Source organism: Carassius auratus, chromosome 9, assembly GCF_003368295.1.
Source record: "Carassius auratus strain Wakin chromosome 9, ASM336829v1, whole genome shotgun sequence".
Lineage (NCBI taxonomy): Eukaryota > Metazoa > Chordata > Actinopteri > Cypriniformes > Cyprinidae > Carassius > Carassius auratus.
The window spans coordinates 35,184,695-35,256,783 of record NC_039251.1 but is presented as its reverse complement, the minus strand read 5'-3'; the positions used below and the strand labels follow the sequence as shown (position 1 = coordinate 35,256,783).

General features: G+C 39.5%; 2 protein-coding genes across 8 annotated transcripts in view; one reads left to right on the top strand and one right to left on the bottom strand.

Annotated features, from left to right (window-relative positions):
• The window catches only part of LOC113109149 (poly(rC)-binding protein 2), a 7,190-nt gene extending 436 nt beyond the window's left edge, over positions 1 to 6,754 (top strand). Inside the window, exons 2-12 of one of the 4 annotated variants that reach the window (XM_026272733.1) lie at positions 344 to 482; positions 1,308 to 1,340; positions 1,425 to 1,541; positions 1,920 to 2,051; positions 2,120 to 2,248; positions 2,805 to 2,879; positions 2,970 to 3,011; positions 3,095 to 3,167; positions 3,243 to 3,298; positions 5,203 to 5,372; positions 5,704 to 6,754. In XM_026272733.1, the coding sequence (XP_026128518.1) occupies positions 390 to 482; positions 1,308 to 1,340; positions 1,425 to 1,541; positions 1,920 to 2,051; positions 2,120 to 2,248; positions 2,805 to 2,879; positions 2,970 to 3,011; positions 3,095 to 3,167; positions 3,243 to 3,298; positions 5,203 to 5,372; positions 5,704 to 5,740 (957 nt within the window). In that variant the 5' untranslated portion in view covers positions 344 to 389 and the 3' untranslated portion in view covers positions 5,741 to 6,754. Of the gene's footprint in view, positions 1 to 343; positions 483 to 1,307; positions 1,341 to 1,424; positions 1,542 to 1,919; positions 2,052 to 2,119; positions 2,249 to 2,804; positions 3,012 to 3,094; positions 3,299 to 5,202; positions 5,373 to 5,703 lie in introns of all 4 variants that reach the window. The other 3 variants (XM_026272732.1, XM_026272731.1, XM_026272730.1) reach the window with 3 other exon arrangements.
• Positions 6,755 to 15,317: 8,563 nt separating this feature from the next.
• On the bottom strand, positions 15,318 to 70,331 carry map3k12 (mitogen-activated protein kinase kinase kinase 12). 4 transcript variants are annotated; one of them, XM_026272728.1, is made up of 14 exons: positions 70,104 to 70,331; positions 64,906 to 65,420; positions 59,127 to 59,331; positions 50,877 to 51,068; positions 50,602 to 50,760; positions 48,448 to 48,606; positions 47,690 to 47,798; positions 42,817 to 42,926; positions 42,394 to 42,510; positions 36,397 to 36,516; positions 23,830 to 24,490; positions 21,625 to 21,692; positions 20,801 to 21,041; positions 15,318 to 20,532 (listed from the first exon to the last, which is right to left on the bottom strand). In XM_026272728.1, the coding sequence occupies exons 2-14, from the start codon at positions 65,321 to 65,323 to the stop codon at positions 20,416 to 20,418; spliced, it is 2,676 nt and encodes an 891-aa protein (XP_026128513.1). In that variant the 5' UTR covers positions 65,324 to 65,420; positions 70,104 to 70,331; the 3' UTR covers positions 15,318 to 20,415. The 4 variants fall into 4 exon arrangements, with proteins under 4 accessions (XP_026128513.1, XP_026128511.1, XP_026128512.1 ...); XM_026272726.1 differs by having other exon boundaries at positions 15,320 to 20,532; positions 20,801 to 21,086; XM_026272727.1 differs by having other exon boundaries at positions 15,321 to 20,532; positions 20,801 to 21,086; positions 59,127 to 59,310.
• Between the last annotated feature and the right edge of the window lie 1,758 nt (positions 70,332 to 72,089).

Here is a 72,089-nt window from a genome sequence, read left to right as displayed (position 1 = left end):
CACGAGCCAAAGCAGCTTTACCAGCGATGCACGAGCCGATGTGTAACATGTCATATTTACATCAATAATGCGCTGATTTAAAACAACATTCATTAAAGTTGCAGGAATTAGCTTCTTATTTATACGAGTGGCCTGCTGGGTAAAATGAATATTTATAGTAAGTATGAATACTGCTGATGAAAGAGTGAGCAGCACCAATGAATGGCATGTTTACCCTCAGTCAGCGAGTTTTTATTCAGATTCACTCAAGTGTTCTCTGAGGGACAGTGTGGATCTGCTGCATGCAGGTGACTGCTGTTGTGCTGTTCAGTGACCGTGTGTGTGTATGTGTGTGTGTTGACAGTTGATCATCCGTGACCAAAGATCCAGAGCTCGTCTCATTGATCATCATGGACTCTGGTGTGATTGAAGGAGGACTCAATGTCACGCTCACCATCAGACTGCTCATGCATGGCAAAGAAGTGGGCAGCATCATCGGAAAGGTGGGTTTGAAACAGTGCTGCACACTTACACTTAACATTACTTTGTTTCTGTCCTTAAGTACTTGAAGGATAATCGACCCCCAAAATGAAATGTTAAATTACTCCCCTTCAAGTAGTTCCAAAGTTCTCCACACCCTCTGAGACGCAAGAACAGTTTTAGCTTTCCAACAATACTGTTGGATTATTTTACCATTTGATATTGATTACTGTAAATGAAAATGTGACCTTGGAGCACAAAACCAGTCATAAGTGTCAGTTTTTTGGATTGAGATCTTCTTTAGGAATAATCTTTCCATTGATGTATGGTTGGTTTTAAGGGAAGATAACTCAACTGTATTATTCTGTATTTGTATCCATGTAATTAGCTAAACGCGTTTAGATTTTCTCCATGTATTCATGTGAAACGTCTGCAGTATTCATTTGTATTAGTGCGGAGTATTGAGTAGTGTGATTAGTGCTGGCTAGAATAAATGAACATGGTTCATCCATCGGGGCTTTAATTATTAAGTACATCAAAATTAAATATTTTATGCTTTTGTTAAAGTAAAAAAGGAAATGAGAACGAATATATTTATTTTCTGGGTACCTGATTATTGTAGTTCATTCATTACTGAAAACAAAGCTAGTATGTATGGATCTTGAGATGTCCGGGATGTACACATGCTCTTCACATTTAGTTGAATTCATCTTTTGTGTAAATGCATCATTTTACACCTTTATTTTTCAGGTTTTTCCGTTCCCCATAGCACCACCTATTTGTTCTAATACTGGTATAACTGATGTTCTATATGAATGTGTAATATTGCGTTGTTTTTGTGTCTGCAGAAAGGTGAATCGGTGAAGAAGATGCGAGAGGAGGTGAGCTCCGAGGCCTGTCTGTAGCTGTGCTTGTGATGACCGTTTTCTTCCTGCCTCTCTAAAGCAGCCTGTTGTTCTCTGCAGAGCGGCGCTCGGATCAACATCTCTGAGGGGAACTGCCCCGAGCGCATCATCACCCTCGCAGGCCCCACCACTGCCATCTTCAAAGCCTTCTCCATGATCATCGAGAAGCTGGAGGAGGTACACACCACTCTCACTCCTCTGTAAGATCAGGAACATAAAGAAATCTCAACCGCAGAAGCACTTGAGATGCAGAGCAGTGTTCCTGCAGGACTGAAGAAGTCTTACTGGAAATACGGTTTACTTCTCATCTGTGTTAGAAGAACTGAGTACAGCATAATATATTCAGACAATCCGAAAAGTATTCAGACACCTTCAACATTTCTCACACTATCACAGTTTATTTGCTGTATTTTAGAAAATGGTACTAATACACCATTAAAGAACTGTTCAACAAATTCAACTAATGTCATAACTTCAGTAGAAAGGGATGTAAAGAGCTGACAGCTGTTAAATTTAAGAACACAGTCTGAAAGTGTGAATGTGTGTGTGCTCCAGGACATCAGCAGCTCCATGTCCAACAGCACGGCCACCTCCAAGCCCCCGGTCACGCTGAGGATCGTGGTGCCGGCCAGCCAGTGCGGGTCGCTCATCGGCAAGGGCGGCTGCAAGATCAAGGAGATCAGGGAGGTGAGCGCGCAGGAAGTGAAGCGCTGGACTGTCTGTGGAGGAGACCGCTCATGTGTTTGTGTGTGTAGTCCACAGGAGCTCAGGTACAGGTGGCTGGAGACATGCTGCCCAACTCTACTGAGAGAGCCATCACCATCGCCGGGACCCCGCTGTCCATCATCGAGTGTGTCAAACAGATCTGTGTGGTCATGCTGGAGGTGATTAGTGGTCCATCCAAAACAGACTTCCTAGAAGTCCTTAAAAACTGCAAGTTCATGCCACATCTCAACATCCAATCATGAACGATACATAGAACCTAGACCTGCCCCCTCTTTTGCTATTTTGTGACATTATTTGCAAAAATGTGTTATTTGATCAATGTTGCCAAATCTATGGTTTTCACCTTGGACTTGGGCTAATTTCATACTGCTGCCACAAGCAGACGGTGCTTTAAAGAGAAATCCCCTGCCAGCTTTCAACCCTGGAGCATAGTGTTGGAGGAATTGTTTTTATTTATGTTTTTCATATTTCCCTGAAAAGCAATAGTTCTGGCTGTGATTAGGGTAGTTTTGATTACCAGTTGGGATGGTTTTGTTCCACAAACCTGGCAACCCTGCATTTGCTAAACCATTCCTCTGGTGCTGAGAAGCTGCACTCACATCCTTGTGACGCTTGAGCATGAGGAGCTGGAGTGGTTCACAGAGCTAAAACAGTGTTGCTTATTAAAGCTCAATCTGATTAGATTGTTAGAATTATGATCTGTTCTGGTTTCAGTCGCCTCCCAAAGGTGTGACCATCCCGTACCGACCCAAACCCTCAGGATCGCCTGTCATTTTTGCAGGAGGACAGGTGAGTGTTTCAGTGCCGCCTGCAGCTGTAGTGTGTGTTTGTGTGTGTGAGAGAAAGATCTGTGTTTCATCTCAGACGTGTGTTTTGCAGGCATACGCGGTGCAGGGACAACATGCCATTCCTCAGCCTGATGTAAGAGACGGTTCTGTGTTTCCTCTGAACACATTAGAGCACTTGTGTGGCCTCTCTGCTCATGCTGTGTTCTGTCTCCACAGCTCACTAAACTCCATCAGCTGGCGATGCAGCAGAGTCCGTTTCCTCTGGCCCCCAGCAGCCAAGGCTTCACTGGTAGATCCCTCTCTCAGACACTCTTGCTCTGCGTCTGCTCCTGTCATTGGCTGATTGTGTTTCTCTGTTCTGCAGCTGGGATGGACGCTACTGCACAGACAGGCTCTCATGAACTGACCATTCCTAATGATGTGAGTTTGCTGACCTTTCATTTTCGACACCAGCGGTACTCGTTGCGTGGCTTGCCAAGCTTTCATTTGTGGCTCCCGTGACCGTTAATATAATGATATGATCAGAGGTGTAAAGTACTTGAGTAAATGTACTATAGGATCTTTTCGGGTACTTTGTAGTTGTACAGAGTACCAAAGATTTTAGCAACTTTTACTCTCTACTTCAGTACACTATTGAGTGAGTATCTGTACTCTTTACTCCACTACACATGAAATGAGTGTCTGCATTTACGTGGACACTACTAATCCGATCGTTATAGGACTAGAAGCACAATCAGAATAAAGAAGTCACATGTAAACACGTCAATCAGATTGAATTGGCCAGATCCGACTAAAATTTAGATTGGATTGTAAGGGGTGGTTTATCCCTTTTGTAATCCGAGTGAGAGGACATGTAAACACTTGATCGGACTGAAAACTGAAACTAGAAAGTACTGCCCATGCGCAGTGACGTAGAAATGTGACGAGCAGAACAAGCTGTTCTTCCTGGTGAATAAAGTGTCATAGATAAGTGTCCTGTCATTGTAAATCTCCCTTTCACTCAGCGTCTGTGAAGTGGAACACGACCATGTCCCAGCAGTCCTTGTTCAAGACTCTCATCAACAGACGACAAGGTTTGAGTGCGGGAAGAGGCACTTGCACTACTTTTTTTTTTTTTTGCTAAAGTAACGTTAAGCAGCACAACAGTTCATGTGCTGGCCGTCGCCTAATTAGGACCTGAAGTAGATCAATATAGCGTGGGCTTTTTAAAACGGCAGCGGGAAACTGAATGTTCATGCAGTGTGCGCATGTTAGAAGAGTGAATGCGATCAGAAGCTTGTGTCGTGTAAACGCACAGATCAACCCCATCACTTTATTCAGCGTTCATGTAAACACAACGTTCGGATTCGTCGATCAGAATGAACTGATTCTGATGGAAGCTTAACGTGTCCATGTAAACGCACCTAGCTTTTCTGCAGCGGTTTATTAATGCTACAAAAGATGTGATGTTGCCAACGAGGCACTGAAAGTACTATATCTTGTGCATTCCCCTCACCCAAACTTGTCAACAAGGCTACTTTACGTCTTAATCACAGGTGTTTTATAAATGTGATGAGAACATGACTGCAGCTGCCAACGAGGCCGAAACCAGCTCCAGCTATTTCTGTTTACTTGTGTTTACTGTGCCTTTTCTTCTACTTTTATATCACTTCCTTTCTCCCGTGGAGCTTCTAGTCAGTTTGTATCTGATCTCAGGTTGTTATCCTCCTGTATACACAGCCCTAGTGTTTCTTCACTTCTTTGTGGGTTGTTGAATGTAATGGTTGTCTGTTTGCCCGTCGTTCTGTTTTCAGCTCACTGTTCGTTCTAGCTTTGCCATGAAATGTCTGCACACTGATCCTTGCCTCTCCACAACGTTTCAGTTTTTGACTGGCATGTCTCTTTCACTTGTGCATCTTTGAGCCAATAAAATACTTAAGTACTGTTAAAATAAGACACTCTAATACTTTAACTCAAGTTGTTTTGGAATTGGTGACTTGTAACGTGTAGTGGAGTAATTTTCACTGTGAACTATGTGTGGTTTTCAGGTACTCTTTCCACCTATGGATATGATGTGATTATGCAGTCAATACAGATGTTTCATAAAAACACTAAACCTAGCAGGGCTGTAACATAGCTCACTAAAGAGACGAAACCCATTAGAATCAGTGATGTCTGCACTGGATGCGGTGTGGCACGCTCCCATCAGTAAACGGATGCCTCGTTCTGTTTTTGATTCAAATGATTTTTTTCATCGATCGATCGTCATTCATAATCGATGAATCGATTAATCGTTAACTTTAATGCTGCTAAACACAATGTTACTGTTGTTTGTTTCCTGACAGTTGATTGGCTGCATCATTGGTCGCCAAGGTGCCAAGATCAATGAGATTCGTCAGATGTCAGGGGCACAGATCAAGATCGCCAATCCAGTGGAGGGCTCGACCGACCGACAGGTCACCATCACCGGCTCACCGGCCAGCATCAGTCTGGCCGAGTACCTGATCAACGCACGGTAACCAACTGGCTCCTTCTGCTCACAAGTTAAAAACTGCACTTCAGTCATGTACCTACAGTATTACTTTAGTTTATTCCTCTCGCTTCATGCTACAGACCACATAAATACACACATTTAACATACTACCTCTGTATTTAAAAAATGCATTTAGTCACCACTTGTAGAAATAGAGCACTTTAATAAGTGCATCTTGGAAGTGCACTTTTTTTATGTATCTATATTATTTAACTTGGGCTGTATTGTAGGCTTCTAGTCCACATGTCCGTTTCCTAGTTTTTGTCTCCATCAGCGCACACGTGTAAAGACACGCATGTTCTTGTGATTTCAGACTCTCATCCGAGGCGACAGGAATGGCCGCTAACTGATGCTCTCCACCCCCCACCAGCCCTTTCTCCTCCTCCATCACATTACGCTCTCTAAGTGCAAAAGAAAACCAAGTATTTTCAACCTCTCTTTTCCTTTCACCCACCCCAAGCTATGCTTCATGGATATACACAAGTATTTTATTTATTTATTTCATGAAAATGTTTTTAAAATCCCTTTGCGTACAGTTTTTAATGTCTATTTTTCTTTGCATATTTTGTCAGTTAACATAACCGTATGGAAGTGACAGTGGAGAAAGTGGAAAAATCTGAAAACGCATAAATGTTTTTGTTATCTCAGATTTTTCTTATAAAAACAGAAAAAAATAAAAAAGAGAGCAACTACAAATAATAGATTGACCGCTTTCCCTGTATCAAACATTTATTTATTTTAATTTAACTCTAGGAATTTACCGATTTTAAAATCCTAGAAATGAGCTTTAGAGAAGAAGCTCTGTTTTCTGCATCAGATCGATGCGAGTCTGAGCTGTTTCAGGTGACACCTTTTTTCTTTTCTTTTTTTTTTTTGATTTGTCATTCCTCAATATTTGTCTTTTTTTTTTTTTATCCTGAAGTTGGAGATTTTGTTAGAGGGAGGTATGGGAGATGCTGCAGTTTCTGCATAAATGACATTACTGCTATAATAATGAGTTGGAAATTTTTTTAGAGAGAATTTTTTTTTTTTTTTTTTCACCCTGTGGTGTAGAGCCCAGACTGGAGGATTCCCAATCGACATTTATATGATGATGCGACTGAGTTACTGATCAATTACATGACTAGAAGGAACTTTCTAGAATTAACACTAGTTTCCTCTCTGCTCTGCTTGAGTAATAGTTATGTTTTCTATTTTATTATTATATTTTTTTTGTTTTCTTTTTTTTTGTTGTTTTTTTTTTCTTGCAGGAGGAAGGAAAACCTAAAACCTTTTTGTGCACGTTTTCAAAATATTGTAGATTTGGAGTGCAGCTGGAATGAAGAATTAAACATGCAAAATTAAAACATGAGATGCTGAAACTATGGCATGGTTTTGTGTGAATTTATTTATTTTTTCAATGTATACCCTCGTATACTAATGTGATTTTTATATATAAAATAGAAAATGCATTCACTGTCTTGAGGAGCATAGCGAAGTCAAAGATTTTGAGTTAATGAAATGGAATTTGTGACCATAATGTAACCAGTCATAATGGTCAAGTTTTTTTAATTACACATTCTGAAAGTTAAATAAGCTTTGCGTTTGATGTGTGGTTTGTTAGGAGGACGATATTTAGCTGAGATACAACTATTTAAAAATCTGAGGGAGCAAAAAAAAAAAAAAAACATCTGAATATTAAGTAATCTTTAAAGTTGTCCAAAATTAAGTCCTTCACAATGCATATTACTAATCAAAATTGTTTTGATATATTTACATTAAGAAATTTACAAACTATCTTCACCTGGAGATATGGTTTGATCCTAACACTGCCCGAGTATTTATGTATATAATATAAATATAACTATTATATTGACCATTTTACAGAATTCGTTCAAAGAGTTGGAAACATCTTGGAGAAAAAATGTCTTGTATGCAAATTGTTTAATATCCAAGGTAAGCATTTCTAGTAATTGTGCGGTTAATTCTCATACTGTATTTTCTGAAAATGTTGAAATGGGTGTCCTTTCTCCAAATATGTCACTACCGAACACTGTAATCATTTTTATTAGAATGATTACATATTGACCTATTAAGATTTTGCTTACATCTACATTGTTAATATTTGTTGACGTTTAATTTTTTAAATAACAATAACATTTTTAACATTCAAGGGTTTTATATATATATATATATATATATATATATATATATATATATATATTTATTTATTTTAATCAAATTTTTCTGTGTAAAATGCAAAAAGTTGATCAAGTTAAGAATTCATTAGTTTGAATATATATATTGAACCAAAAACTATCAGAAGATTAATAAATCAATATACATTATTTTTGACAAAACAGCCCATGTTTTGGTACTGACTGCACATGGTTGGACAAAATCATTCACAGATGTTTTGGTAGTGACAAATTTTAGAACCTTTTAAACCTGGCTCAAAGATGCTAATCAGCACATGGTTAGCTAGCAGAGTTCTGAACAGTGGTACACGTATAAAAATGAAATATTATGGAATAACTCCAAAAACTGCTTAATTGCAGGAAAAAAGGTGTTGGTAGTGACATTCCTTAAAGTTGGACAAATTTTTCAGACTTTTGAACACATTCATTAAAAACACATTCATGTTGACATTGTGACATTTATGTATGTTTTGTTAAAGTTGTAAGCTGGTCTGTTAAAAAGCTAAAACAATATTTTTTAAGACTAATAAATGATTTGCTGTTCAGTGAATAAACATGTAAATGACTTCCAGTCAGGGATTCCAGTGGGCCGTGTTAAACCATTTCTCTCATTAATACAGATTTGTGTTCTGTGTGGAGTGGAATGTAGTGATTATTTGGGAATCACCCTAGTTATAATGTCCATCTCTCATGCCGGGCCCTAGGAATTGTCCTATATAAATATTACTCTCAATTATCTCCAGTCATTACCAACAACACACCAGACAGAAAGTGCACAAGGAGCATGGCACTGCCAGCCATAGTGATTCTACTGAATGGATCTCAGTAGCACATTTTTTGCTAAGAAATCTGCTTTTGCTGGTTTTTTAGGATGAGCGAATGCAATCGCTATATTGCCTCTGGTTCTGAACAGGCTCTCTGAGGGGACACTTGTTGCTGGCACACAAAGGGCCTGTTTACACCTGGTCACTTCATGCATTTCTCTGATAGGATAGCTATCTGCTTGTGAAAAGAGCAGGTGCAGGTGCAAATGCCCTCTGAAATGCTTTTTGTGATTGATTTAAATTCGATCGCTTAAACCACTTAAGGAAGGGGTCTGGGACACATTCAAACTGGACAAGTGTAAATGTATCTGATTGTTTAAACCGTATATACAAGTTAGTTTTATTACTCCCAAAATGTTAAAATAAAACTAAAGTATCTTTTTGAAGGTGGGATTTATAGACATTTTGTGGAGACATTTATGTGGCCAAGCATAAAAGGAACCATTTTAACAAATTACATAGCTATCCAATCAGATATGCATGAGGTGACCAGGGGCCTCATTTATAAACTGCAAACGAAAATATTTGATCTCAGAGTGTGCGTACACTAAAATCCATGGCACTGTTCATATTTATAAACCGTCTTTGACATGGAAGAGTACTTACCACCATGTCAGGGTCTGAGCAGGTGTACACACTTTTTTCTTGTGGCAAAGCCAGAGTACTACAGCTATTTGAACATCTAAGATGCAATAACAATAAAAACGATATGTCTACTTAATATCCTGACAGCCAGCTAAACTTTTTCTCCACACCAAAACTCTGAAGATTAATTCTTAGTTCCACAGGTTTATTGGAGATACAGAGAAAAGTGAAACTGCAAGAACAATGACAGATCAAAGTAAAGCCAACTAAACCTCAACTCAACATGAATAAAGGCTAATTTGCACTATTACTGCTGCCGAACACGTCAAGACCCACACTAGAGAATGGAGGATCGCTTGAAAGACGATAGGATAGAAGGTCAGCCATTTTCCGGAGACTGAGTGGAGCTCTGAGCCTTCTGCATGTTATGCATTGGTAAATGATGCTGCTTACTCTTTTCTTCTCTCCTACTTTCCAAAGGCCGGCTGAACGCCCACTCTGTAACGTGACGGCCTTGATGATGAATTTGCTCGTGGTGGTGTCTGATAAGCAAAGTGGCGATGTGATGCTGGCCAGGAATAATCAGGGGAGTCTTTTCACTCTGATCGACACTTGAATGATGAAGACCGCCTCCAACTCTGAGACAGCCGTGTGTGTCGATGAATGGGTCCAGATTTCTCAGAGGGCTTGTTTTTGGCATCCTTTCATGTTTTTGAATGCACTTTATTTGTTGGCTGTAGACTTTCTGTTGAACTGCTTGGATGATCACAGCTGCCTCTTTCTCAACTGTGAATTCAGCTTTGCAGTAATGCCAGCCCTTGCATGCTTGGTTCTCTCTGTGAACTGTCTTGAAACGACAGGCTATGTGAACGAGGTGTGTGACTGCACGAGTTAATGACCTCCAAGTAGAGAGCTTTGCAAAGCGTTGTGAATCCAGTTGCTGGTTTGAGGCTGTAGTGCTTAAGGCAGACACCAGAGGGCGAATGTCTGGATCTGAGCTCGGGTCAACAAGGTCATAAGTGTTCTCAGAAATGCTAGGCTCTGGCTTGGAGAGACATCTGGGGCCACTCAACCAGTTGGTGTGCTTCAGTTGGCCAGCAGGGACAGAACGCGTTGCGTGATCTGCAGGTTTCAGGTCTGTTGGCACGTAACGCCACTGGTCTGGTCGGCAGGATCTTCGGATGCGTAGCACTCGGTTGCTGAAATAGACATAAAAGCACCTGGTCTCATTGCAAATATAGCCCAGGACTACTTTACTGTCTGAGTAGTAGGTTACGTCATCAATCTGTAGGTCTAATTCTGCCAAGACCAGGTGTGCTAACTTGACAGCAAGCACTGCTGCACAGAGTTCAAGTCTCGGCACTGTGTGTTCAGCGCAGGGGGCCAGCTTTGCTTTGCTCATTACAAATCGATCTGGTTGTTGCCATTACGGTCTGCCACTTTCAGGTAGCACACAGCACCGATAGCTTTGACTGACGCATCACAGAACACACACAGTTCTCTTCTCACTGCTGCTGATGGTGAGGCTTCTGTGTAGCGTCTAGGGATGGAAAGCTCAGCAAGCTCCGACAGAGAGGCTCTCCATGATGTCCAGGCATCTTCCATGGCAGGAGGTAAGGGTGCATCCCAGTCACCTTTCTCTTCTGTGAGCTCTCGCAGGATAGCCTTGCCTTAGACTATGATGGTGCAACAAATCCAAGTGGGTTGTAGAGGCTATTAATTGATTACTCCCCGACTATGGATAGCGTAATAGGACAATAAGAACAGCGCGATCTTAAAGTGGCCATGACCTAAATAGGAACGCATAGGAATCTGACTAAACGTAAAGCATGTTATCTTCTGAAAACACTAAACTCAATGTTTATTTAAATGTTATTATTAAGAAAAGAACATACAAGCCCCAAATTCATCATAAACAACAAAGATTTAGAGTTCTTTACACACTTTCTGTACACAGTTTATTCCATGTTGTTGTTTTTATTATTTTATTATACAAGGGAACTTGCAAAGTCTTGATTTACAACTTATGTGTAAAATAGAAAAATAAAATAAAATAAAAATAACACATCTCCGACTGTTTTGTCTTTGTATCCTATAAGAATAGGCTTATGTCATGCAATAACGATTTTAATAGCCTACAGGTGCTGGTCATATAATTAGAATATCATCATAAAGATTTATTTCACTAATTCCATTCAAAAAGTAAAACTTGTATATTATATTCATTCATTACACACAGACTGATATATTTATTTATATTTATTTATTTTAATTTTTATGATTATAACTGACAACTAAGGAAAATCCCAAATTCAGTATCTCAGAAAATTTGAATATAACTTAAAACCAATACAAAGACAGGATTTTTTAGAAATCTTGGCCAACTGAAAAGTATGAAAATGAAAAGTAAGAGCATGTACATCACTCAGTGCTTAGCTGTGGCTCCACCTGTGGCACACCTGTCTGTCCCTCATTATACTGTCTTTATAAGCCCCAGTCTGTTCGGTTTGTTTTTGTCAGGTCTACTTGTGTACTATGTGTGTTGCTCAATCTCCTGTTGTGATGGTTCCCAGTGTTTCCTGATTAAACAATGCTAAACTTTCCTTCGTGCCTCCTATGTTCTTCCTGAACAGTGTAACATTAAATTTAAATTAAATATTTATGCATTTAGCAGACGCTTTTATCCAAAGCAACTTACAGTGCATTCAGGCTATCAGTTTTTACCTATCATGATGCAATGCTCTACTAATTGAGCTACAGGAACACTGTAACATAACAGAAGACTCAACTAAAGGCTGTAACCTCTGTGTTTTCCCTCGATTTTTGTACAGTGTTTTTTGTTTCCGTTGTTCCCCATATTCCCCATGCTGGAGTAGGGAGATAGGTCTCTCGAGGGGCCTTACAAGACTGTTCTGGCTGTTAGCTAGCTTCACCAGCTACACGGACCATCATCCGAAGATGGTCCTCTGCCACCTTCATGTAATGGACTCTGGCAAGAAACGGATCACCATCCACCACCTGCACCATTGAGGATCTCACCAGTTCTGCTTCTGACCCAGAGCCCGTACCACCATCTCCCCATGATGCAGAGCATCAGCCTGAGCCTATTTCACCGTGATCGACGATCCAGCACCAAGCCGAGCGACTGAGCGGAGGATCGCCTCGAATGTGGAGCCCAACCCATCAGACCAGGCATGAAAGCTGGTGACAGTACCTGCCACGAGGGAGCAAGCCATGGATGTTGAGTGCTATACACTTTGAGGCTTCTGAATAGTTGTAAATACTCATTTATCTTTTGTTAATAACATTTATTTTATTAAACTTGTCTTCCTTTTGTAGATAAAACAGTAAAAGGCTTAACAACTTAACGTTATCTCACCATCTTTCAGATTAATCTGTTGACCAACTCAGTTTACATACATTTTAAACTGTCAAACGATTCCCTTTTAGGTGTGTTCTCATACTGCCAAGGTAAAAGTCCTTGACTAGTGCCCCAAACTAAAGAAGTGGAGAAGTGGTCTTCTGATGTTCTCATAACTGCACCTTAAGTGACAGGTGTTCCAAAAAATTATTGGTGAAGTGAGTACCAATTACTAAATAAGGTATGGCTGCCAACTGTTTTTTTTTTTTCACTGGACCTTCTTCACAAGAAACTGTTTCAGTGGTGTGTCAGCAATCATGGAGTTCCTTGCCAGTGTCCTCACCATACACTAAAAAGGAATATGGAGAGATACTGTCAGACTCGTTTTCCTTAAAGGGGGGGTGAAATGCTCGTTTTCACTCAATCTCCTGTTAATCTTGAGTACCTATAGAGTAGTACTGCATCCTTCATAACTCCAAAAAGTCTTTAGTTTTATTATATTCATAAGAGAAAGATAGTCTGTACCGATTTTTCCCGGAAAAACATGAGCGACTGGAGGCGTGACGTGTGGGCGGAGCTAAAGAATCACGAGCACGAGTAGGCTTTTGCGTTGAGAGCGTTTGGAAGCTGTGTCTCATTATCGTGAGGACAAAACCAACCAAAACAAACCATGGCTAACAGTCAGATTCAGCGTATATTTATGATCCAGAATCAGATCCAGAGGCTGAAATTTAACAAGAGCAGCATCAGCAACAACGTCTCTATGTGGTATGTACTGAAACTGTATATATTTGCTTAGCGGTTTTGGAAAATGACTAAGTTCCACTTTATGTCGTCTTTTTTTTTTTTTTTTTTTTTAAGCTGTACATGTGGAAAGTGCCTGTACCTGGTTTGGACACCCTTTTGCCTTCAGAACTGCCTTAATTTTTTGTGACATACACAGAAACAATAAGGTGTTGGAAACATTCCTCAGAGATTTTGTTCTATATTGACATGATAGCATCACGCAGTTGCAGTGGATTTGTCGGCTGCACATCCAGGGCACGAAGCTCCTGTTTCACCACATCCCAAAGCTGCTCTATTGGATTGAGATCTGGTGACTGTATATCTGAGTAAAGTGAACTCCTTGTCATGTTCAAGAAACCAGTCTGAGATGATCTGAGCTTTGTGACATGGTGCATTATCCTGCTGGAAGTAGCCATCAGAAGATGGGTACACTGTAGTCATAAAGGGATGGACATGGTCAGCAACAATGCTAAGGTAGGCTGTTGTGTTCAAACAATGCTCAATTGGTACTAAGGGACCCAAAGTGTGCCAAGAAAATATCCCTCACACCAATACACCACCAGCCTGAACCGTTGAAAGAAAGCAGGATGTATCCATGCTTTCATGTTCATGTTCATGTTCAATACTCATTTGCTTTAGGGTTCAACATGTTGTGCATTCAGAGATGGTATTCTGCATACCTTGGTTGTAACAAGTGGTTATTTGAGTTACAGTTGCCTTTCTATAATCTCTAACTAGTCTGCAAATTTTATTCTGATTTCTGACACCAACAAGGCATTTTTATCCACACAACTACTCACTGGATATTTTTGGGATAATTCTCTGTAAATCCTAGAGACGGTTGTGTGTGAATATCCCAGTAGATCAGCAGTTTTTGAAATACTCAGACCAGCCCTACTGACACCAACAACTAGTCCATGTTCAAAGTCACTTAAATCCCCTTTGCTCCCCATTCTGATGCAAAGTTTGAACTTCAGCGAATCATCTTCAGCAGATCTAGATGCCTAAATGCATTGAGTTGCTGCCATGTGATTGGCTGGTTAGCTATTTGTTTTACCAAGCAATTGAACAGGTGTACTTAATAAATTACCATTGAGTATACAGGTGCTGGTCATATGATTAGAATATCATCAAAAAGTTGATTTATTTCATTAATTTCATTCAAAAAGTGAAACTTGTATATTATATTTATTCATTACACAGAATGATATATTTCAAATGTTTATTTCTTTTAATTTTGATGATTATAACTGATAACTAAGGAAAATCCCAAATTCAGTATCCCTGTAAATTAGAATATTACTTAAATCTTAATCTCCATACGTCTGCATCTATATAAAGTTGGTCGGCAGCAGGAACCATGAAGTGCTCTAAAACTTCCTGGTATACAGCTGCAGTGACCTTGGACCAACACCAGCAGATGACATGGCATCCCAAACCATACGTCTGTGTGTAGTGGTTTTTGAAGCACTGACTCCAGCTGCAGCCCACTTTTTGAATGGGTTTTATTTCACAATTTTCTCCAGGGTGCAGTTATCCCTATTGCTTGTACACTTTTTTCTTAATTCGCTGATTAGAGTGTGGCACCAGGTGTCTTCAATATTGAACCTTTTCACAATATTCAAATTTTCCGAGATACTGAATTTGGGATTTTCCTTCGTTGTCAGTTATAAACATCAAAATTAAAAGAAATTAACATTTGAAATATATCATTCTGTGTGTAATAAATTAAGATGAAATATAAGTTTAACTTTTTGAATGGGATTAGTGAAATTAATCAACCTTTTGATCATATTCTAATTATATGACCAGCATCTGTATATACCATGTTTGAGGGTGCACCTTTCTTTTTTCTTTTTTTTTGTCCTGGGAGGTTGTTAAGGATTTCTGTCAACTAAATGAGGTTTTTGTTTAAATTGGATCAAATGTTTGTTTGTTTTGAGGGTTGAAATAAAAGTGTTGTGGCTACAAATCAAAGATTTTAATCAGCCAACAAATGTTTCTAGAAAAAAAAAAAAAACACACCTGGAAGTTGTTCCCACAACATCAGTTATTCACAAAGCCAGTGTCTTTATCTACATGGACATCCTCTTTTAAACACATACTTTCATTTTTCCTCCTTCTTAATGTAATACACCCCTCTGTTTTGATGACATTATATTAAAAATGCATGCATTAACCATTTAGAAGCAATTTAAATATATATATATATATATATATATATATATATATTGCAAGCTGCATCTTTAAAAATTATTTTATTATTTTGTGTTGCATGGCCCCTTTCTACACCCCTGACTACAGTGCAATAATTGTTCTTCTGCCTTCCATGCTTCTTTCACATAATTCACATATTATATAAATTAATCCAGTAGCTAGGGAGAAAAAATCCAGGCCAATGTCTGAGGCAGTCAGTTCTTTTAAATGCAACCTGAAAATTATTTTCCAAACTTGTGAAGGTAGGAGCTTTATTTATTTTACTAGTCATGAATGGCAGGTTTTACATGCTAAGCTGTCTTATAACTGTCATATTGCAAAATCAATCAATAGCTACTAATCTGAGAAGATTTTCGTCATTAAAGGCATTCAGAGTTTAAATGTGCACTTCTGTGTTAAAGCAACTCTTGTAGTTGTTTATACTAGGGGGCTTCATGTCTGGCATTACCTAAATTTATATGGAGGGCAACAGTTTGTTTTTTTCTCCTCACAAGACAATACAAACAACTGTTTGATTCTTATTCTTGTTCATAGAACCAGATTAGCACTAAATTCCACATAATACTGAAAAGCAATATATTCACATCTCTTTTTATAGTTTAGCTATATTTTAATAATTATTTTTGTTTTTATTTTTACAAGTTCACAAACATAAAATATTTAATCAATTAGTTTGCTGTAGGATGATGGATTACGGTGTTTACACAACTTAATAATGTGACTAAAATACATCTCGATTACTTCATGCCTGTTTTTTCCAAATGTACCATGAATGTATTTTTTAAATAGCAATTTCTTATTCATTGTTCAATTACTGTTGTCTATGTAAATGTAACCCGTCGGTTACGTATTGTAACCCTTGATCCCAGAAGGGAATAACGGATATGTCACATCGGAGGACCGACGAATTGGAATCTCGCTTAGAGAGACGAATCTACTTTGAGTGTAAATTAAATGAGCCAATGCACATTGGTGTGCGATTATTGCATCCAGCTCACAGTGGCATTATAAGTAAGAAGCTGGTGCAGCACATATTAAGGTTTTCACTAATGAGCCAAGCTGATGAACCTCTCTCTTCACTAAGGATCTCTCCTGGACCGACAACACTGCAGGACTGGCCAAGAAATCACTACAGCGTCTCAACTTAATCCACAATCTGAGACGAGCCAGAGCCCAGCCCCCCATCATGTACACCTTTTAAAGAGGCACCATCGAGAGCATTCTGACGAGCTGCATCACTGTGTGACCAGCAGACTGAAGGACAGCTTCATCCAGCTTCACCCCCCCCCCCACTTCCGTCTTATGCCCCAGGCACCACAGAGCTATGGTCCCTCCCAACCCTCAGATGCTTCTGACTCCAGAGGAGGAGGTGGCGGGTGCGTTGCGACATGCTATGCTACAGCAGCATAGACCACCTTGTTGGTTGATTTATGCAATGGTCGCAGTGCTGTCCGTGCAAACTAGTACATGCCTGCCTCATAAGTGCCCTTTGAGATGGATCAAGGCAAGGCGCACTCCCAGCAACTTGAGGCAATTGATGTGCCAGTGCAGTTGGGGGCCCATCCAAACCCCTGACACTGCAAGCCCATCGAACCTTGCCTCCTAGCTGGTGATAGAGGCATCCGTGTGTACCACAGCATGCCTGGAGACCTGTTCCAGGGGCACTCCTGCCCAGAGAAATGCAGGGTCTGACCACAGGGTAAAGGTTTGGCGGCTGGCCAGTGTGACTTGGACCTGGTAAGTGCTACGTAGCCACGCCTACCTGCAGCTGCCATATGCCCCAGGAGACTCTGAAACTGTTTCAGTTGGACCACCATCCTGCTCTTGAACCTATTCAAGCAGTTCAACAGCGAACTGAGGAAGTTCCTGTGTAAGGCATTCTGTCTGTTTGACCAAGTCCAACTACATATTGAGAAAAGAGATCCTCTGCATCGGGGAGAGTTTGCTCTTTTCCCAGTTTACCCAAAGGTCCAACTGGCAGAGGTGTGAAAAGACAAGTCCCTGTGTTCTCAAAACTGATCCTGAGACTGAGCTCGAATGAGCCAGTTGAGCTAGAATGAGCCTAGTTGAGAATGGGAATGCCCTGTTCTCACAAGGGCTGCCTCAACAACTTTTTACTGAAGACACGGGGTGACAGGGACAGCCCAAAGGGCAGGAACTTGTACTGATATACCTGTCCTTCGAATGCAAAACAAAGGAATGGCCTGTGGAGCAGAAGATTCAATGCATGGAAGTACGTGTCATTCAGGTCAATTGCTACAAACCAATCATGGGGACAGATGCACCTGAAGATGCGCTTCTGCCTGAGCATCTATGATGTTAGCTTGTGTAGGACCCAGTTCAACACGTGCTGATCCAAGATTGGTCTCAACCCACCACCTTTCTTGGGCACAATAAAGTAAGGCCTGTAAATCCCCATCGGATGAATGGACCGGCTCTATCACATCCTTTGCTAGTAGGACTGCGATCTCTGCACACAAGACAGAGGCTTCTGCTGCCTTCACTGAAGTGAAGTGGATGCCCCTGAACTTGGGAGGGCGCCGGGCAAACTGAATTGCATAACTTAGTCTGATGGTCTGATGGAGCCAACGAGATGGACTGGGAAGCCTCTCCTCGGAGGTTGGTTCCTGGGAGGGGAATTACTCACTGCCACCATAAGACCAGTCCAGCCAGTGCCAAGTACTGCCTAGATTTAGGCAGGGTCATGGGTACCCCACCCCTTTGCAGGAAACAGAACCTGGTCCACAACTCCGAGACAGTCATTTAAACGCAATGGGAGCTGACTCATCCACCAACGCTACTTCAGCATGCTTAATGACCAAACAAGAGAAGCAGCGATCATGACCACCCCCTGGCACCAGGTAAATGACCGAGTCCAGAAATGCACAAATGGAAGAGCCTCTTTGAAAAGACCCATCTTTAAAAACACGTTCCACCAGTGAATGCTCTTTCTAGAACTCTTCTTTTACTGTGCTGAAGCGCACAGGGAAAATGGCAGTCTGTAACACAAACGGGGGGTAGTGCAGCCTGATTTGTGCAACCCACTCAACACAAAAAGAATCAATGTCGCTGAAGTGCTGTACCTCCAGGACGAGAGCTTCGTTAGAGTGTGCTGTACTCATCTGTAGTATCACCAACGAAGCAGGAAGTCCACTTGGCTCCGAAGCAAAAAGCTGAATATGCGCTGCACCGGCTGCCTACTTATACTCACGCTGTGATCAATGGCAGCTGGATGCAATAATCCAATGCCAATGTGCATTGGCTCATTTAGTTTACACTCAAAGTCTCAACGTGATGTTGAGAGTGACAGACTGAAAGGGAAACAATTTTAAGACCTTTGATTTTGTTTTCGTCAGAATAAAGCTGCCAGTATTTCTGCATTTTGACCAAGTTCAGTTGTCCAAGAAAAACATGACTTTTATGGTCCAGAGCTGCGTTTCCCAAAACCATTATAAGCTAAGTTCATCATAGAGACCATTGGTGGCAATGGTTCTACGACCTACTTAAGATTATGATGCTTTTGGGAAACACATCCCAGAAGATTTTTAACATCATCATCAGAAGAAAAAAAATGTGGTTCAGGTTATCATCTTCAAAAAAGTTTTAAATGGTTTTCTTAACATACATAACCTTGAAACTGGAGATTTGCATCTATTTAACCATCATTATCATAAATACATTTTCAGTGCAAGATGAGAAAGTGAACATGTCCATGTATATAAACATCCTACTGTAAAGTGCCTACAAGCAACACAACATTATTACACATTCAAGGTAAAAAAAAGTTGCAAACATATCTTTAGATGTATAAAAACAATTGATTTAAAAATTAAAATACATAAAAATGTATATCATGCATTTGTTCTTCGGGACTTTACCCTTCTCAGACCTACAGCTGGCAAGCTAAAATTCATATACAATAAATTGTTATTTATTCGTTTTACTTTATTTTTACAGTGAAGAAAATAAAAGTGCTCTCTTCAGATTAGGTTTAAATGTACATATTGCATGTCCCTATGGAAGAAAAAGTACTGAAAGATAATCTGAGAGGTAAGAGGAGAGCAGACAGTTGGAATAGTTATTTCCATATCATAAATCATGTACTGTACATTTATATGTGCCGTTCAGTCTGTGTGTTGTGTATACTTGCATCCAAGAGTTTTACAGTCCTGCACTAGCAAAGCCAACCTGACTATATATCTATATATATCTGTACATTTACACACCTGCTGATCTCCAAACTGATCTGAGCTGCCATAGTAGGGTGGCACAAGCACAGGAGAATAGTAAAAACTGGACCGTTTTTATTATGTTTTTGTTATGGTAGCAAATAGTTTACTTTTTTTCTGAGATTTAGTTTACTAAATATATATTTACAGAAACTCAGGGCATTATGGTCATAATAGAATCACATTTGTATATGCACCTTGTAAATGCTTTGGAAAGGAAGCATCTGTACATAGTAATGAAGTCAGTCCCAAAGTGAGAGCAACAAACTTAATTTACGTCACGTCTGAACAGATTACTGGGGCGCAGTTTGGCAAAACTACTTTATCCAGGCTGGAGGACATAGATTCCTGTGATCAGGAGTTTCATCCAGCACTACAGATTCGATCTAGACTCTTTGAATTTACATCGACAACTAACCACAAGCCTTGGACACATGAATGGACTCGATTCTGGCCCACCAGTAAGTCTGTCTGCAATTCAACAGCACAAACCTATTGTTACCATCATTGCTGCTTATTGGGAATGCCCTGAAGTTTTTAATTGCATTGATCTGTTCACGTAGTTCCTGTAATCCTCATCTCTAGCAGTAGCTTTCCGCTAAACTTGTCTTGCTATATTTTCCGTGGCTACGTCCTGGTCATGAGGCAGTTTACGATCCCAAAGTTGTTATGACCAGTGTCTGAATATTTGTTCTTAAGGTGGCTAGTCGTTTTGTGTAGTGCACCGTTGCATTTCTCAGAGGATGTGTGCGCATACGTGTTCCACGAAAATCTGTGTTCGTTTTGCTTTGGTGCAACTAAAAGTGAAAGTGTGTGCTGGTGTGTGTGTGTGTGTGTGTGTGCATTTCAGTTTTGAGGACCCTGGCCCCAGCCTCCTGCGCTCGGGGGACGACTCGGCTCTCCGCTCCCTGATTGGTCGAGTTCAGCACTGTCACAGTCTGAGTCCTCACACAATGCGCGAGTCTGGGAACAGGACAAAGAGTGTGATCAAACTCTTTGACGTTATATATATGAAGCTCTTAAGATTGCCTAAACGAACACAGTCATTAACAATTACTTCAAATAGAAGGCAGGCTTCTAGAGTCTGGTCCTGGAGGTACGACCTACACAGAGTCTGTCTGCAAATTGCTTGTTCAGGTGTGTTTGCTCCAGTTAATTTCTGCAGGACAGTGGACCTCCAGAGCCAGGTATGAAAAACCTTGCAACATTTGTTTTGAATATGTACTGGTACCTCCAGGATATTTTGTTCCAGGTCAAAGTTGGCCCTCTCCTGTTCCAAGGCAGCGGCCTCTCTTTCAGACAGGGTAGGGTCTGTTATATCAACAGGGATCTCAGACCCCTGGGAGATGAGGTCATCGCTGCGATCATCCAGTCGCTCGTCAGTGTTGGTGCTGACCACGTCCGGCGTGCCGCTGTGAGAGTGGTCAGTGGTGTGTCCCTCCTCTCCCTCGGAAACGGACAGGTTCTCTGAGCTGAAAGTGGATACTGATTGGCACTTGGTTATACTGGTCGGCCTTCTGCAAAATTAACATTACAGAACATACAAACCATGAAACTAAGGAATATTAAAATCAAAATTGTCAAAAACATTAGAAAGTAATGGTTGTGTAAGGTAACCACATGGGTGGTAAGTATTGGCAGTAGAATCAGGTTTAGTACCAAGTTATTACCCATAACTAGGTTTCTTACCCACTGGCAATCACTATAATAAATACTTAGTATGTGTATGTGGAACCAGACTGTAAAATAAAGTGGCTCCTGTGTCTTCATGGGAGAGTAAAATGTCCATTGAATGTGCAAGTAGTAGGTCGTCCAGGTACGTTTTGCTTCCCGGTATACTGTCCTAGAGGAACTGGGTTGGGAGACACTGATCTAACAAGATTCCATAACTGAGCACCTGAGCATGTGTGCTATGACCAGGCGTACAATGCTCACCTAGTGGGTGAAAACAGGGCCTTATTTTATTATGGGTTCTTTATATTAAATGAGGCAACTCATAACTACCATAGTTCACACAGAAAATACTTAAGAAAGAATAAAATATTATATTCTTACCGTCTCCTTGGTAAGTCCACCTCACTGTCCACCTCGCCCTCTTCTTCTTCGGAGGAAACGCCACGTCGCTAGTGGAATTCAACACAATTCATTCAGACATGCTCAGTGGTTAAGGCCCAAAACAGCACTGCAAAAACAACAAACTTATTGCTATCTTTTGCATTTAGATTTTTGCTTTTTTTTTCTTTGTATTTGCAACAAACCTGCAGTGTGATTAATGTATTACTCCTAAATAAATGTCCCAAATGCATTCTATAATGGGCTCTCCTTTAAAACTACTAAATGTTTGATCATGTGACGTGCTTCATGTGGTAACATAAACTGACTGGTTTGACTCAACTAAAATAAACCTGAATATCAACTGAATCAACGGTTTACAGTAGGTCTGCTCATTTTTAGATCGGTCTAACATTAGACTGGTCTAATTAACCTTGCATATCATATTCTTAAAAATAGGGTTGCCAAGTCTGCAGATTTATCAATTGATTTTCAACTGTTGCCACAGGGTTAATGGTTTGACATATTGCATATATTCTGTTTTACTGAAATGCTTGTACTAAAATATTTTATACTCTTATCAGTTACAAAACTGGGGTAGATGTTAAGTTTTGTAAGGGAGGACCACTGGTAAAGAGCCTTTGAGCTGTGTTTATGAACACTATAATATAGCAGTGGCGTTCTTTCCATATAAGCTGTGAATGCTCCACATACCTAGGCTGACCAAATGTGCCATTTTCCCAGGAAATGTCCTGACCAGGATTTCTATATTGCCTTAAATATCCAGGTTTTGGCTTTGGTCTCCTGTTTTCATACTTAATGAAAGTAATGATCGTTTGACCAATAACATGCAGGCATTGTACGCAATTGACCAATCGAGGTGCGTGAGAAGGTGGGATTTGCAGAGAACGGTCAAAGCGATGCAAATATTTGTGCATATTAGTGTTAGACTTGAAGCAGCACTGAGCATACAGAACAGTGTATGACATCAAAGTACCGTGAGAGTGATTCAAAAGTACAAGCGGTCGTCTGTTCTCTAGAGCTCTCACTGTCATGCAACGATTGGTCTGCGCATTGCAAACAAAGCCAAAACAATGGATATTTTAGCTAATATAGAAATCCTGGCCAGGACGTGTCCAGGAAAATGGCATGTGTCCTGGCCTCTGCTCTGTTGCTGTGCCTCGTCAGGATTGTAGTGCTTTCTCAGTGTTTTGCTTGCCTGCGGCTGAGATCGTTCACTTGTTCACAGTGTTCAGTGAATGGCTCGTAGTGCACAAAGTAAGTAATAGGGACCGATTCAGACTGTGTAAATAAGCTTTTGATTGGTGCATATAAGGTCTGGTTTCACGTTGTTTCATGTGAACTGCAGAAGTGCACACAGTCTGATCCAGACTTTAGCTAAAGGTCAAGAGATGGGATAACTGGGAGCAGATCATATGTGCAAGTCAGCATTTATTAAAAACTTTTACAACTACAGAGTAACTAAGAGTTTCATATTGAATCAAGGGGGTAATCTATTAGATTGTAGCTGTCAAATGTAGGGGTGCTCCGATCACGATCGGCCGATCGTTATGCGTATCTCGTCAGTAAAGCCGGTTCTCTAATCAGCGGTTAATTCCATCAGGTGCGTAATAGAGAAGATGCGCAAATCCACTTCATTTTCAGCGTTTTTTGGTGCATCTTCTCAGTTAACAACGGCTCTGTGTAGTAACAGCTGCTCTATGTGAAATCACGCACCTGATGGAATTAACCGCTGATTAGAGAACCGGCTTTACTGATGAGATGCACATTAACGATCGGCCGATCGTGATCGGAGCACCCCTAGTCAAATGTGGCTTTACTGGGCTCAACGTCTCTGGTCTGAGCAGATATAAACAAAACGCTATTGGCTATTTTACAAAGGGGGCGTGGCTGCTAGATATGTCCCACCCTCTCTCTTCCTGTTTCAGTCGAAATTACGTCACCATATAGAATAATGCTGTCTGTTTCAAGGCACTTCAGGGGACCTTTAAATTAAAGGGGGTCATATTAATTGAGAAGTGATAGAAAACAAAAAAAAAATTAAAAACTTAAAAGAAATGGTGACCAGTCATGAGATCTAAGCAATGCACCTTCTCTTGCCGAATCAAGTCACCTTTATTTTAATAAGACTATAATCAGTTGGTTCCCAGAATGGAAATGAAAACTGGGGAATAGACAGAAGCGTACCTGTTTGCGTGTGATAGCAGCTCGATACAGTATGGCTGATGGAGTCAGATGACTGCCGCTGGATCCTCTGGGTAATCGCACCGTCCCGGTTCCCTCTTCTCTCTCCTCTCCTACATGAGTTCTGCCCACCGCTCCACTTCGGCCACAGCAGGGTGAATCTGGGCTGCTGGAGAACGGCAGTGAGGCGGCGTCCTCACTTGCTGTGTCACTTCTGGGCGGAGTCTCGTCCAGGCCGGCCCCCGCTTCAGCTCCAGCACTGGTCTCTCCGCCCAGGGTTTCGGTCGGGGCAGCTCCACTGACTCCGTCTTCAGCGCGGCGGGTGGAGCTGAGCAGATCTGGGCTCGACGAGGAAAGTTTCAGTGGGGGTGGCTCCAGCTGGCCCTCCCTCATCACAGCCCCTGAAGCCGTCTCAGTGAGGGGCGGTGTGGGTGTCGGTGTGTTGGGCAGCGGGGGCTCTCTTTCTCGGCTAGCAGGGGCAGAAGGGTGCTTGGGCCCTGACAGATCCCCACTGCTTCCTTTGCCGCTCCTCCGGTGACGAGTTTTTACCCTGCGGGCGCGGCTAGGTGAAGTAGGTCCTCGGTTTGCACATGGAGGGACGGTCACCTGCAGCACACCAGTGTCCATCTTGGGGAGAATGATCTCTGATCTCAGGAGGTCAGGTCTAGATATGGCAGTTAAAAAAGAAAGCCATTGGTTAAACAACATACCTTACATTACATATTACAGTCCCCAGTGAAACAGCATAATGAGTTAAACTAATCAGAATCATTTTGTTGTATTATATAATGTTATTATGTATTATTACTGTATTATATATAAAAACATAACTCTATAAATTGTTTTTAGCAGGAAAACAAAAACTAGAGGTATTTCGTATTGCTTGGAGGGAAAGTAACCGATCCTACAGAAAAGCATTAAAAACTGCTAGATCCAATTACTTTTCTTCTCTTTTAGAAGAAAACAAACATAACCCCAGGTATTTATTCAATACAGTGGCTAAATTAACGAAAAATAAAGCCTCAACAATTGTTGACATTTCCCAACACCACAGCAGTAATTACTTTATGAACTACTTTACTTCTAAAATCGATACTATTAGAGATAAAATTGCAACCATTCAGCCGTCAGCTACAGTATCACATCAGACAGTGCACTATAGACCCCCTGAGGAACAGTTCCACTCATTCTTACTATAGGAGATGAAGAATTGTAGAAACTTGTTAAATCATCTAAACTAATAACATGTATGTTAGACCCTATACCATCTTAGCTCCTAAAAGAGGTTCTTCCAGACGTCATAGATCCTCGACTATTATTAATTCCTCATTGTCATTAGGATATGTCCCCAAAACCTTCCAACTGGCTGTTATTAAGCCTCTCATAAAAAAAAAAAAACACAACTTGACCCCAAAGAACTAGTTAACTATAGACCAATCTTGAATCTCCCTTTTCTGTCCAAGATACTATCCTCACAATTATATTCCTTCTTAGAGAAAAATGGTATATGTGAGGATTTCCAGTCAGGATTTAGAGCGTATCATAGTTCTGAGACTGCTCTCCTTAGAGTTACAAATGATCTGCTCTTATCATCTGATCGTGGTTGTATCTCTCTTTTAGTTTTATTGGATCTTAGTGCTGCGTTTGACACAATTGACCACAACATTCTTTTGCATTGACTTGAACACTTTGTTGGCATTATGGAAGTGAATTAGCATGGTTTAAATTGTACTTATATGACCGCCATCAGTTCGTAGCAGTGAATGAAGAAGTATCATATTGATCAGAAGTGTAGTGTGGAGTACCTCAAGGCTCAGTACTAGGGCCGCTACTCTTCACGCTTTATATGTTACCCTTGGGAGATATCATCAGGAAACATGGTGTTAACTTTCACTGTTATGCTGATGATACTCAGCTCTATATTTCTTCACGGCCCGGTGAAACACACCAGTTTGAAAAATTCTTCGTCATCAGTTAGGAACCTAGGTGTGCTATTTGATCGCAATCTTTCCTTAGAACGCCACATTTCTAGCATTTGTAAAACTGCATTTTTCCATCTCAAAAATATATCTAAATTACGGCCTATGCTCTCAATGTCAAATGCAGAAATGTTAATCCATGCATTTATGACCTCAAGGTTAGATTATTGTAATGCTTTATTGGGTGGTTGTTCTACACGCTTCGTAAACATACTACAGTTAGTCCAAAATGGTTTAGCACCTCAGTATTTGAATGAGCTCCTTTTACATTATAATCCTCTATGTCCGCTATGTTCTCAAAACTCAGGCAATCTGATAATACCTAGAATATCAAAATCAACTGCGGGCGGCAGATCCTTTTCCTATTTGGTGCCTAAACTCTGGAATAACCTACCTAACATTGTTCGGGAGGCAGACACACTCTTGCAGTTTAAATCTAGATTAAAGACCCATCTCTTTAACCTGGCATACACATAACATACTAATATGCTTTTAATATCCAAATCCGTTAAGGGATTTTTAGGCTTCATTAATTAGGTAAACCGGAACCGTGAACCCTTCCCATAACACCCTATGTACTTGCTACATCATTAGAAGAATGGCATCTACGCTAATATTAGTCTGTTTCTCTCTTATTCCGAGGTCACCGTAGCCACCAGATCCAGTCTGTATCCAGATCAGAGGGTCACTGCAGTCACCCGGATCCAATACGTATCCAGACCAGATGGTGGATCAGCACCTAGAAAGGACCTCTACATCCATGAAAGACAGCGGAGACCAGGACTACTAGAGCCCCAGATACAGATCCCCTGTAAAGACCTTGTCTCAGAGGAGCAACAGGACAAGACCACAGGAAACAGATGATTCTTCTGCACAATCTGACTTTGCTGCAGCCTGGAATTGAACTACTGGTTTCGTCTGGTCAGAGGAGAACTGACCCCCAACTGAGCCTGGTTTCTCCCAAGGTTTTTTTCTCCATTCTGTCACCGATGGAGTTTCGGTTCCTTGCCGCTGTCACCTCTGACTTGCTTAGTTGGGGTCACTTCATCTACAGCGATATCATTGACTTGATTGCAAATAAATGCACAGACACTATTTAAACTGAATTCAATGATGAACTGCCTTTAACTATCATTTTGCATTATTGACACACTGTTCTCACAATGAATGTTGTTAAGTTGCTTTGACGCAATGTATTTTGTTTAAAGCGCTATATAAATAAAGGTGACTTGACTACCATAATAAAAATTATGATAATGTATTAAAAAACTTTGCTTTCTCTTTGCTTGATCTCTCTGACTAGTTTGTACTAATCTGAACAATGCCTAAAATTCTGCATTACAAGCACTTCCTGCGTTTATTTGCCTCTTTATGATGAATCAGTAATTGTATTTCTTAATTTTAAGACACTTTGGATAAAAGCGTCTGCTAAATGGACAAATATGAATGTAAATGTATTTATTCTTGGCGTACTAGATCTGCTACTGTAGGTGTCCAACCAAAATGCCTAATGCGTTAACTGCAAGTCAGTCACATGCTAACGTCATTCATGAAACTAAAGCCAGAAAATAACTTTATAATATAACATTATAGCATCCTTAAAAGTAATTAGAAAATTAATCTAAAATGTATTTTTAGAAAGTTAATTTCAAAATTTGAGATATGAATTTTGTCATAAAGGCTGCAGCCTAATGCATCCAAAAATAATAATAATTTACACAAAAGCTCTTACTGCATGTTATGGTTATTAAACAGACATTATGAAAAAAACATTAAAACTATACATTTTCCTTATATTGTATCAAGGGGCTTTCATTTTGATCTACAGGCTAATGAAAGTTTTTGAATGAAAAATCCTGACCTTGGCCATTGGTCCACTGTACAAGCATACATATCAATTTGTACAAGGCTGCATGTTCATGAAACTTTATTCAAATTGCAGTTTAACTCACACCAAAAAAAAAAATGTTAATTTTTTTTTTTTAATGCGACATGAAAAGCTAGAAATCATACAAAAAGTAGGATATTCACTTGGAATCTTTAGATTACATTTAAATATGTGTGCATTATGCCATAAAACATAAAATGATTAAAAATGTGGCTTATTGTTGCGTGTTAGGCTAGGCTTAGTTCTAACATATTTTGACATTATAGTTACATTAATGTCACAAAATATGGAAGGCTTGAAACTTACACTTAATAATTTGCTTATTTATTTCAGCATGTCACATATTTATTTGTTATCTGGCCTTTTTTAACACATTTTATGTCCATGAATTAAAGAATGTATCACATTTTATTTGCTTCTTTGTATTAATTAAAACATGTTTTAAATAATAATTAATCCATTCAAAATAAATAAACAATACAGTTTTGTTTACAGAGTTTGGCTGTGCGGGAGATTGGGGCAATCCATAAAATGTAAAAAAAAAAAATATATATATATATATTTTTGTAGATTCACAGCATTCAGTCCTGCATGGGCCTCAAACATAAGCCATATTCCAGAGGATCTTGGCTGACAGTTTTTCAGTATCTTTGGCCCGAGTCTGACTGGAGCCCGTGTCTGTTTTCTCTCTCACCATTAAAACAGTTCAGTTTTGTTTTTAACTGAAAAGTTATATTTCCCATTTTTTCATTATTAATTAAGTCAGAAAAATGTTTGGATTTTTTTTGTTTGTTTGGTTGGTTAAATTCAAGTATTTTATTTTTATTTATTTTTTTAAGTGATGACCAAGCGTATAGTGGCAGACAGCTGGGTTGATTACGTTTGATTGATTTAGCCTTCTCAAATCATCATAACTTGCTTAAAATAAAATCCGTAGATATAGAACACAAAACATATTACAATGTTAGTTTAAACATTAAACAATGTAATTGTTTATATATATATATTTTTTAATAATATTAAAATATATAAAATGATAAATAGAGATGTGAGTATTCTTCAGTTCGCTGGTTTATGTTACACCACTTTTTTTCTTTTAATAAAAAGCATGTCCATTTTATACTGAGCAACCAGTAGTGTGAATGAATTTAGTTAATCTGGAGGGGGTTGGCATTTGGGGGCAGTTCTGTATAGCTTGTAGGGGTTGAAATAAATGTGTGAATCTCTTGCTCTTTCATATGGAGAATATCTGATGAGTGTTTCAAACTTGCAGAACAGGTTTAGGCAAAGTGTCTGTTTTAAGACAAATGCCTCGTTGGTTTGGCTTTTTCCATTTTTTGCAACGACATACAGAGTATTACATACAATATAATATGTTTTTTTTTCTCAGTAGGCATAAGTCACCTCTGAGAGAGAGACAAAGAAACTGGCCAAAAGAGTTTCTTTCTCTTTTGAAAGAAAGACAGAAACTCTTTTTTGGCGTCTGCCAAAGAGATAAGAACTTTTGTTCTTAATGTATGCTGCTTTGACTATTTTCAATTTTGAACTGTTTTAATTGTACGCGATACAAATGTTAAAATATATTGCAGTAATAAGAAACTGTCCCGAGACTTTTTTTTTGTTTCATTATTGGGTTATTCCATCATTACTTATGTGACATTCAGTCAAACACTGAAATATAAATTCTCACCGAATGTATCCATTATCAATATACTGAACCATCTCTTTATGTTTTTCTAAATCCTAAATAGAGTCCAGACATCAGTAAAGTACCCATCTATGAACATGTTTTATAGGCTATATATATGTATATATATATATATATATATATATATATGTGTGTATATATATATATATATATATATATACACACACACACACACACACACACACACACACACAGGTAACTCAAAAATTAGCAAATTGTGATAAAAGTTCATTATTTTCAATAATGTAATGACAAAAATTTAACTTTCATATATTTTAGATTCATTGCTCACCAACTAAAATATTTCAGGTCTTTTATTGTTTTAATACTAATGATTTTGGCATACAGCTCATGAAAACCCCAAATTCCTATCTCAAAAAATTAGCATATCATGAAAAAAGGTTCTCTAAATGAGCTATTAACCTAGTCATCTGAATCAACTAATTAACTCTAAACACCTGCAAAAGATTCCTGAGGCTTTTAAAAACTCCCAGCCTGGTTCATTACTCAAAACCGCAATCATGGGTAAGACTGCCGACCTGACTGCTGTCCAGAAGGCCATCATTGACACCCTCGAGCGAGAGGGTAAGACACAAAGACAATTCCGAACGAATAGGCTGTTCCCAGAGTGCTGTATCAAGGCACCTCAGTGGGAAGTCTGTGGGAAGGAAAAAGTGTGGCAAAAAACGCTGCACAACGGGAAGAGGTGACCGGACCCTGAGGAAGATTGTGGAGAAGGACCGATTCCAGACCTTGGGGGACCTGCGGAAGCAGTGGACTGAGTCTGGAGTAGAAACATCCAGAGCCACCGTGCACAGGCGTGTGCAGGAAATGGGCTACAGAGAAGCAGCACTGGACTGTTGCTCAGTGGTCCAAAGTACTTTTTTCGGATGAAAGCAAATTTTGCATGTCATTCGGGAATCAAGGTGCCAGAGTCTGGAGGAAGATTGGGGAGAAGGAAATGCCAAAATGCCTGAATTCCATTGTCAAGTACCCACAGTCAGTGATGGTCTGGGGTGCCATGTCAGCTGCTGGTGTTGGTCCACTGTGTTTAATCAAGGGCAGAGTCAATGCAGCTAGCTATCAGGAGATTTTGGGAGCACTTCATGCTTCCATCTGCTGAAAAGCTTTATGGAGATGAAGATTTCGTTTTTCAGCACGACCTGGCACCTGCTCACAGTGCCAAAACCACTGGTAAATGGTTTACTGACCATGGTATTACTATGCTCAATTGGCCTGCCAATTCTCCTGACCTGAACCCCATAGAGAATCTGTGGGATATTGTGAAGAGAAAGTTGAGAGACGCAAGACCCAACACTCTGGATGAGCTTAAGGCCCTATCGAAGCACACTTCACACTTCTCCAGCCAGCAACCACAGGTAGTTGGGGCAGGGTCCTAAATTACTAAATTTACAACTATGAGTCTACTACAAAAAAGAATCTACGGCAGATGACAGAACAGGCAACAAGGGAAGAATGTTTCAACAGAACCTTCCCTCCTCCCGAAATCCACTGTACATCAGCCTACAGAGAACACAGCAATGTCTCCATAAAGACTGTTAAAATCCTTCCTATCCCTGCACAGTACCCAGAACTGACTCTGGAGAACACATGGGCCAGCATGAAAAAATCCTGAGAGTGGCCTCACCAGCAGGAGAAACAGGATCAGACTAGCAGACTCCTTTTAACTACAAGCAGCATAGTGTTCCTGTAGCTCAACTGGTAGAGCATTGCGTTAGCAAGCAAGCTAGCACAAGGTTGGGGGTTTGATTCCCCGGGAACACATGATAGATAAAAATTGAAAGCCTGAATGCACTGTAAGTCGCTTTGGATAAAAGCGTCTGCAAAATGCATACATTTAAATTTAATTTAATTTATGAGAAACCAACAACCTACCAGCATACCCTCATACTAAGAGAAATGCCCAGATCTCAGCCAACAGTTTCTCACCACAGAGACATCCATCCTAAAACCAGACGGTCATGGCACCCAGACAGCACATCAACAGACGGCTGACCAAAATTACATGCATGGCCAACTCCCCTGCACCTGACCATCAGCTCCATAAGACTGTACCCAACACAAATGGACACATGCTGTCTTTTCACCAACAACTTTTACTTTTCCAACAAGCCAACTCATCTGAAGTGCACTGCCAGGTCAAAAAGATCAGGCCTGACATCTCAGCTGGTCACGAGAACCCAGTCTCAAGGTCAGACCAGCCCAAAACCCAGATCTTTGCTAACCAGCCACTGACCACAGGGCCAGCCATTCCATCACCAAGTAATGGCATCTCCCAGCTACTTCAGCTGATGGCTGCACATCCAGGATGATCAATCACCTGTCAGCATACCGGTCATCACTCAAACCTAGTATCAAGACTCCTGAGGAACAAAATCGAAAAGGGGGACAACCAGGAAAACCCACTTCAGCCAGACAGGTCACCCAGACAGACTGCCAGGTCACAGAGGTCACAAGAAAATCTCACAGCCAGCCATTAAAATATGGCCTTAAGCCTCACCCTCTTCAAAGCATGCACCAAGCACACACCAGACTTGCCTTAACAAGCAAGTGCATGAGGTCTATGAGGTCTTGTTGTCAACCATCGTGACTACCAAGGACACCTGCATTTTAACGTGAAGTAAAATAACCAAAGCTCAACCTGCTACTTCCTGTTTCTGGCAGACCTTGCAACCCCTTGGGGAAGCCCTGTCAATTGCGAGAACATCCTGCCAGACCATATCAGACATTTACTCTGAATATATGTGAATGGGTGAATATATATATGAATATATATAGGTGAATACAGTATATGAGACTGCAGTCCCACTATATACATAAAGGGGTCACTGTTCAGCTCAACAGACAGCGTGCTCAAACCCTCAACAACACACCTTCAAGGGAATGGAGGGAACCCGGCCCACTTTAAACAACACACCCTTTTCTGAAGAGACATCCTGCACCTGCTGACAACTGTCAGTGCCAAAGCTGCTCTTCACAATAGGCAATGATTCATTGCTAATGCTAACTATGTGGACTGACTTAAGACGACCTAACATCAAACTCAAAATGGCATATGCACTCTACACCATGCCTGATTTACCCTCATCACAAGGAGTTTCATCTGACAGCTGGATTCACTAACTACTGCCTTAGGGCTGCCACTATCAGCTGACAACATGGCCGGAACATGGTCGGGGTTCCCACTTCAGCAGAACACTGCTCCCACCATTGCACAAACTACTCAGATGACAAAAAGATCCTGCTCTGCGCTTCCTGGGTTCACAGCAAACCTCTCCCCAGCAACACAGCAAGCTGGACTTCCAGTCATCAAAGTAGAAGTGACAGCCATCCTAATCGTCCTTCAAATCACATCGACTCACAAGAAGTGTGTCAGATAACTCCCGATTTAAACTCAAATTATGCCAATCTGAGCTTCACACACCACCTACTTGACTAGGAAAAAGATGAGTTTGCCACAGTGAACAAGAAGCCAAGAGTCCTTATGGCCCTTGCCAAAACAAGTGCATTTCATCAAGAGCTATGATCTCAATCTATGATCTCTCCCATGACATGACAGCCATAACCCACAGGAGACCAACTTTCACATCCATCCTACCCACTTTGTGGCCCTGATACTAACCTAATGACAATACACAAATGGCATTGCTTACAGGTGCTTCTCAGTAAATTAGAATGTAGAGGAAAAGTTCATTTATTTCAGTAATTCAACTCAAATTATGAAACTTATGTATTAAAATTTTAAAAAGAATTTTAGATAACTTCTCAAGGAATGCACTGAGGATGGGGTCAAGGCATCAAGAGCCACAACAAACAGAAGTCTCAAGGAATTTGGATACAGTTGTGGTATTCCTCTTGTTAAGCCACTCTTGTACGCCACTCTTGTACCACAGACAATGTCAGAGGCATCTTACCTGGGCTAAGGAGAAGAAGAAATTGACTGTTGCCCATTGGTCCAAAGTCCTCTTTTCAGATGATAGCAAGTTTTGTATTTCATTTGGAAACCAAGCTCCTAGAGTCTGGAGAAAGGGTGGAGAAGCTCATAGTCCAATTTGCTTGAAATCCAGTGTTAAGTTTCCAAAGTCATATGCCGGTGTTGGTCCATTGTGTTTTTTGAAAACTAAAGTCACTGCACCCATTTACCAAGAAATCTTGGTAAGGTATGCCCAAAATGCACCATGTGCAGGACACCACAGTACTATGAGACATTAAAAAAAAGTGGCACACAGGACTGGCATACAGAAAGACATGGTGGAATATGTCAGAGCATGCCAGGTTGCTGTCAAGTCCAAACAGCAAACCCAAACCACAAAACTCCACTACCCAAGGAGATATGGACACCTTACTAAGAGGCATTATGGATTGTCTCACCCACAAGACAACTGAACTGTTATTATTCTGAGTAATAGTCATGATTCGGAAGAGAGTCCTGACACATGACTCAAGGCAGAATCACAACCTTGGTCTGTCTACTGGTCAATCTAACCAAATAGGTGTTACAGGGAAACCAGATAAAACCTACTCCACCCAAAAATTGAATCTTCTCTTAACTTGCGGTTCCCTTAAGACACCTATCACCTTGGAAACCTCGTGACTTCCCTTCCAGGGGAGTCCGATCTTCCGGCAGTTTTCAGCAACTTTGTTGATTCACTTCGAAGCAGTCAACCCATGGATGAAATGATGAAGCTTTTACTCCTGACCGGAATCTATGCATTATACATGCACCAGGACACTTTACTCAACAACTACAGAGCCAATGCAAGTAACCACTTGTTAAATATTTAGATGTGCTTCAATAGATTAACACTGTCTGTCCTGAGGACGAACAAATCATTTTATTGTACTCTTAATTCTACTTTTGATTTAATAATTTAGCAGATGCTTTTATCCAAAGCGACTTACAAATGAGAACAATAGAAGTAATCAGACCAACAAGAGAACAACAACAGTATAAAAGTGCCATGATAAGTCTCAGTTAGTGTAGAACATAACACGTAGCTATGTTTTTTTTTAAATTTATTTATTTTTAAGAATAGAATAGAATAGAATAGACAAGAAAATTTAAATGCTGCTGTAGTATAAGTTGGTCTAGTGCTGGACGAAAAGATGAGTCTTTAGATGTTTTTTGAAAATGAGTAAAGACTCAGCTGTTCGAATTGAGATTGGGAGGTCATTCCACCAGCTGGGCACAGTCCAGGAAAAGGTCAGAGAGAGTAATTTTGACTCTCTTTGGGATGGCACCACAAGGCAGAATTCAAGCTTCTGGAGGGCACATAAGTTTAAACTATTGAGTTTAGGTGTATTGGTGCAGCAGCAGTGGCCATCTTGTAGGCAAGCATCAGTACCTTGAATTTGATGCAACTGGCTACTGGTAGCCAGTGTAACCTGATGAGGAGAGGAGTAACGTAAGCTTCTTTTTTCCTTTTTTTTTTTTTTCTTCATTGAAGACAACCCTCGCTGCTGCATTCTGGATCATTTGCAGAGGCTTGACAGTTCATGCAGGAAGAGCCAGGAGAGCATTACAATAGTCCAGTCTGGAGAGAACAAGAGCTTGGACAAGAAGTTGGGTGGCTTGCTCTGACAGGAAGGGTCTAATCTTCCTAAATGTGTATAAGGCAAATCTCCAGGACCGGTCCGTAGTAGCAATATGGTCTGTGAAGCTTAAGTGATGGTCGATCACAACTCCTAGGTTTCTGGCTGTCCTCGAAGGAGTTATGGTTGATGAACCCAGCTGTATAGAGTAGTTGTGATGAAATGATGGGTTAGATGGAACCACAAGCAGTTCTGTCTTAGTAAGGTTGAGCTGAAGGTGATGGTCATTCATCCAGCTAGAAATATAGAAATGTAGAAATGCGAGCAGGTACCGTCAGTTCATCTGGTTGGAATGAGAAGTAGAGTTGAGTGTCATCAGCATAGCAGTGATAGGAAAAGCCATGCTTCTGAATGACAGATCCTAATGACGTCATATAGATGGAGAAGAAAAGTGGCCCAAGCACTGAGCCTTGAGGAACCCCAGTAGCAAGAAGTTGTGACTTAAAAAACCTCACCCCTCCAAGACATCCTGAAGGATCTATATAGGATCTACAGCTTTAATGCTACAAGTAATTCATGAAGATGAATATGATTAATAATAACCAGTTATGATTAATTATGTTCATTTCACTTTTATCTAATTTGCTACATTGATACATTTTGGTAAAAGCACCAAATAAATTTTGCAGACATGGTTGTGGTGTCGCTCATGGCAGTAGAAAGCACACTGTGGTTGGCCACCTACTTACTGTATGTGCACCTGCTACTGTCAAAACTTACTCAAACAGCTGTGAGAATGTAAGACTAGATCCTGATGCAGAAATGGACATACATAATTCAGCTGAACCTCATAACTGATCTAGACAGGTGGTGCTGGGTAGGTGGTGGGTTTCAGAGGACCTTTGAACCACACAGGACACTACACCAAATTATTGACTGCTGTTACAGCATTTAAGATGTTCATTCATGTCCATCTTTATGGAAATATCAAAGATACTTTTCCAAACAATTCATCATGTACACATTCTATATAGTTTCGTTTCGTTTTTTTTTTTTTTTTTGAGAAATTACAGTAAAACTGGAACTACACATATGTTGTTCTATGCATACATTCACCTAGAAGACAAACCTCTACTACATTGTGTAACTGTGTATAAGACACAAAACGTATACATGTAATACATATTGTACATTTTTACTGAATGTGGACATCTCAATCACATCTTAATGACAAACCTCATGCTATCGCTCATTTAAAATGCTCCAAATTCATTACAATTTCAACCAGGTTAAGAACAAATTCATGTGTGTACATATGTGTTGTGAATTAGGCAGAAATAAATTAGTTCTGCTGTGGATATAAACACAAACTATCCAGGTAATTATTAATAAAAGTCAAAAATATGTCAAGTGGTCCTGCCTGTGCCAACATCTGTTCTTACCTCTTGCCATGAGAAGGCAGTTTCTGAGGGACGTTTCTCTTCTTGATGAGTTTGTCCACTGTGGTTGAGGGATGATGTTTAAAGAGACCAGGATATTTCTTATCCAGACACTGTTCCCTCCTTAATCAAGAACAAAGCAGCATTAGCACTTCACAGTGTTCTAAATGAAGCTATCAGGAGCTGATTTGACTGAATATTAATCTTCGCCAAGTAACGTGACATGGAATATTGGGAGAACTTCCATGAATAGGGAACAGAATAGGGCCTAAACATGTAAGAGCTCACACAGAAAGGTCTGTCAGATTGAGAGCTCTGTCTACATTTATATTTCTCTGTGGCGGTTCATGACTGCTCGTAGCTTGTGGAGCAATTCATCTGCTTAATTCCAATAATAATGTTTTCCCCTATACTTGTACTTCTGTATCTAGTGCATTATCATTTAATTTATTTATTTTCTTACATTAGTGTTAAATTAAATTCTGTGTGATTATATGTATGTATGTATGTGCACTATGTCCATGCTTGCGATGATTAATACATGTTACCATTGAGAGATGTCATCAGGAAGCACAGTGTTAGCTTTCGCTGTTATGCTGATGATACTCAAATCTATATTTCTTTGAGGCCCAGAGAAACATACCAATTAAAAAATAATGGAATGCTTAGTTGATATAAAAACCTGGATGAGGAGTAATTTGTTACTGCTAAATTCTGAAAACTTTTCATTATAGGACCTAAAAACTCTGCTTGTAATAACCTAGAACACTGTCTAAGACTTGATGGCTGCTCTGTCAATTCTTCGTCATCAGTTAGGAACCTAGGTTTAGAGCTGTAATTGGGCCTTAAAAGTTAAGCCCGACAGGACACGAGCCCGACAAGTAACTTTGATTGAAAGCTTTTTAAAAGCCCAAACCTGTTTACAGCCCGACATTATTTAAATGTGCGCACACACACTGCTCTTTTGCCTTTTGCCAAAAATGAGTAATTTATACGTTTTAACATAATTTTTTCAAAACTAACGTAAACTAGTCCACTTGGAAGTTGGAATAAACAAATAAAATAAGTCCTCTGTAACATCGTAACATCTCAGCTCTCTAAATAGGCATAGGCTCATTTAGCCTATAAACAGACCAACGCACCAATAAAAACAAGTCTTTTTTAACAGATTAAATTAAGTTAAATTTTTTATTAAGATGGGTATTTGGCAATAACGGAATTAAGATAAAGGCTCCGCTGGATTTGCTTCACCACTATCAGCTGACATTTAATAAAAGAATAATGACAACATTAGCGTAAATACTCTGTCCACATTATGCATTTAACACTCAATGAATATTTAGTTATCATTTGAAAAACCTTTACTCAAAGCGATAAGGCTAAGCCTACATGTTTTTGTGGAGGAAAATGATTGAATCCACTGTAGATGTCTTCAGCGCGTTCCTGCGCTCACTGATGGTGTGTCATTATTCACTCATTATTCTCATTATAAACATGATCAAAACTTTTCCAAACCTTAGACTTTGCTTTAGTTGCTGGTGCAACCCAAACTTAATCGCCAAAGTCAAGCCTCCATTTCACCTATTCAGCAAACATTTTTGCATCTTTCTCGTGCTAATCGAAACACATCACGTGACCACTCGTTACCTCGCAAACCGGAGTGCAAAGACCGAGCCCGGCCCAAGCCTGTGTAATATATGATATAAATTAAGCCCGAAACCGAACCTGTCGGGTCCCATTGGGTTCATGCAAATATCTTTAGCTCTACCTAGGTGTGCTATATAAGAGCAATCTCTCATTAGAAAGCCAGGTTTCTTTTTTCTTTTTTTATTGCATTTTCCATCTCAAAAATATATCTAAATTACGGCCTATGCTCTCAATGTCAAATGCAGAAATGTTAATCCATGCATTTATGACTTCAAGGTTAGATTATTGTAATGCTTTATTGGGTGGTTGTTCTGCACGCTTAGTAAACAAACTACAGCTAGTCCAAAATGCAGCAGCAAGAGTTCTTACTAGAACCAGGAAGTATGACCATATTAGCCCGGTCCTGTCCACACTGCACTGGCTCCCTATCAAACATCGTATAGATTTTAAAATATTGCTTATTACTTATAAAGCCCTGAATGGTTTAGCACCTCAGTATTTGAATGAGCTCCTTTTACATTATACTCCTCTACGTCCACTACGTTCTCAAAACTCAGGCAATTTGATAATACCTAGAATATCAAAATCAACTGCGGGCGGCAGATCCTTTTCCTATTTGGTGCCTAAACTCTGGAATAACCTACCTAACATTGTTCGGGAGGCAGACACACTCTTGCAGTTTAAATCTAGATTAAAGACCCATCTCTTTAACCTGGCATACACATAACATACTAATATGCTTTTAATATCCAAATCCGTTAAAGGATTTTAGGCTGCATTAATTAGGTAAACCGGAACCGGGAACACTTCCCATAACACCCTATGTACTTGCTGCATCATTAGAAGAATGGCATCTACGCTAATATTAGTCTGTTTCTCTCTTATTCCGAGGTCACCGTAGCCACCAGATCCAGTCTGTATCCAGATCAGAGGGTCACTGCAGTCACCCGGATCCAGTACGTATCCAGACCAGATGGTGGATCAGCACCTAGAAAGGACCTCTACATCCCTGAAAGACAGCGGAGACCAGGACAACTAGAGCCCCAGATACAGATCCCCTGTGAAGACCTTGTCTCAGAGGAGCACCAGGACAAGACCACAGGAAACAGATAATTCTTCTGCACAATCTGACTTTGCTGCAGTCTGGAATTGAACTACTGGTTTCGTCTGGTCAGAGGAGAACTGTTTGCCACCGAAAACAAATATTCTGTGATAAAGTAATCCATATGAAAACATCGCTATGTCGGTTTTCACGTCTCCCTAAATTATCTTCTAATGTGACCACGCCCCCTGCTGAACGCTCTATTCAGATTTTAATGTTTCGCTGAAGCGTGCAGCTTGAATACGCCCACACAACTGAACACAACGCAGCAAGACTGTTCTTCAAGTTCTTTTTATTTTACTGTTTGCTTCGCGATGAGAGGAATAAGATATAATTCACCCCAAAAAGATTTTTCAGGATTTGAGGTTTGGATTTCCTCAGAAAAAAAAAAGGATGAAGTGCTTTATACAGCAGAGATCATAAACTTGAGTAAGTCTCTTTTTATTTATTTATATACTTGTACAAGTTTTCACATAACGTGTAAATATTTTACTAGTTAGACTTTTTCCAAATACTTTTTCCAAACTATAATTCCTGACTAAATGTATAATCAAGTGAAACATTATGAAGTTTCAATAACTGTTTAACTGCACTCGCAAGTGAATATTAAATTATGTTGTGGGATAATTAAATATATTCAAAATAAACTACAAACATAAAAATATATACTTTTATTTTGTTCCTCACAGTGACACAGCTGAATGAGAGGCTCATTATGCAGCTCATTATGCAGGGCTTTGTCTTCTCAGGTGTAAATCACAATGACATTCATGATAGTTGACGCCTACTCGCATATGACTTTTACAAACAATAAATGTCTTAGAAAATTTAAATCAATAAATTATTTTCTGTGAGTAAACAAGATGATTTTCAAATAATTTAGAAAGAAAAATTCTAGGCTACAAGCTCCAGTTCTCAAAATCCCGGGAACCTGTATGTGTTTTATTGCCTTATTCAAGTGATTTAACATTTGTAGTTTTTCACTAACCATGCATAACTTTTTTTTTTTCCCAAACACAATCATATACATACATGCTGTGTATAAGAAACTGAAAAAAGCACAAATGTCAGGGCATGACAAAAATTCTCCAGGCCCCAAAAATACCCTTAGACTCCAGAGGGTTAAGCCTAAAACAGATGTTTCTTGAAAAGTTATATTTCAGTTATGATTGGTTGATTGGAATGTTGTTCCAGGATCAACAAGAATGTTGTACTTGGTGAAATCACGCTCACTGATTGTAGAGATACTATTTAAACTGAACTGAGCTGGAGGATGACATAATTTAATACAATGATGAACTGCCTTCTTGCTGTTCAGTTGCTTTGCTACAATCTGTATAGATAAAAGCACTATATAAATAAAGGTGACTTGACTTGTCCAGTCAGATTCCTTGTGTGTGTGAACATACTTGGTAATAAAGCTCTTTCTGACTTCTGATAATAAACAAGACTTCAGTAAAAACTAGTGGCGAAGTCATGTAGTCTGTGACGGACAGATCATTAACAGCTGGTCTATGTGGTAATTACAGTCAGGACATGCAAATGTGAACCTAGAAAAATGTGCGCTGCTATGTGGGAGCTAAACAGTAGTGCGCTCACTGCATGTGTGATCAAAATAAAAAAACTACGTTCCTTACAAACAAGAAAAATATATCTTTACCAAGTGCCTACTTTTAAATGAACCTAATTAAAATGAAAAACAAATAATTTCAGATTGTCATCTGTATGAAATATGCACATTCACTGTGGAGATGACGAGTCGGTGAGCGTGATTTCAACATGTTCCTGGATTAACATCTCTGTAGATCCTGGAACAACATTCCAATCAGCCAATCAGAATTGAGATATAACTTTTCAGACAATGTCAGTTTTAGGTTTAAAATCAGAGTTAGATGCTTCTACACTCTTGTTAATCATTTCCCACTGATTTTAGGAATACATTAAGAGTAGGGTTAGGTTTAGGGGCAGGGATTGGGTTAAGTCTATATTTTTTATAATAATGTTGATCCAGGATCAGCAAAAGAAGTTGATCCAGGAACATGTCGTTCTTGGCAAAATCACGACAACCATGACGAGTGAGTGTTGTTAACTTCATCACTGCAGCCGAAAATGCAGAAAACATTACTTTATCAATTAATTATTTTAATGTTAAGGCAGTTTTCTTGCTGTTTTTCCATGAAGCATTCATTACCATAACTTGTACTGTGCGCTGTGTCCAGCTTCATTTGTGCTCATGAGCGCTGATAGATTAAAGGCTGAAATATTATGAATGCGATTAGTCGACTAATTGCTTAAAATTAACAACTACTTGTTGACCAGAAAAATCTTTAGTTGTCTTTCATTTTTGTTTGATTTTTTTGCTTCTTTTTTTAGATATTTGATCAATTACTCCACCTACACCAATTGACCTCCATATTTAACACCATTCAAACCCACGCTGCACCCAGAGCCACAATACAACTGTGGGTTCTTCTAGAACTTTCATGACTGAATTTTATTATCATTCCCTTTATTTTCTAAAAGTTGTATTTCTGCATATGTGTGTAGCTAAGAAATGTTTAGTTATTGTCAGGCCTAAATGATGTATCTTAAACGGTCTCGTACGTTTAAGAGTCAATTTCAAGAACTGCCAATAAATGTATTGTTTTTAGAAGTGCTCCTGATTTATTTATTTATTTATTTTACATTCACATTTTACTGTGGCTATTTTAATTTTTTTCTTGAAATCATGACATGAAACGTACAGTTGACAGATTATCAGACGCTATCCGAGAATGTTAATTCTGTGTTGAGCTAATAATGCAATCATCTACAATTCCAGATCAATTCAAGACGAACTGAAGTGATCTACAGCAATGTGATCTGGCCAGGCAACTGTGTGCTGAGATACAAAACCGTTTCACAGTGGCATCTGGTGGATTTTGACTGACGTACAACCAATGTATTAAACTTCCAATAAACATGTCTGCAAGATTCTGTTTTTGACAGATTGCTTTTAAAGACAACATCTGTACTTCCTCAACACACTTTATGTAGCGATAACAATACTAGAACTTTACTGGGTAACTTGAAAACTTGCATCCAACAAAAGTATCTACAGAAATGTAATTGTCTGCTATGGAATAGTTCTTATATTATTTGTTTTTTAATTTATTTATTTAATAATAATTACAGAACAATAGTAATATATATATATAATCATACTAAATGCATTAAAAGAAGTTGTAGGTGTATAGAAGTATGTGTTGTACCTGAGCAGCTCTTTCTCTTTGAGCTCCAGCTGCAGCATCACGGCGTTGAGCTCCATGTACAGATTGTTGGCTCTCTCAAGCTTTCTCTCGTAGTGCTCTCTGATGTCAAGAGCATGCCTGTTCAAATGAGTCAGACAGACGTCACGCTCACTAACGGACACAAGCTCACTCTGCAAATGCCCACTGCTTAATTTCTTCCTTCGCTGTATAAATAACTACACAATGAGTCACCTCATCGAACATTCAGCCTATGTCATATAGCATGTTTCAGATTTCACACTTTATTTTACATTGGCCCAATGTTCTTATGCGTAATTACATGCAACTAACCCTAATCCCAACCCTAAGAATACTCCGTGCTTAAATATACAATTACTGTACGCTGTAACAAGGACAGCTTAAACAAAGTGTTCTGTGTCTGACCTGAGTTCCTCTCGTCGCCGGTTGATCAGCTCTTCATCCAGACGGTGAAGACACGTGCCCTCTGACTTGATCTTCTCGAAGTGTTGCTTGACCTCCTCACGCCACTCGGCCTGCTCTCACATACACCGATCTCAAATCAGCATCAGTCATTGTCTTCTGCTTTAACAACACTGTTCAAAGGGCTAATGATGTCTTCTTTCTATCAATTTGCTAAAATGTCACTCAGTGACTTGAATGTAAGCTTGATGTAAAAGGTTTTATATTATTAAAGCATGAAGTCAACAATGTTTTAAAGAATAATAAAAAAGAATTTTTTATATAAATATAACTCAAAACTATCGATATCACTTTTTAGTAAAAAAAACTAAACAAAACACCAAATCCATGTGAAAAGAAGCATACTTAATTTTACTGAACGTGCTCTTGTAGTACTTCAAATTGTAAAAGTGTGTTGACAAGAAACTGTACTTTGAGTTAATACCATAATGAAATTAAAGAGCACATATGTGGGTCAAAAGACAAAAAAAAGTGTTTAACCATAAAAGAAAAGTGTAATACTGCTTTAAACTGTTGTAGTTTCCCCCCCCCCCCCAAAAAAAAATGTAACAAGTTTTTGTTATGTGGAGGGTAAGGAGGAACTGAAGTGCAGACAGGAGGTACTAAACACAGGATTCATTTACATAAAAAGGGGAAAACAAAACCCACGAGGGGGAAAACAATGACTACGGGCAGATACTAAATAACTTAACAAGACTGGGTAGACACGATAAACAAAGACTCAAAACACAAGAACACTAACTACAAATAAACCATAACAGGTCTCACTACATCTTCTTCCAAGAGCAACACCGACCAACAATATTTCACAGGAACATGTAGAAACATATCTCACAATGTGGAAACAATCACAATGAACCGACCAAAGACAGAGCACACTAGGGGATCTAAATAGGAGAACTAATCAAGACACAACAGGTGGCACAGGTACGGCAATCATGACAACTAGGATAACAAGGGGACGAGACAACACAAGCACATGGGCCAAAGACAAGGCCATGTGCTTGTACACAAAACACAGGTCTGTCATGATCCTGCCTCAAGACTATGGGAAAGTCAGGACATGAAGGCAGAATCATGACAGTTTTCAGTTTTATTTAATTGCAATATTGTTTTTGTTTTTCTGAGCAAAACATAAATATCATACATTTTGTCCTGATTTACAGAAGACACCCAGTAAAATATCATTCAGAGTAACAATCTTGTCAGGCATATTTAACACAAAAATCTGTTTATGACATATTAAAAGACTAATTACTTTCACCCCAAATACTAATGAGTTGTAATTTTACATTTTTAAAATTTGCCACTATCCTAGGTTTTGCCCATTTGTCAGTAAGAATTTTGTACTAATTTAAAACACAGTCAAATTTAGTATGCTCCATTATTCATTTAGTTATTTTAATATGTACACGTCAGAATAAGCATGTTGTTTGAATTTTTGCATAAATATTGTGTTACACTGAATGACAATGTAACATTATTTCAACTAAATTTTAACATTTTATTAGAGCTGTAGTCAAGTCCAGCTTTGTCGAGTCCAAGTCAAGTCCAAGTCCAGGACTAGTCGAGACCGAGTCAAGACCGAGTCCAAAGAGGTTCGAGTCCAAGTCCAAGACCGAGTCCAAAAGTTTCGAGTCCAAGTCAAGACCGAGTCCAAATGAGAGAAAAAAGGGTCCTCTTCAAGACCACATACTAAACTACTGATAATGTTTGTGATGCGAGAGACAGCATATCTCCTATTCTAAGAAAATTAATTTACATTATTATTTGTCATGTTTAAAAAGCATGTGCAAAGTAAAAACTCTGAAGGACAGGGGTCTACAAACTACATCCTGGATGGCCAATGCCCTGAAAAGTTTAGCTCCAACTGGCCTTAACACACCTGGAAGATTAGTGTGTCTAGTAAGAGCTTGATTAGATGGTTCAATGCATAAGCAGTCCTGATGGACCCCCATGAAACCCATGAAAATATCCAGGTAAAATAAAATATATTTCAGATTCATGCTTTTCAAGGGCCCTCTCTTCCTTTGGGGCCTGGTAATGAGTACTGGTTTTACCCCCACTCCGACCCTGGGAGCTAAACTATAAAGGACACTGGCCCTCTAGAACAAAGTTTGGAGCTGTAAGGTCAAATTTCATTTTACTTTAATACTTTAATTTCATTTTATTTACTTAATAATGCTGCTTTTGCTGACATTATGTCTGTGGTCAAAAATTAAAATGACTGATGCCTTGGTACAGTGCACAGACACACGCAAAGCTCGGGATATGACAAATGCGCGCAGCAAGGCTAGGATACGTTTGGCTCTACTGGGCATGCGCACATAAATACAGCGATATTTTTGTCATACTATACTAGGGCTTGCATAGACTACTCGCCGCTGTTGGAAACAATTATGCATGCATTAACCATAATGAATACAAAGTGTTGCGACGTGAATTTTAGAATTACAATATGGCGTCGAAATGTTACTATATGACCTTATCTATGTTGCATGTAAAAATAAAATATGTAATGTAATAATTAGGGTTGTGCCTGAAGCGAAAAAACGAATAACGCTCAAGGAATAATTCTGCCTGAATACTCGGCTGAAGCTGACAGAGTCTGGTGTTTGCTAGATAACAGGTGAGCCAGGGGATCAGCGCCAGAAGTGAATGAATGTAAACTTTATGAGTGAAAAGAGAGCAAATCAAACACCGCATTGTTGTCGCCTCTCTGTGCATCTCTCAGAAATCAGAGCGTTGCAAGAGTAATTTTACCTATAATAATACATCATAGCTACACATTATATTATTTGTATATATTTAAAAGGCAATGATTTAAAGCTTAGGCTACGATATGATACGAATGAATGGAATAAGCACAGCACGCTCACCAATCAAACAGCCGCGCTGCGCGTCTCAGTCTCTCAAAAACCAAATCAGTTCTCTCTCAAGAGTAGGCTAATAATCAGCTTCGATACGGATACATTGTCTACTTGTCCTACATGTTTGCATCTTTACCTTTTGCTGGTTTGCGCGGAACACACACATCTGTTTAGTGAAGTTCATTAACATTAAGACTCGCTCAAAGTTTTCTGCATAATGAGAATGTGCGCATTGAATGGATTCAGTCGTGATCAAATGATAACTAAACGTTTGTCATGACATCTCTCTGCTTGCATGATAAATATTATTTTAGAAATTTATAATTATTCTAGTTTAACACGACATACTTGTTCAGTGATAACTACGAAAAAATATATAAAAAGTCATAACGGTCTTATCAAGTAACTGTACGACGCTGTATTCGAATGCAGACAGGAAAAAATGTGTGATTGCTACGGATACAAATACTGGCTGTTACATGAAAATTTTAATATGTAATGTCATAATTATAAAGTTTTTTTTTTAATTTACACATGTAGGCTAATTGTTGCATAAGACTATACATTAATAAGCATTTATTGATTAAAAAAAAAGATTTAGTGTTTTCATTTACAATAGCATGAACCACGAGTAGTCGAGTAACTCAAGCATTTTTAATTAAAAAAATCGACTAGTAGAAATCAGTAGCCTAGTCTTGCAACCCCTATACTGTACCACAATAATTAGTTTTTCGTTATTTTACAGGATACGTTTAAGGCTGTCTAGGTGTAGACGTAAATAAAACACAATCTAACAGGTAGAAAATTAAATTAGAAACATCTACTACTTTTCAGGTCGCAGTAAATGCACCGCTGGTCATGCACATTCCTTCCCGGAACAATACTGAAAGCTAAGATGGAGAAACAGATTATCATAGTTGTACAAGGATAGCCATTTTTTAAATGAATCTATTAGCAGAGCTACTGCAAGTGATTTTAATTGCTGGAAATCCATTTATTCTTTTTCTGAAACTTCTGCGTCATCATGGAGAGCGGGTCATGGTTGCCCAGCAACAGCAGACGCCACTGGAGCGCAAGCGCAGGCTACAGAGTGCTTTGGAAATAAGGAGAGCGGCGCTCCAAGCGTTTTCCACACGTTTTCAGTCGCGACATCATGCAAATGTGGTTTTGTTTTGAAGGAGAAATTTTTTATTTAATTTTTTTGCTGGACTCGGTCGAGACCAACTAGAAGACTTGGCGAGTCCAATGGCCAAGTCCGAGACAAGTCCGAGTGCAAATTCAACGAGTCCGAGACAAGTCCCAGACGACAGAGTCCAAGACCGGACTCAAGTACTACAGCCCTACATTTTATTATTTATATATATATATACACACACACACACACACACACACACACATATATATATATATATATATATATAATTTTTTTTTTCATTGAAATTGTATCGCAGCTATTTTTTGGAAATCACAGCATTAAATGTATAGTTAAATGATCAGACACTGTCAGAGAATGGTAAAACTGTGTTGAATGTATAATGCAATAATACCGAAGTAGGCCTATTCACTATCAATTAAGAGATTAACTAAGACTATTAATTATATTCACTATTAATCAAGAGTTTGCCCTTATTAATAGTTAGTAAGGAAGTTAAGTTTAGAAATATGGTTATCCAGAAAAAGGCATATGCTATTATACATGATAAAAAGCTAGTTAATAGTGAGAACTGGCCCTTAATTACTTTTCATAGTGTTTACACTAAATTACATTTTTATTGGTAAAAAATGTCACTTTTCTTAAAAATAATAAAAGCATTTTTAAATAGCATTTCCAGGATCCTTGCAGGTGTTTTGAACTAGATTCTCAACATACTTCGTCTGGTTCCATGTCTAGGTGAACAGAAGTGTTTCGCAACTCATAGATGTACAGAGGTGAATGAGCGTCTCACCTGAGATCTGAAGTAGGTCTCCTGCGGAGTGGAGAGCACGTCTGCAGACGCGATGTCCAGATGCAGCAGAATCTGCCTGAACGACGGCCTGTTCCTGGGTTTGCAGTTCCTACACACACATATTAGTATTACAAATTACTACCAGTCACTCTCTGCTTATTGCATTTTGCAGGGAGATAATCTATTGCCCCATAACTTTCTCGTCTTCCTTCCTCCCTTAATTGCTTTTTTAACTTTTCTTTAAGTACAAATTGAATGAAATATTTTCGGTCACTGAATTGCATCTAAATTGCATGTACTGTAAATGTATTATAGTTTAAATTTATATTAAATGTAATTAGCTGAACATAAGTAGGACTTTGTTGAAGTTCTGTTGAACTTTGTATTTAAATATATTTGTAATTAGACATTTTAACAAGGAAGATGCAATTTTGTATATTTACACTACGTATTAAAGACCACACTAAAGTTACAATTACAATGCTTTATATGTGCTTTTAGTATGTTGATCAGCACATCGAAATAAGTGTACTTTTCTAAAATTTAAGTTTAATAAAACCTAATGATTTAAAATGCACTTTGAAGTAACACTTTTTATTTGACATTTTTACAAACTACAATTTTTTAAAAGTCTATTTAGGTGTGTTAAGAAACATAGTCGTAACAGTGCATCTCTCTGTAAGTTCATTAACATGTTATCTGCAGTACAGTTATAAAAGCACTCTTCAGCACACTCTCTTTCTTTCGTGGTTCCTCACCAGCACTGTCTGAGCAGGATCTTGAAGCCATCAGGGCAGCTTTCAGGAAGAGGAAGCTGCAGGCTGTTGTTTCCCACGCCCCATATGATAGCGGAGGAGTCCACGTCTTTATACGGGATCTCACCGGTCAGCATCTCCCACAGAACCACACCGAACGACCTGCAGACACAACATATCATGCATCACATCACTGACAGCTACATTCATCTCCTCACTTCATCTCCTGGACTTCACTATGCTCCGTTTGTTGTAAATTAGACAGCACCTACATGGGAGGCTTGAGCGATAAATCCAGCTAAAGAGAAATGCCAACATTTGTGGTCATGATTACCATGTGGCGTTTCTCCACTGCCATACAGTGACAGAGGATGACGAACCACACATTCATTGACCCCTGAGTAGTTCTTCTGCTTATGAAAGAGAAGTATGTAAATATAAGTTCAGTCTGTAAAACTGTATTCATTTTACACTAGAGTTAAGAGTTTTTTATTTTATTTTATTTTATTTCAGTTTCAAACAGCTCGTCATGTCACGACTATAAGAATCAGTCTCAAACAACCATTCACTTCTGAGTATTGTATGCATGTATCACTGTTCTGCTGATAGTGTTATTACGGAGCCAGTTTCTAACCCTGTCTAGCCTGGTCGTGTTTTTGGATATCTTGCCTGTTGTTTGGATTATTCTCTTGCCTTGCCTACTGGTTACTGTTTGTCCCCAAATGACCTCTGCCTGCGCCTAAGAATGGCTACATCCACACTGAATGAATACAATGAATTTGTTTATCGCACATGCCATAAGTTTAGTATGTGTTTGTGTATGCAACAGCCACCACTTATGCATTATTTTCCTGCAGATGATTACAGCCTTTCACTAGGGTGAAAGTTTTCCTTCAAAATAAAAGCTTAAGAGTGCAGCATGAATTTCTGACAGCTAACGGTTTAAATACAGTCCAAATTTGAAATATCTTTCAAGTGTAGAAATTAGCAAAGAAGTATTGAAATTTGTAAATGTAAAGCTAAAATAATATACCTATAAAAAATGCTCTCTCTTTTTTATTTTATAGTGCAATTGTTTTACAGTATATGGCTACTACTGCCTAACATTGTTCAGGAGGCAGGCACACTCTTGCAGTTTAAATCTAGATTAAAGACCCATCTCTTTAACCTGGCTTACACATAACATACTAATATGCTTTTAATATCCAAATCCATTAAAGGATTTTTAGGCTGCATTAATTAGGTAAACCGGAACCGGAAACACTTCCCATAACACCCGATGTACTTGCTACATCATTAGAAGAATGGCATCTACGCTAATATTAGTCTGTTTCTCTCTTATTTCGATGTCACCGTAGCCACCAGATCCAGTCTGTATCCAGATCAGAGGGTCACTGCAGTCACCCGGATCCAGTATGTATCCAGACCAGATGGTGGATCAGCACCTAGAAAGGACCTCTACTGCCCTGAAAGACAGCGGAGACCAGGACAACTAGAGCCCAGATACAGATCCCCTGTAAAGACCTTGTCTCAGAGGAGCACCAAGACCACAGGAAACAGAAGATTCTTCTGCACAATCTGACTTTGCTGCAGCCTGGAATTGAACTACTGGTTTCGTCTGGTCAGAGGAGAACTGACCCCCAACTGAGCCTGGTTTCTCCCAAGGTTTTTTCTCCATTCTGTCACCGATGGAGTTTCGGTTCCTTGCCGCTGTCGCCTCTGACTTGCTTAGTTGGGGTCACTTCATCTACAGCGATATCATTGACTTGATTGCAAATAAATGCACAGACACTTTTTAACTGAACAGAGATGACATCACTGAATTCAATGATGAACTTCCTTTAACTATCATTTTGCATTATTGACACACTGTTTTCCTAATGAATGTTGTCGAGTTGCTTTGACGCAATGTATTTTGTTTAAAGCGCTATATAAATAAATGTGACTTGACATTGATGAAGTTTTTTTATTTGTATTATTATTATTATTATTATATTCAAATTTATTATATTTGCAATAAATATGATATTGTGGACTTCACATCGCAATATATCGCATCATGGGATTTTTATAAGTTGCATATTAGTACACTGGAGCAGGAATATGTACCCTATGAACCTGAGCACTCCCAGACCCAGTGATTAAGAATGATCATACCAGATGTCCACTTTTTCGGACACAGGCTCGTTCCGAATCACCTCGGGTGCCATCCAGGCCACAGTTCCCGCAAACGACATCTTGGTGCTCTTGTCTCTGAGCTCCTTAGACGTGCCGAAGTCTGAGATCTTCACCAGGTCGTCGTGTGTTATCAGCATACTAACAGAGAGAAGATTCGGGTATAAGGCACACTTTCAGTTTGCTATTGCTTTGCACAGTTGTGTGATTTGGTATAAATGAGGGTTTCAGCTAATGAGGCTACAGCAGCATTATACTTGGGTGATTTGAGATCTCTGTGGATGATCTTGTGCAGGTGGAGGTAGTTCATGCCGCCTGCGATTCCCATGGCCCAGTCCACCAGCAGAGACGGCATGATCTTCCTGCCGGCCCTCAGCACCTCATAGAGCTGGCCCTGCGCGCAGTACTCCATGATGATGCAGTAACACGGAGCCTGCGTGCACACGCCCCTGAAACACAAGTTTACAGAGTGAAAAATCTTAACATGAGCTGCTGTTTCTTTGCAGCCTGTCAGATTAAATTAAATTAAATTGTTTTCATATTGCATTAAAAACATTTTTTTTTAAAAGTATGATAAATACTGGTAAAATGTACCAACAATATAACATACCATAAAAATATGAGGTAGCCCATTTGAATTATATAACATTTAGTCCATCTGGGTACTGTCTTATGTTTTAAAATCACTTACAGAGGAAGTTTGGTCCCATCAGGCTAATGACAGTCACGACTCATGCTGCTGTAAGCATTTCTTTTGTTTTCACTCGCGACCTTTACAACACACATTACATTATTTATTTCATGGCACACTCGTTTTATGTGTTTTTTAGCGCCACCTATAGTTGGTGTATTATTGACATGTCAAAGTCTAGACCCTGAATATAAGACGACTGTGTTTTTTCAGGTGTATTTACAAGAAAAAAAAACATTGTCTTATATTCGGGGAAATATGTTAATTAAGTAAAATAATTATTTGTTATTTTAGGCCAGGTGTGTCCAGTCCTGCTCCTTGAAGGTCAAGGTCAGTAATCACAGTTTCCAGGATCACTTCACACTTCCAGGCAGGTGTGCTGGAGCTGAACTAAGCAGGAGCTCGATTAAACACCTTATTTCTGTTTTATACATCCGAAATGGGATCCAGGGGGTGGAAATCGGTTGGTTTAGGGATGGAAATGGGATCCAAGGGGTGGAGATCGGTGGTTTTAGGGGTGGATATGGGATCCGGGGGTGGAGATCGGTAGGTTTAGGGGTGGAAATGGGATCCAGGGGGTGGAGATCAGTAGGTTCAGGGATGGAAACGGGATCTAGGCGGTGGAGATCGGTGGTTTTAGGGGTGGAAATGGGTTCCAGGGGGTGGTGATCGGTAGGTTTAGGGGTGGATATGGGATCCATGTATGATTACAATCTCTATAACTGGCCATCAGCACGTAATTTCATTGTAATTCATTGTAAATGCTGCATTTCTAGCTCTTTTTTTACTCAAAATATTCTTATTGTATTTTTCTATTGCTCAAATAAACCACTTATATGATGTCAAAGTTTCTGTCTAGTGTTCTGTCTAAATATGCAGTGGTATGTTTAATGACTGAAATAGCTTATAGAACCTTTCAATATAGTTGGTAAATATTTTTTATATTTGGTGGTGGGGGGGGGGGACTAGACAGAGTCTCAAAAAAAATATTTGCAGGAATCTCATTTTTCATGATATCTTCTTCAGATTTGAAACTCATGAGACATGTGACTTTCAACCCATTACTTTTCTAGATTGCTCCAGGACTGTTTTCGTGTAATTTTATATTAAAAATATAGTGCTACTTTTGGTTTCAAAAACTCTCTTTGGAAACCTATGGGTGACATCACAGACACTACGTCCATGTTTTTATACAGTCTATGATATACACATACCATTCAGTATGTTGTTATATGTGTGTAGTTTCACAAAACATTAGCACTGTAGATACTATGTACCAATGTGCACTTACATGTATTTACAAGAAAAAAAACACTGTCTTATATTCGGGTAAATATGTTAATTAAGTAAAATAATTATTTGTTATTTTAGGCCAGGTGTGTCCAGTCCTGCTCCCTGAAGGTCAAAGTCAGTAATCACAGTTTCCAGGATCACTTCACACTTCCAGGCAGGTGTGCTGGAGCTGAACTAAGCAGGAGCTCGATTAAACACCCTATTTCTGTTTTATACATCCGAAATGGGATCCAGGGGGTGGAAATCGGTTGGTTTAGGGATGGAAATGGGATCCAGGAGGTGGAGATCGGTGGTTTTAGGGGTGGATATGGGATCCAGGGGGTGGAGATCAGTAGGTTTAGGGGTGGAAATGGGATCCAGGGGGTGGAGATCGGTAGGTTCAGGGATGGAAATGGGATCTAGGGGGTGGAGATCGGTGGTTTTAGGGGTGGAAATGGGTTCCAGGGGGTGGAGATCAGTAGGTTAAGGGGTGGAAATGGGATCCAGGGGTTGGAGATCGGTAGGTTCAGGGATGGAAATGAGATCCAGGGGGTGGAGATCAGTAGGTTTAGGGGTGGAAATGGGATCCAGGGGGTGGAGATCGGTGGTTTTAGGGGTGGAAATGGGTTCCAGGGGTTGGAGATCGGTAGGTTCAGGGATGGAAATGGGTTCCAGGGGTGGAGATCGGTAGGTTTAGGGGTGGATATGGGATCCAGGGGGTGGCGATCGGTAGGTTCAGGGGTGGAAAATGGGATCCAGGGGGTGGAGATATTGGGGGACTAGAGTCTCAAAAAAAAATATTTGCAGGAATCTCATTTTTCATGATATCTTCAGATTTGAAACTCATGAGACATGTGACTTTGAACCCATTACTTTTCTATATTGCTCCCGGACTGTTTTCGTGTATTTTTATATTAAAAATATAGTGCCACTTTTGGGCACTTTTGGTTTCAAAAACTCTCTTCAGAAACCTATGGGTGACGTCACAGACACTACGTCCATGTTTTTATACAGTCTATGATATACACATACTAGGGCTGGGACAACGCGTCGAGGTCATCGATGAAAAATATGCGCATCGATTCGTCGACCTGTTTTTATTTCTCTAAAAAACTTTGCAAAACGTTTACCTTATGTGCACTGAATATACGCGATGGCCGGATCAACAATCTGTCCAACGTTATATAACCAATCCAGGGGTTTTTCTGCATTGATCTTTTTTTTGGCGGCTGTCAAAGCCTTATTTGATCGGTGAGTGATGTAGAATAGAATGAATGACAGGGCGCGTAAGAGAGAGAGAGAGAGCACCGGCTGCGTGCGCACTCACAGTCTTCAAACTACATGAGCGCTTCTTGCTCTCTCTCTCCCTTGTGCATATTAATCAAAATCATTAAACACTATACAAAAAGGGCGAAACACCAAAGTTTCACGCGCACACGTGCAATTACAGTCTTCATACTACACGAGCGCTGTCTTGCTCTCTCTCTCTCTCTCTCTCTCTCTCTCTCCCTCGTGCATATTAACCAAAATCATTAGACACGATAGAAAAAGGGAGGAACACCAAAGTGTCACGTGGAGCATTCAGAGATTTTTTTTTTCTCCATGACAGGCTGCTGGCTCCCACTGTTAATTTTTATTTATTTTTTTTATTTTTTTTAAAGCACTCTGTATTAGCTTAAAGCCCTCAAGTTTACATTGGTTACTGTATTCTTTCATTTGCTCTAAACAAGTATTTTGGGTGAACTTTTTTATTGAATGCTAGACATCAAGTTGTTGTTATTTTCATCTGAAAGAAGAACTTTTTTCAGTAAGCTAGGCCCTATGTGTTCAGTAAGCTTGTTTCAGTAAGCTGTGTGTTTTCAAGGCTTCAAGGTTTTATTGAATGCTATCTCTATACAAGTGCAAAGTAATGCTTTCTTAGTCAGGCTTTTATTTTGTAATTTTAAGAGCAATAAACATATATTGCAATGTTAAGGAATTCATGTTTTTTTTTTATTCAGATATGTAAATCAACATGTATAAATTGTTAGTATTCAATTAATGGGGAGATAATCGAAATCGAATTGGTCAGAAAAAAATAATCGTTAGATTAATCGATGCATCGAAAAATAATCGCTAGATTAATCGTTTAAAAAATAATAGTTTATCCCAGCCCTAACACATACCATTCAGTATGTTGTTATATGTGTGTAGTTACGCAAACATTAGCACTGTAGATACTATGTACCAATGTGCACTTACACTGTGGTTAAATACACATCTAGTTACTATTTAAGTACACACGTATTAGGGACACAATATAAAGTGGGACCATTTATTCTTTAATCTTTTTCTGTTTAATGGTGATTTACATCTTGGTGCATATCGCCACCTACTGGATGGTTTTGCAATAATTGTTTCATCTAACAGGTCTGGTTCTCACCTTACTGATGAACTGTAATTGTAAGATTTTAAGTCCAATTTGCAAGTAAAAAAACTCGCTGACAGGTCAGGCTGTGATTGGACGAAAATCAGCGGGTATTTGGCACTAGACAATCTTAATGTATGAACTACTCAACGACATATCTAAGAGGCTCGCTGATGCATCGCTGACGTTTTTGAAGACGCCAGACAAATAGCTAACAAGCTAAATATCCGGACCAGTCAGCCGATTCGACATCACGGTTCGACATCATTCGACATCAGGTGTCTTGACAAGCTACATCCAATGAGAGAGCAAGGCATGGGTTGAGGTCAGCAGAAGAAAAACAGCAGCAGCAATATGTTTTTAAGAATTTTTGAAGACAACAAATGGAGCATTTTTTTTTTCAGAACAGATCATCATGCAAGCAGCTAGCAGCACTTATTTGTTACCGATGTCCATTTTCAAATACACAAGTCCTGTTTCACTTCTTGATTAGTGTCATTCCTATTCAACATCTTTTGTGTGTGTTTTGTGACAAAACGTGGTTTAAGATTGTGTAGAGTTGTTGAGTGACAGAGTTGTTGTCAGCTCATGTAGTGTATCACCCCGTGCATTTATGCAGTGTTGCGTTGTGTGAACTCCACAACGACACTAAAGCCCCTTTCACACTGAACGTTGGTCCTGGAAAAATGCCTGAACATTGTTGGACTGCCTTCTGTGTGAACGCAAACACATCCCGATGAACAGAACCAATGCAATAAAGGATGTGTCATAGTGATGATGCACCCTATCGTGCAATTCTTTTACAGAGAGTTTTGAAGGCAGATTGACATTCGCGACAAAAATTGTGCAAACTGTAATGAAGAAGATCAGTCAGCTCCTCATTATCCGTGCTAAAGCTGAGATCGTTTAGCAGCTTAACTGAAAGTTAACGTGACTAGCGTTTTCAGCTCACGCATTACACGTCACATCCTGATGTTGTGTGCCATCACGGAACTTTATGGGTTGTGTGTGAACACACGCACATATTCCGGGTAATCACTGGCAGTGTGAAAGTGCAAAATCTAACGATCCGGGAACTATTGTCAGGACACATTACCCATGTATTATCCAGAATCTCAGTTTGAAAGGGGCTCATGACAGACAATCAAGTCACGTAGTCTGAACAGCATAGCGATCTGCCGACGTTCAAAGTCCTGTAGTGTGAACTTAGCCTAAGTGTGAGTGCAGGGCAGTGGGGGTAATCACGCTCTGGCTCGGTTCAAGCAGAACATATTTAATACATATATAATACATTATATACATATATAAACTTGAATGCTGATCAAGGATGACATGAGAAAATTTAGTTGTTTACTGTGGCGAGTGGGGCGGGGCCGAGAGGCGTGGGAACGAGGAGTGAGGCCAGGTGTAGTGATTGGAGATGAGCTACACCTGCGCCCCACCGCTGGTATCGAGTCCCACGTAGGAGGTGGAAGGAGCGACTATAGTGAAGGACGAGAGAGGACCAGGCCTGGGCCATTATTTTATGTTTTGGTTTTTATTTGCGCGCACCAGTCGTCCGCGAGGGGCTGGTGCGCTGTTTTGTATTTATTTTGAATATTAAAGTTTCATTTTGATTGTGCGCCGGTTCCCGCCTCCTTCTTCCCGATGAATATGGAGATTTTATCATTACATTTACATATGTGAGGTAATATAAGAGCTATTAAAGCATTACAGTTAGCAGTCAAAATTTGCAATAAAGTTGTATATTCATTGCAAATATATTGAATCATCTGTTTATATTTGTTTAAACCCATAACAATGGTGCAGACATCAGAAAAATATCAGTCTATAAATGTGTTTTATATTTGAGATGAGGGGAAATACACTTGTCTTACAGACATGAAGTTTCTCAGAGACAACATATGTTTGTAATTCTGTGAATTACAACACACAAACCAGAAGCAACAATATCTACCAAATGGAGAAGGATTTGGCCCCTTACAGGACATAACAGATCCATTTTATTTCGAGTTTTGTTTTTGTATTTCGGAGTAAAAACACTGCTACGGATGTAACATTCTGAAAGCAATTATTTATTAGACTATGGAAACGTGTATAAAACAACTTCATCAGCGATCTCTAATGCATATTTAAACTAAAATATTAAGGCAAATTGTTATGGATTATGTACTGTATATCATGCAATTATATAGCATGCTTTCATGCCATCTCTCAGGCTGTTAAGTGTAACCAGTGTGAGAAAAAAAACACATCAGTTTACAGCAGAGACAGATGCAGTTGTAGCCTAAACATTGTGTTTGACATCTTTAAATGACCTAATGGACTGATGACAAGATTATTTAATTGGTTGGCTGACCTGAACACTTGTTTTAATGACACAAACATCCATTAAATAATAAAGTAACAAAACAGAATAAATCAAAATATGCTGAATAGATAATATACTGCAAATATTTAGAAAAATGCTCCTCTCCAGAGTTATTCATGGACACTGAATGGCTTGGGGTCAGATAGTCTGAACAAGCTGTTTATGATTTCTCTCTGCAGCTGAAACACTGAGATTTGATACAAGTTTTTATGTTTCTTTCAACACACTTTCTTGATGTTTATTTCATGCTATAACTAATGGTAAAGAGGGCTGCTGCTTGAACTGAGACGCAATGATCTGTCATCAAACATTATAGAATGTCAAAACTATATGTAGTCTGAAGAATAGTTTGAATTTCATGATAAACTGAGGCTTTTTTTCTTTACTTTTATGGGTACTGGATGGAAGGTGTGCTTTAATTTATAATGCATCAGTTGACAACAGCATGGACTCAAAGATTGACCTTGGCATTTAATGACTAATATCAGTTTGTAAAAAAAAAGAATCTATTTAATCTAAAAATCTATATTTTTAAGCCAGACCCTTTTTGAAGTGCTACAGACATGATTGAGCACTATATTTTCCTAATTTGTTTGTGAAATAAAAGTATTATGGGCTATAAAGAATATTGTTAATTTGTAGGCAATAAAAATTTACTTTCAAGTGTCAACTTGTGATTCACTTTAAATGTCGAATATTTTGATCAAGAAATATACAGAAACAATAGCTGTTGTAAAGTTTGTTTAACTTTACACTGTAGATCAAAATAAATGATTTGATTGGTAATATTATTTTTAAAATGAGAGAATCCACTGCTTATTTCGAGTATATGCTAGACTGCAGTTTCACGTTGCATCTGCACAATGCAATGAACTAAACATTTGCAACTTGTGCATGACATGATTTACACACAGCGTGTCTTCTCCAGGTCGTGCTTACCAGGTTATTCATAAAAGGTTAAATGTGCCCAGATCTCAGTTTTTTAAGTATTTGGAGCATTTTTACATTACATTTACATTACATTAGTAGAAATAATAAATAAAAAGAAAACATAATAGAAAAAAATATAGAAAGCTAGTTTTAGAGGTCTTTTTTGCTTTTGTTAATTGTATAAAAAATAAAAAGAAAACAGATAGAATACAAAAAGATTAGAAAAGCTAGTGTTTTTTTTTTTTAAGAAAACAAGCAGCTAGTAAATTAATAGAGTGCAAGTCTTAAAGGGACATGTTTTTTCTTCTTTTTTAAAGAATAGAAGTAGAATAGAGAGTGTTAGAGTTAGAGGGTCAAATAAAGAAATTGTAATAACTCGCAGTCGCGTCTCACCTCCCTCCACCATTGTATGTTACCACGACAAAGCACATATGCAACAAATGACTTCAGAAAAGCATCTGTACTTTGTGGTTGGTTATGGTCTATTACCGTACCTTGACTGCATCACAATGAATCAAAGAATCGATTAATTTTAACACCCCTATATAATGGCCTAACTCTTGTTTATAATGAATGGCACTGTGGCAATGTGTATAGTATTTATAATGTTTGTAAACATTACATTTAAGATACTTTACATAATTTCGGAATGTAATAACACGCATCACGTGACTTATACACTGATGTGACTTAACTTTTTCTGTCTCTCAGCAATGCAATTTTGACCCAGTGCGACTTATCTTTTGGGGTAACTTATTTTCTGGAAAATACACTATTTATAATCATACTTTTATATAATGAGGGTGATGCCAGTGTGCAGATTTGCATTCACTCACTTGAAGGTAATGATGTTGGGGTGTTTGAGCTTGCGCAGATGTTTGATCTCAGTCTCCTTGACGTCTCTGACTTTCTTCACAGCCACCTCCTCACCATGAAACTTGCCCAGGAACACAGCTCCCTGCGCCCCGCTGCCCACCCACTGCAGCTCGGAGATCTCCTCGAATGGCACCTCCCAGGATTCTGGAAGAGACATTCGGCTCACTGGAAATATACACATGGATCACTGCAGTTTCCAGTTCAAATAAACACAAGGCAGTAAAACTCTGACAACATTTTTTCCTTTGCACACAAAGTATGATTTACAGGTCCACAGTTTTGATTAATAAATCCCAATTTTTGCACAATAACTTGAGGAATATCATGTTATGAATTCAAAAAAATTTTAATATGCTGTGACATTTGAAAACTGATTCTTATGAATGTGAGTGTAACATATCCAGCTTCATATATATGGGTTTTTACTAGAGCTGGTAAGCGATACATTTTTTTAATCTAATTAAATACATGATGTGGTGATTAATTAATCAAATTAATCGCACATCAAATTTGGAGAAATTACTCCCAAAAGATAATTTAAAGTCATTGTTGTATAAAGCATCAAACAGAGATTACAAAAAGTAGGTTCAGCAAGAAATATTTTGTTTGTTAAAATGTATTACATATAGCCTACTCTTTGTCAGGATATTCCCAAGAGGCAGAGATAAGTGAATTCAAAGCATGGTGTTTATTTACAGAGTCAAGTGCAAGGTGAATATTTGGGGTTTCAGGTGCGGGCTAAGTGCAGATCACTGGGTGCAGGGTTGAAGGCAGTGAGTACTTTCGTTGCAGAAATGTCAATGCCACAAAGTCACAGATTGCTAATACTCTTTTCCTTCCCTTTCAGACACGGAAGCTATCGAGCCGACTCAGGGGAAACACAGGAGACTAGAGGGATCGTTGGACCTCAGGTAGCAGGAGAATGCTCAGGAGTCCTGGGGGCAGTAGAATAATGACACAGGTTAGTGTTTCAAAGGTGAGTATACTTTACTTCTTGATATTCGCGGTGCATCGAAGGGTCAGGAGACAACAGCGTATGGTCTGTTCCTGTTGGGTGTTCCTTATGGTCTGTTGGAGTTGAGGTGAGTGTTTTATAGTGCCTTGATGAGATCGTTAATGCTGAGTAGGTGTGGGTGATTAAAACCCAGGGGAGCGTGAGCGTTGTGGATTGGCTGGGACTGGGCTTGCCTGGTCTCTGACACTACCCCCTCCCTCCAGGGTCCGCGCCAGCGGACCTTGCTCTCTGACATCGTGGGGTTCTGCCTCGGGGCCACGGAGTGGGTCTTTCTGGATGATGGGCATGGGACTCTGTGAGCAGATTGGTATCAAGGATATCTTGACGAGGTACCCAACACCTTTCTTCTGGTCCATAATCCTCCCAGTCCACTGGTATTCTAGTCGCCCACCACAATGTCAGGAGTCCAGAATCTCTCTTACTGTGTAGATGGGCTTGGAGTCAATGGGTTGTAACGGGGGGTTGTCGTCAGGGACCGGGTCTGCAGAGGGAACAGAAACAGGTAAGTGATGGGGTTTCAACAGAGAGACATGAAAGGTGGGGTGCATTCAGTACTGAGTGGGTAGTCAGAGTCGGTAGGTAACTGGGTTAATCTGTCATTCCACCGGGAATGTTCCTATGTATTTTGGACTCAGTTTCCGACATGGTTGTCTTAATCAGATGTCCTGTGTAGAGAGCCATACCAGTTGCCTGGGTTGGTAGGTAGGAGTTTGTCTACGGTGAGTATTAGCAAAGCGTTGCTGGCAACTTACTGCCTGCTGAAGTTGGTGGTGTGCCTGGTTCCAAACCCTCTCGCTGTTCCGGAACCAGGTATTAACTGCTTGAGTCAGTTTTGGCGTATTCTGCCAAGACTAAGTAACGGTTCCAGAGGTTTTGGTTGTTATGGCAAAATGTTCTAAGGAAGCGACTGATGTCTTAGATCTTATGTTATGTTTGCCCGTTTTTTTGTTTTGTACTGTAATGTTGAGGAGTGCGAAGAATGACCGCCATACCCTGGAGATAAAGTGGGTCCCTCTGTCCGATACAATATCCTCTGGAATACCAAAGTTAGGAAACACGTTCAAACAAGAGTTCAGCTGTCTTGAAGGCTGTGGGCAGGGCTTTCAGTGGAATTAATTTACATGCTTTAGAAAATCTGTCTATTGCTACAAGAATGCAGGTGTTACCATCTGAAACTGGGAGATTGGTGACAAAATCCACTCCAATGTGGGACCAAGGGCGATGGGGAATCGGCAATGGGAGTGGTTTCCCGTTAGGTAGTTGTCGAGGTACCTTAGTCATGGCACAAAGGGCACACCCTTGGATAAACTCTTGGATCTCCTTTTGCATTCTTGGCCACCAGTATTTTCGTTGCAGTGTAGTGAGTGTCTTACTGACTCCGAGATTACCTGTTCCCACGGATGAGTGAGCATAGGAGATGAGGGACGTACAGTGATCTTCGATACATAGATCTTGCCAGCTGCACACGTAAGTGGAATGGGCCGTCGTCATGATTGTTTGAGGAGTAATTAATCTAGATCCCACTGGATGGGATTGATGAATAGTCGAGTGAGCAAGATGGGCTCTGGTTCTTCTAGGGTTTCCTCAAGGGTGTGGAGGCGTGATAATGTATCGGCCCTCTTGTTCTTGGATCTGAGATGGTAGGATATTTGGAAGTGAAACCGGGTAAAGAACAAGGCCCACCGGGCCTGGTGAGGATTGAGCCTCTTAGCTTTTTTTAGGTACTGGAGATTTTCGTGGTCTGTAAGCATGAGAAATGGCTGACTGGCCCCCTCCAACCAGTGTCTCCATTCTTCCAGGGCAAATTTCACGGCAAGAAGTTCTTAATTGCAAATATAATAATATCTCTGGGGTGTGGATAATTTCCTAGAAAAGAAGGAACATGGCATAGGCTTGGACACGCTCTTGGAGTACTGGGACAGGATGGCTCCCACACCTGTTGTAGAGGCGTCTACCTCCACAATAAATTTATTCTCTGGGTCAGGATGTTGAAGCAAGGGGGCTTTCGTAAAGGCGGTTTTTAATCTCTGGAAGGCCTTCTCAGCTTCGGGGTTCCATTGAAGTGTCTTTGGCTTCCCTTTTAGGAGAGATGTGAGTGCTGTGGTTATCATACTGTACCAGTCGATGAAGCGGCGATAAAAGTTTGCGAAACCCAGGAATCTCTGAAGATCCTTTATTGACTTGGGAGTAGGCCAAGAAGTGATAGCCTGTGTCTTCCGGTCATCCATTTTAACCCCTTTTGCGCTGATGTGGTAGCCCAGGAATTCTATGGAGGTCTGATGGAAGACACATTTCTCAGCCTTTACAAACAGGGAGAACTTTCTGAGTCGATGGAGCACTTGGGCGATGTGATGCTGGTGTTCACTTTCGTTGCAAGAGTAAATGAGTATGTCATCTATGTAGATGAGGGCAAAATAGTTCAGGAACTCTCTGAGGACCTCGTCCATGAAACTCTGGAACATTGAGGGGGGGTTTACTAGACCATACGGCATTACAAAGTATTCGTAGTTCCTCCGGGGGTGATGAAAGCCGTTTTCCACTCGTCTCCCTTCCGAATTCTGACCAGGTTGTATGCACTCCTTAAGTCTAATTTTGTGAACATACAAGAATCATGGAGTTGTTCTAGTGAGGATGGGATCAAGGGAAGTGGGTAGCTAAATTTCACCATTATCTTGTTTAAGGCTCTGTAGTCTATACAGGGTCGTAACCATCCATCCTTCTTTGGGACGAAGAAGAAACTGGCGGCAGCTGGGGAGATGGAAGGTCTGATATACCCCTGTCTCAAAGCCTCTTCGACATACTCTCTGTAGGGTATTGCTCAAGTGCGAGTGAACATTGTAATAAAAATCCAATGCAATCCTCCTCCCGGCTGGAGAAGGGAACTGGTCAAGAGATTGAATTTGCGATGTACACCAGTGTGGGAGCGGTGTTTGAGAAAGCGACATTCTCGGGCTGTGCTGAATTCATTTCGGTGTTGGTCAAGCCTTCTGCCAGGATATTCACAAGAGGCAGAGGTAAGTGAATTCAAAGCACGGTGTTTATTTACAGAGTCAAGTGCAAGGTGAATATTTGGGGTTTCAGGTGCGGGCTAAGTGCAGATCACTGGGTGCAGGGTTGAAGGCAGGTGAGTACTTCCGTTGCAGAAATGTCAATGCCACACAGTCACAAATTGCTAATACTCTTTTCCTTCCCTTTCAGACGCGGAAGCTATCAAGCCAACTCAGGGGAAACACAGGAGACTAGAGGGATCGTTGGACCTCAGGTAGCAGGAGAATGCTCAGGAGTCCTGGGGGCAGTAGAACAATGACACAGGTTAGTGTTTCAAAGGTGAGTATACTTTACGTCTTGATATTCGCGGTGCATCGCTGGGTCGGGAGACAACAGCGAAAGGTCTGTTCCTGTTGGAGGCTTGACGGTGAACTGGAGTTGAGCCAAGTGTTTTATAGTGCCTTAATGACATCGTTAATGCTGAGCAGGTGTGGGTGATTAAAAGCGTGTTGTGGATTGGCTGGGACCGGGCTTGCCCCTCTCTCTCTTTTGGACCATGTGAGTAAATGATGAAGGATTGTCATTTTTGGTTGAACTAGAACTCTAATAATTTATTTTCCAAATTGTATTATTATTACTATGAATATAAAAATATTAAATTATTTCTTTAATGAAATGGTACTGTAAATAATAAACAAAAACTGCCAGTATGTGGTGGTAAAAGTCTTTGAGTCATTAGTTAATTTGTTTGATTAATTCAAAAGGCTGATTGGCTGATTCATTCAGGAGTGAAGTAAATGGTTCTTTATGAATGGTTCATTGAATCATTAGGCTTGTTCTACTTGAAGTGGATCATCACCATCTGATAGATTGGTGTGTGACATCAAAGTACCAGGAGAGCTTAGAGAGCAGAGACTCCTTGTGCTTTTGAATCGCTCTTGTGGTACTTTGATGTCAAACACTGAATGGTTTGTGCAGAGCCACTTCAAAGCCACCGCAACTATGGCCAGTGGTTCAACACGCCCAATGGTTCACCAATTCATTTAAAACGTGGATTAAGACATGAAATGCAGCTGTGGGTTGCTTGGATATGAACAGTTCTGCTTTGGCTTTATCATCTGGTTGGCAAAATTGAGCAAAATGCCCCATATCTTGAATTCTGAGTATAGGTCACCATACTGCTTTACGTCACGTCACTTTCACTTTTTCACTTATTTACACTTTGTTAAAATAGCAGGATTTTCTGCCCTTTATACTACTTTTTGCAAATAGTTGTCAATATTTTAGTACATTATAAAACAGTATGCAATAATAATGCACTGAGTGTCAATTATAATTTCCAATTATTCAATTCAAATTATTAAATGAATGCCACCTTATTGGGACAATGAAACCCTCCCTACACCCACCCCTAACCCAATCTGATACTTTATTGTCGTTTAGATTATTTCCTTAATTTGTATTGAAAAAAATGCCTTTCTGATTTGATTTGACATTTAAAACGGGAGATTTTTTTTTTTTTTGCAAAAGGTGGTCACGAACTTGGGTTAATCGCATCAAAAAGAATGTGCTTTATCATCTACGCCACTAAAACTGATGTTTGATGCGGCTCTTTGATAGTCTTGACTACCCCAATCACATATTGGTGGGTGGAGTTAGTGTAAATAGCCTCTACCAGCAAGGTGGAGCAACACGACATTAAAACACTTTGACTATTCTCGGACTGCCGTACTCACCCTCCTGGCTCTGCTTGTGCTCTGTAGAATAAGCTTTCCCAATCATCGTCCACACTGGCTTGAGGCATCCGAACAAGCCTTCCAGAAAGCCTCCTCCGCCCGCCTGCAGCCGGAAGCTGTCGGCCTGGTTGCGCATGGCTCCGCCCTCGGCTCCACCCTCCTGCAGCTTGAGAACACTGTTAGAGAAGTTGGTGGGCTCGTCGCTCAGGGTGGGGCTGTTGCTGTGAGTGCCGCTGCCGCCCCCCACCGGGTCGATGGAGAGCACGTTACGGAGGACGCACTGGGTCGGGGTGAGCTCGGTGTCTGGTGTGCTCGCTGGCACCTCCGAATCGGGCCGACAGAAGGGGGGTTCGGAGAGCGGGGTGCTGAACCCTGAGAGGGATGGGGAAGGGGCATGTTGCTCGTGGACACAAGCCATGGGGGCAGAAGGGGCGAGGGTGGCCCACTGTGTTACCCACCCTTCAGAAAAGTGGCCCTCACCACTCGATCTGTAGCAGCACTGCTCGTCAACACACCTGGAGAGAGAAATCACAACACCAGCCATAAGTGCTGAGAAAGAGAATGATACTGCTTACTATGAAAGGCAATCAAATAGCACAGTGAATTGGATAAGTAGTGATTATGGTGCACTGATCACATGTGTGGATCATTACCAGCTATGAGAGGATGTATTCTGGTATATAGGAACCACCTAAGCCGACTGTTTTCAGACAGTGTTCTCAAACTAATTCAAGTTGAAAAGAGTAAAAACATTTGTTTTTGTTTTTTTTCATTTAAAGGGATAGTTAACCCAAAAGTGATAATTCAGTCTTTAATTACTCACCCTCGTGTCGTTCCAAACCCATAAGACCTTTGTTCTTCTGGAAAACAAATTAAGATATTTTTGATTAAATCCGAGAGCACTCTGACCCAGTGGTTCTCAACCCTGGTCCTGGAGGCACCCCGACACTGCACGTTTTGCATGTCTCCTTAATCAAACACACCTGATTCACATCATCAGATCATCAATGGAGACTCAAAGTCAGAAAGCACTCTGATTTCATAAAAAATATCTTAATTTGTGTTTTAAAGATGAACTTCTTCTTAAGGGTTTGGAACGACATGAGGGTGAGTAATTAATACTGAATTTGAGTTTTTGGGTGAACTACCCCTTTAATTTTAACGGCCACTTCTTCCAAAACCATTATCTGCACCCACAGGCCAAAGATCAGAGTCATTTCAGTAGCTTGAATAACAGTCTTTTTATTCTGCAACTTCAACTTCCCATTGAATTACTGTATATAAACTATTATCGGGAGTTTCTGTACTTTACTTGAATTTTTACATTTCAGGCAACTTTTACTTTTACTCCACTACATTTCCTAATCAAAATGTATGCTTTTACCCTGATACTTTTCCAAGTATATTCATTACTTACAACAAAATAGTCAGAAGAACACAGACTGCAGGAAAGAAGGTTTGACGAATCGGTGGTCTGGCATTTGCAAGTTAGACTCCTAAAAACGTTTTTGCTCACATGCGAAGTGTGCGCCCCGCACAACTGCGGATGATTTAACTTTTCCACTCAAGTTGAGTCTGGGGTGTGCAATATACAGTACAGCATTGTCTGCAATAATATGGTAAGTGTTGTTGAAATGATGTGCAATCTGATGTCATCAAGTTTGCTATATCACCAACCACACAGAGTGCACACACATTAGTTTATTAATATATTAAAACTCAATGTTACAGGCATTCTAAATTGTAGACAGCAATTAATTCTTCTGTATGATTTTTATATTTATATAATTGAATGCAGGCCTAGTTAACTTAATCCATATCACACAAAGAGTACCCTTTTTCTGTAGCTGCATGAACAGATTTAATAATCATATTATTATTAATAATCATATTATAAGTTCAGAAAAAACAATGTGACTTACATTTAAGATATAATATTGCTTGTTTTTGCTCAATTATGCTAATGAAAGTAGTTCCAAACAAAGATCACAGCACTGTTTTGAATCTCTGAGCAATAGATGGTGTTTACTTATTGAATGAATCAGCTTTTTGAACGAATCGGTTGAATACATGATTCAGTGATTCACTCATTAACACAGTCAAATGCTTTGTTTCTGAATGAATCAGTTGTTTGAATGAATCTCGGTGACATTTCGTCTATCTTTCCCCCCCATGTTTTCAATTTTTTCAAATATCAGTATTCAATGTTTTATGTTAAAACAATACATTAAGACTATTTATGCATCTGTAACTGCAGTTTAATTTCATCCATATCCCCTCTGAGATACATAAACTGTGTAAATACATGCTATTTCAGATGCACCGGATGAAGTGCTTCTTATTCTTACCCATAAATATAAAATGGAAGAAATAGTTAAAATTGAACTAAATCTTGCTACTTAAGCTGTGTATGAACATATATATATATTGTTGGAGCTAAACTCTAGAGTCTATAAACGCTATGTAAATTTGCGTTTCATTGACACACACACAGTCACACAGTTCAGTCTAGGGCTGCACGATAGGACAACATTACTTACGAATTGCAATATTCTTCGTGAGATTTTTTAATCACAATTAAATCGTGCACAAGTTTATATTACAGTGAGGGTCTCAGATCGACAGTTCATTATTGAAAGGCTCAATTGGTCCACAATATTAATTAGCAGAAACTCACTCATTTTTGCTGAAACAGAGTGTGCGCAGGTCCTAAAAAAGTCTTACAATGTCTTAAATCTGGATTTGATGGGTCTTAAATATTTCTGCTAAAACATCTTCAGTCTGACGGACCTAATGACTGTTTACAATCATTGGACAGACAGAGGATTTTTTCTGTTACTGCGTCAGAGAGAACTGCAGTAAGTTAGCAGAATTTTAACTATTATTTGACTTTAAGAACACCTGGGTCACATGATCACAAATGGTCAAATGACATCCTTGTAGTGAGCATCATATGTGAACTATGTGAATAGGGTAACTTGCTCGCTTTCGTTTGGAATGACCCTTACGGACAGATTTACTATCAGCTTGCATCAGCGCAAACCCTCATTTGGGGTTAAAAACCTACTGACAGGATTTACTGGATGAAAATAAAACATGACTTGTATTCTGAAAAATATGGTATGTTTATATATTATCTTTCTAAAATTTAGGCTTTTTGTTTTTGTGAAATCTGGATCCCAATGCATAGTGCCAGATTTACTAGCAGCCAGTGTTGCCAAGTCCACAGTTTTCCTGCAGAATTGGGCTGTCTTTAACATGGGTTGTTTTTCATGTCTGCGGTTTAAGCAACCCCAATAATGTGATATTTAGCCCTTAAAATGTGAATTTCACCAGGGGAACCCTGCCAAAAAACCTGTATTTTACTGGGGGAGCCTGTACCTGTATTTTACTGGCCCTTGGTGTGGCATTCTGTTCCAGTGTTGGGGTACTAGTTACTTCTGTAAACTGTAATTAGATAACTTTACTAATTACTGCATTTGAAAAGTAACTTCACTACTTATTACTTGACTTTTTTTTTTTAATTTTTTAGAGAATTTTTCCAAATTCCGTTTTCCGTTTAAATTTTTCTGGATTCCATTTTTTTTTGTTTTATTTTTTTTTTAATGGTTAAATTTAATTGTATTAATCAAATGTCTAATTAATTTAAATCATAACACTTATACATTTTCACAGCAATTTATAAAAAGTTTTTTTTTTTTTATTACATGTTTATCGCCCTATGAAATGTTTTATTTTTTCTTCACCATATGTTTGATTTGGTTTTTTTTTTAGCATGTGTCATTATTTAAATGCATAAAAACAACTTCATTTATTAAATTTTTCTTAAAAAAGCCTTATGAAATGTTTTTGTTTTTTTTCCTCAGAAATTATGTTGTTTATTTACATTTTCTGGTTATCAAATTAAGGCATAAAACATTCATTTAGATTTTCTATTAAATATTTAAATTTAAGCAAACTTTATGTTTTGGTAAAAAAATGGGATTTACTATTAAAATAAACATGGAAGAAATGTTAAGCAGGAGATGCTTTAAAGCTCGAGAAATAGACGTTTCCCCAACAAACGAAGCAGAGCTACGCTCACAAATGCTGTGTTATAAGGCATATAACATGCAAGTCTTCCTTCAGAAATACAGCGATATAAAAACACCGGTGTCTCATTTTGATATTTAAACATATAAATGTAAGGAATTATTATTATAATTAAACGTGCAGTACATGCTCATGTTTATTCAACAAAGCCTTTTGGAAAATCGTTTAGTTTAGAGTCTACAAAAATAAATAAATGTATGGGAAACACATCACACAGCACAACAAATCACAGGCACAGCAGCTAGAATGATATACACATCACAGACCGACGTTAACTTAGGGCCAGGCGTGTGTGCTCGATGAAGCCATCTGTAAGATGACATTTCAGCACTGGACAAACGGACAGCGACTCCTACCCAAAAAAGTAATATAGTTACTGTAATGAGTTACTTTGTAACTCGTTATCCCCAACACTGCAGGACTGTACTGCTGTTAGAACTCTGCAGCTGCTTGTTATTATATTTTTTATGCATTTAGAAGACACTTTTATCCAAAGCAACAAATAAATAAATAAATAAATATCTAGACTCAGTTTTAACATGGTCACACTGCTGTTTTTGGTGAACTGCTGGATGTATTTCAGATGAAATGGTGACAGGGCAGCTCAGTGTACTGTACAGGTCTGTGTTCATCCATTCTAAACAAAACCCCTGATGCTCACAGACAGGTTATTTGTGATTTACCCACAATCCCACGGGCTGGCCCTGCTTACTGCAACGCGACATCACTGAGTCTATTGTATATCTGCATGAAATATACTCTGAATATGGAAAACACCGCACTCTTCCGCGCGAACCGACGCTCACGCTCGCGTTCCGTCGCTCTCTGCACAATAACACAGGGTTGCATAACAAGCGCACGCGTTCTTACACGACACGGCTCTTCAAAAGCAACGCGCAAACGCTGATGAAAGTGCAGTAAATGGACGCGTTCGTTCAGATGTGATGTCATTGTGCGTCAATGGCGCGTGTGAACGCGTGAAGTACCGCAACGAGGGATGCGCTCCCAGCATCAAACACACACACACACACACACACACACACACCGCGTCTCGAGTCAAGCGCTCTCCGCGGCTGGCCCGAGCTCTGACGATGATGGAGCAGTACCGTATTTCCGGAGGATGCTGCTGCTGTCGCGGTGTCAAGGAGACGGGTGGATCCGCTGTGGTCCTCCGCGGTAAACGCGTTCTCCTCGCTCACCGAGCGCGCGTGCTTTCACCGGATCCCGTCGGGTGGACTGCTGATCGCGGATTTGGGCTTCATTAGTCGAGCGGAAGGAGCTGTTCCTCCTCTACGGTGCTGAAGTGACGTCACGCGGCGCTGTGACGCCTCTAGGGGGCGCGCGCGTCAGCGCGGACATGACGTCAAAGCCACATGCGATGTGTCTGTGACCTTCTGATGAATTCACGTTTAAAAGCGTTAAAGAAGAATCTGCGCTCTTGATCGAAGGTGTTTATACGCTGCGTCGACACATATGATTCATATCACACTTGATGTGCAAATAACTATGAGACAGACCGACTGCATTCATATATTTGGATGTGAATAATAATAATAATATAAGACCTAATAAATGAATGGATTCATTGACATTTAGTCATTTAGCAGATGCTTTCATCCAAAGCAGGAAGTGAGGACAACAAAAGCAATCAAAACCAACAAAAAGGAGTTTAAACATTAAACAAACAGCTCTTTACACAGATGAAATATTACTGTATGTACAAGATCCCATCCCATCATCATTACAAGAAACAATTCAACTTATCAATTCATTTTCCCACATTTCTAAACATTCAGTCAACTGGATTAAATCTTCACATTAGCTTTGCTGTGACATCCCAGACATCATCTCTCCGTTTATGCACCAAACACATCACATATTTTATTAATTACATTTTTTAAATTACAATTAATATTTCCCCCAGGCTTTCAGAGCTTGTTAGTCTTAATTTCACCCCATTAGTCAAAACAATAAATGATGAGCTTCAGTGCTGGATCTCTATCCATTATGGGCAGAATATCAGTCATTAAAATGACTATACTCCCTAAACTAAACTATTTATTCTCAGTGATACCAACACAACCCACCCTCACCAGGTTTAAATCTTCAGACACAGCCATTGCCCAATTTTACTGAAAAAAATAAGACTCCATGAGTTAAACTATCTACTCTAGAAACCAAAAACACAAGGAGGACTGGAAGCACCACATTTCTTCCTCTACTCTCTGGCTAATCAGCTTCAGCAGATATATAAATGGAGTCCCCCAAAGCCATCTGAAAACATATGGCTAGATATTGAGCAAACAATTTGTAAGGATATTAAAATTTCAGATGTTCCCTTCTGTAGTCAGACAATCAAAAAAACACTCCTGTCTCAAAGCACTATCTACAGCAGCTCTGAGAGCCTGGAGGATGTCACCAAATCACTAACTCCACTCTTGCACCATCTTAATACACCCCATTCAGATTAACCCAGATTATACAGTTAATAAAACACCACTTAATTTGCACACATGGGCAGATCTGGCCTCATTTTCATTGGTCCAGTAATATGACATCAGGAGTAATGGTTTTTGGAATATCTACAAATTAAATCATCTATCCATAAATCATCCATTAATCTAGAACTTTCACTTTCTGTCTCAGAGTTAATTAATATATCGTCCTCTAACAACTACTCTTCAAAATATACAGAAGAATACTAAAATCAGACAGCACATTATGCTGACCACAGGCTAAATGGGAATCAGACCTATCTATTGCTCCTGATGCAGATTTCTGGACACAAATCTGCAAAAATATCTACTTTATGACAAAAATGCCAACTTGCAACTTATACAGTATAAAGAACTACTCAGATTTCATTTAACCAAATAATAAAATATAAAATATAAAAATATTTTTAAATGGGATTAACATGTTCACAGTGCACCCAAAATAACCCAGACACATATGTTCACGTCCTGTGGTATTGTGCCACAGTTAGCATTTTTTGGGAAAAAGTGATTGAATCTCTATCCCTCACTATAGGATCTCACATCCCAATTTCTCCCTTACTTTGTTCACTAGGCGATATATCCACAATCAATCTA

Excerpts from the sequence above, each read along its gene's own strand:
- map3k12 (XM_026272726.1), bottom strand. The coding sequence starts at position 65,323 with ATGGCTTGTGTCCACGAGCAACATGCCCCTTCCCCATCCCTCTCAGGG. Across the intron at positions 47,799-48,447 it reads ATCCTGCTCAGACAGTGCTG|GAACTGCAAACCCAGGAACA; the intron begins GTGAGGAACCAC and ends ATGTGTGTGTAG. Across the intron at positions 24,491-36,396 it reads CTGCCTTCTCATGGCAAGAG|ACCTGACCTCCTGAGATCAG; the intron begins GTAAGAACAGAT and ends TGCCATATCTAG.